Source organism: Astatotilapia calliptera, chromosome 1 (genome assembly GCF_900246225.1).
Source record: "Astatotilapia calliptera chromosome 1, fAstCal1.2, whole genome shotgun sequence".
Lineage (NCBI taxonomy): Eukaryota > Metazoa > Chordata > Actinopteri > Cichliformes > Cichlidae > Astatotilapia > Astatotilapia calliptera.
In genome coordinates, this window is record NC_039302.1 from 1,528,562 (window position 1) to 1,597,174 (window position 68,613).

Here is a 68,613-nt window from a genome sequence, read left to right on the forward strand (position 1 = left end):
AAGCTGCAGGACACTGGCATGGAATTGGACACCCCTGCTCTAGATAAAGCCTCTGCAACATCATGTGCAGATCTGGGGTGGTGCTTCTGGATTTGCAGACTAGGATGGTGGTCTCCATTTTTAAGATGGGGGACTGGAGGGTGTGCTTCAATGACAGGGGGATCACATTCCTCAGGCTCCCTGGGAAGGTCCTCCGTTAGTCAAAACTTGGATACATGAGGAACAATGAGGTATTCACCAATTGAACTCTTTGGACTCCATAATAAACACTATGTTTGGAGGTCAACGCGCATTGTATATCACCCCCAAAATTACCCTGCAAAGAGTAAGCGGGCACATCATGGTGTGGGGCTGTTTTCTTAGCATATGGCACTGGCAGGCTTCATTTAATTTAAGGAAGGATTACTAGAAAAATGTACTGAAACATTCCTGAGAAAAATCTGTACCAAATGTAGCAGGATGATGAAGACAATGATGACAAAACACAGCCACAGAAACTCTCAACTGGTTTCAAGGAAAGAAATATAGCTGCCAGAATGACCCAGCCAATCACCTGACATGAATCAAATTGGAAATCTATGGAGAGAACTAAAGCTCACAGTTCACAGACGGTGCCTTCAGCGTTTGAAGCTTGTTTGTGTGGAAGAATGGCCAAAATCATGCCTGAGCAATGCACGTGACTAGTTTCTCCGTACGGGAGCCATTTTGAGACATTCATGTTCAAAAATTGCCAGATTTTAATGTGAGAAAAAAACCCTGAAAGTGGTACAATGAACCGTTTTTCCAACAACAAAAGAAATCTTTAGATTGGTTTAAAATTACATTCCTCTTCAAAATAGTTCAGACTTTTTTTCAGATATTACTTGTTTATGAACACTCTCATAACACACTTTGTAATGTCAGTGACATGAAAGTGACTGAGCACTCCAAACGCTAACAGAGATGAGCATGTTCTTTAGAGACATTAGATGTCATGTGTTAATATTTGTACACAATTCTTACAGCATAATATGCTGAGTTGGACCAACATATTTGCTAAGTTTAACAAGCTCTATTTCAGATGAAGTAAAACACTTTGTGAAAGGACGGGAACAGTCCCCGTCCAGTCTGGTACTTCAGTAGGATGCTGAAGGTACACAATACAGGTGTATAAACAAAATGTATTTTTATTATTAGTTTTATTAACATTTTGCCCACCATTTGCCATTTTAGAAAGGGCAGGGGGCTGTTATTTGCACTGGTGACCAGAGATGGGCAGTAACGCGTTACTGTAATCTGATTACTTTTTTCAAGTAACGAGTAAGGTAAGGGATTACTATTGCAAAAACGGTAATTAGATTACCGTTACTTTCCCGTAGGAACGCTGCGTTACTGCGTTACTAAAACCGTGATTTTTTTGCGAGAATGTCTCACGACAGTGACGTAAGCGAGTGCGACGTTGGTGACAGCAGCTGTGTGCAGATCAACAATGGATCATATATCGAGTGCAGAGAGAGTATGAGCGTGCAGCGTTTAAAGCGTGGAAGTACTGACCTTACTTTGAGTTTGATTCCATAAAAAGTGACAAAAACATTAGTGTCCGCTGTGTGTGGGAAGAAAACTTCTTTTTACAGCGAAAAAACCCCTAAACTTCCAAACAAGCACCGAGTAGCTACGACGTAATGGGAAACTCACAGAGAAACTCGCGGATTCTTCCACTGACCGCGGCACACCTGCACCAGGGTAAACCTCCGCCTGCTATACAGGTGAAAATAGAGCAACAGGACCGCTGAGTCTTTGACTTTATTTATTTTCTGCTGTGTTTTACTTGCATCTATTTGAAAGACTGAGTGTAAACACAAAAAATATTTTATTTTATGAGCTGGAATGTGCAGAAAATAGGTTTAAATGTTAAACTAATTTCTTCCAGTCAGAGAATGTTGCATATAATTAAATTTTTGCTTGATGCATAAAGTTAAAAGATTAAAACTGATAAAACAAGTTTTAAAAAGAGTCTTTTCCATCTGATTACATTTTGTATGATGGATTATGTAGAAAAAGTAGAATTGGGCTGAGAGATCTATCGCTTTATCACCTACTCAGGTTGTAAATCGTGTTTTTAAAAAGTAACTAAGTAACTAAGTAATTAATTACTTTTGAAAATAAGTAATCATTAAAGTAACGGGATTACTTTTTGGGGGAAGTAATCAGTAATTAGTTACTGATTACTTTTTTCAAGTAACTTGACCAACACTGCTGGTGAGTAAATAAGATAGTCACCGTGCTGAGGTCTGTTCCACACGGTTACGTTTCGAGCAGAATTCACCGGGCAGCAATGTGTTAAAATGGGATTATAAGTGTAACAGTATGAAGTTTTGGGTTCAACAAGCCGTTTCTACAGAAGAATGGAAGCATTTACTGTGACAGAGGAGTCCTGCGCTCCGACACGACAAGCTACAGCGCGGCGTAGCTCCTCCTCCTGGGGGATGATGGGGACAGTATCTGACAGTTGTTGCTGCCGAGGCACGCTGCTTCAGTCCCAGCAGCGGGTCTTTCAGAGGGCACAGGATCCTAACAGAAGTCGCGCTCAACCTTTTCTTCTTCACAATTTACACCGAAACACGTGAGTAACCGCTGCTCCGACTGTGTGCGTTTAGAGAAACAGCTTCTCTAAAGCCCTGTTCTCCTTACCTGTGCGCGTCTGTAGCAGCTATGGTGATTGAGTTCAGCTGATCACGAGTGGAAGTTCGCAAAATCGGCCACATATCAGCTGCTTTGTGGATGCTGTGAGGTGGAGGGGTTGGTGATATGGCGCCTCTGGAGAGGATTTGTGTGTCGGACCATTCTTTGCTCTACAGCTAAAGTTTAGTCTCCTTTTACACTGCTTAGAAACTCATCTCTTAGAGTCTCTTGTAGTAAACCCCACAAAAATGAAGTAAAATAAAATACAAAAAATAAACGTCAGAAGTTTTCTTGCTGCAAAGTTTGTCATTCAGAAATGCAGTGATCTGTTTAAAGCCTGAGCAAATGTGGTCCAAAGAGAAACAGAAGGCAGGCTTGATGAACTCATTGGACTCTGTTGAAGTGCAGTTTTATTTATCAGGTACAGTCAATATCTGGGACCTTTTCATGGCCAGGCATTTATTCCCAATATTCGCTAATGCACGGCTTACTATTTAATGGTTTAAACTGAGGAAGAAACTTGCCTTTATAGTATGCATACAGTGTACTTAACAGGATACTGCATTTATAATAAATCTACTTTAAATTAAAGAATAAATACGTTTTTACACCAGCTTTTATGCTTGATCCATTAATATTGTAGGTAAATAGAAGTAGTTTTGCAAGGTAATTACTGAGAAGTGTATTTAAGCAAATTGGTAAAAATAATTAATTTTTTTTTAACTAAACAAAAGAAATGTGTGACATCATCATATCCATTTGTGGATAATTAAGTTTACAGTGAACAAGCCACCAATACTGCATCTTTTCACATTATGCTGTACTTGATTTGGGGTATTTAGACATTCTTGTGTCCAGTCCTGTCCAGTCTAATGGTGGATGATGGTGATGCTATATGCAAGTATGATATAGCTGGATTCGTTGAAAATGGGCTTGGGCAGGAAAGGAAACAATAGCATGTTCACTGCAAAAGGGAACAAGCATGAAGAAATCAGAGATCAGAAAAGCAGCACAAGTATAGACAGTGTTTGCAGAGTTCAGTGTGATTTTCACACTGTTTCACTTCACTACAAAGAAGGTGCTTGTATGTTGTGATCTTCTCAGCAGGAGTTAAACTAAAGGACAAACAAAACAGATAAACACTGACCACTGAAACGTGTAGCCAGAAGCTTCAGTGCACTTTCACTTTAATTCTCCAAGTTCTCCATCTTTACTATATTACGATGTTTAGGATGTTTTGCAATCATGCTACACACTTCAGCAAACACCGACAAATTAATAAATAATAAATTAATGTTCACAGTGTACTCTAACTCTCACTGAAAGCAGAGTGGGCCGTCTGTTTGAGGACATGTTTCTGTTATAGATGAAAATGTGGGTCAGTTTGTTTTTTCCACGGTGGCGTCAATGCCCAGCCAATATTTTAGCTGCCTGCTCATCAGAGGACCTTCATCTCTTTCTCACAATGTGAGACAATAGATCGGTTCAGCTCCAGGGCCAGCTCCACGATTCACTTTGGTGACTTTCCATATACCACGAACAGAAAAGCCTGTCTTGTTGGATAAATTGGACTGCGCTGGATACAGCTGGAGGTTAAAAGTCTAAATGACTGTTAGATAAGAATGTTTTCATCTCTTCGAGCTCTGCAACAGTTTGGCTCCATTCTAGAAAGATTTGATGAGAAGACTTGGGGGGCTCACAGTTTAACTCAGTACTACACCTCTTCGGTGTTCAATTCAATTCAATTCAATTCAATTTTATTTATATAGCGCCAAATCACAACATAAGTCGCCTCAAGGCGCTTCATAGATACAGAGAAAAACCCAACAATCATATGACCCCCTATGAGCAGCACTTTGGCAACAGTGGGAAGGAAAAACTCCCTTTTAACAGGAAGAAACCTCCAGCAGAACCAGGCTCAGGGAGGGGCGGGGCCATCTGCTGCGACCGGTTGGTGTGAGAGAAGGAAGACAGGATAAAGACATGCTGTGGAAGAGAGACAGAGGTTAATAACAGATATGATTCAATGCAGAGAGGTCTGTTAACACATAGTGAGTGAGAAAGGTGACTGGAAAGGAAAAACTCAATGCATCATGGGAATCCCCCGGCAGCCTACACCTACTGCAGCATAACAAAGGGAGGATTCAGGGTCACCTGGTCCAGCCCTAACTATATGCTTTAGCAAAAAGGAAAGTTTGAAGCCTAATCTTGAAAGTAGAGATAGTGTCTGTCTCCCGAATCAGTGTTGCATGATAACAGAAGGGCTATATTTCAAACATTAACCCATAGTGAGTCCACAACTTGTTTTTCCTTTTTGGAATTGCCTTAGAGCTAATTATGGGATTACCCATTTTTAGCTCCCTCATTAAAATTCTACTCCACAGCTAACAACATGTGAACATGAGTTTAACCTCTAAAACCCAAGAGCCTTTCTGAGGCTCCTGATTGAAAATGACACGACCAACATGCAATTTAAAAACTCTGTATATCAAAATAAAGCCATAGAAATTTTTTCCTCGCCTAATTCTTTCTGTATCTTATAGAATATAGCCTTTTTGAAAACATGCTGCAGTAGACATATATACTGACATTATGTCTGCACAGACTGATGCTGCTGAAGTGAAACAGAGCGAAGTTACAGAGGTTTTACTCAACACATTTGGCACAATCTGTGAGAGTTGTTTCTTAAATACTGAATAGCAGAAGTTATTTAACTTTATTGACATGCCTCCAAACAATGCTTGTTTTTGAATTTTTTTTATTACCCACACACAAATCTCTGTAACCGGGCATAAAATTGTTTTGTTTTGTTTTTTTGGCAAGGAACTGCTCTGAGGCATTGTGGGAGATCGAGTTATTCAGTTAATGCCTTTTAATTGCGGTGGATTTAAGTTTTGGAAGCAAGACAGCACGGGTATGAAAGAATTCATACTAATGTTTTTCAAACTTGAAGCATCGTTTTGGTCATGTTTTGCTGCTGGTTCAGTGAATTTTGATCTGAGGGTGACAAAACTTGCACGTTTGGCATCTGTGAGATGTCTCCTTTGAGTAGAGATATTGCTTGTTGGTGTAGTAGTATGCATGTAATATGGCCTTTGTGCCTTTTTCATCAGTTAATTTTGGAGTTACTACAAACAGGGAGCATATGGGATGATTTGTCTGTTCTCACTGGGTGGTGCTGAGGTCTAATCTGGCAGTAGCTTCTGTAATCACAAAGAGAACAGAATCATCACAAACTGAAATGTGATGATTGTCACTCAGATCTCAAATAAAGCTGATCCTTTCCTCGCACACTTCACGATCTTAAGTTCTGCTCTTACATTTTTTTCAGTTCTCCTGACAGCTGACACGTGGGCTGTTTGTTAAGAAAGATATAGCCTTATATACTAAAAGGAGAGCTGCAAAGATGAGATGATGGAGGTTTCCAGTCTCTCTCTATAAACAACGGTCGCCCTATAAAAGGGGGAAGCGTATCTGTAACCGGAAGATCGCCGGTTCGATCCCTGGGCTCTCTGTCCTGGTCGTTGTGTCCCTGGGCAAGACACTTTACCCTACTTGCCTACTGGTGTTGGCCAGAGGGGCCGATGGTGCGATATGGCAGCCTCGCTTCTGTCAGTCTGCCCCAGGGCAGCTGTGGCTACAACTGTAGCTGCCTCCACCAGTGTGTGAATGTGAGAGTGAATGAATAGTGGCATTGTAAAGCGCTTTGGGTGCCTTGAAAAGCGCTATATAAATCCAATCCATCATTATTATTATCATTAAAACAAATACAAATTTCCACTGGGTGACGTCTACGGCACTGACCTTAATCAATGTTTGACCTCAGAGTGATTTCTTTAGTCAGTTTTTGTTTTGCGGGAAAGTAAACGCTGGACTTCCTCTTAGCGTTTGCACAACAGAGATATGCAAGTTTCTCCGTCTCTGCCTGTCAAAGCTGTTTAGATGACGTTGCATCCCAATTTAACGGCATTATGGTAGTAATTGTAATCAAACCTATAACCTATACCTGCTAAAAAGCCATCCAATGCACACCTGCAAAGAAGTCAAACCATAGATGTCCATACATTACACTATGTATAATAATGAGTAAAGACACAGGGAGAATGTATATTTATTGAACTGTATTTAATACTTTGTACAAAAGCCTTTGTTGGCGATGACAGACTCCTGTATGGAGAAACCAGTTGCATGCATTGCCCAGGTGTAATTTTGGCCACTTATAGTTCACAGTCTTCAAATCCTGAAGGTCCCGTTTATGATTTCGACCTCCTGTAACGTTCCCTCAGACAGCCAGGTTGAAGGAACCTGTTGCTGAAACTGCTCTTCAGATTGTTGTGCATGTTATGAAGGGGGTGGGAGTCATTGTCCATGATTGCCAGCAGTCTTGCCAGCTTTCTGTCACCGATCACCACCTCCAGCGAGGTGAGCTTCATGCCAACAACAGATTCTGCCTTCCTGATGAGTTTGTTCAGTCTGTTTGTGTCCTTTGCTTTGATGCGTGCACCCCAGCACGCCACAGCAAAGAAGATGGTGCTCGCAACAACAGACTGATAACACATATCGAGCAGCCTGCTGAATACATTGAAAGATCTGAGCCTTCGTAGAAAGTAAAGCCGGCTCGAACCCTTTTTGTAGGCAGCGTCCGTATTGGCAGACCACTTGTGATCCAGTTGAACTCCCAGATACTTGTAGGATGTGACTGTTGCACAAAGGGGAGGGTCGGGATCTGTTTCTGCCAAAGTCCACCACCAGCTACTTTGTTTTGGCCACATTCAGCTGCAGGTGATTCACCTCACACCATCTCACGAAACAATCAATCAGTCCTCTGTACTCCTTTTCCCATCGCATCTCCACACTTCCAATTATGGCTGTGTCATCAGAGAATTTCTGGAGGAGACAAGTTTCTGTGATGTACTTGAAGTCGGCTGTATAGATGGTGAAGAGGAAAGGAGACAGAACAGTTCCATGGGGTGCGCCTATGTTGCTGTTCAGACTCTCTGACACAGAGCTCTGCAGTCTCACAAACTGTGGTCTGCCTGTCAGGTAGTCGCGGATCCACTAGACCAGTGGAGCCTCCACCTGCATGTCCTCCAACTTCTCCTTCAGCAGGGAAGGAGAAGTAAACTCCCTGGGCAGATAATACAAGCAAAGTCTGATGGCAAGTAGCTTGACATCGCAGTAGCAGAAACACTCTAACAGAGATATGTCTCGGGTTACACCACCTGCAGTTCACAAACACACCCACCCCACCTCCTTTTTTCTGCCGCTGGCGTCGGTATCTCTGTCCATCCGAACCGTGAAGAAGCCAGGGATCAAAACAGCAGAGTCCGGTATCTGATCGTTCAGCCACATTTCAGTGAAGCACATTATGCTGGACTCTCTGAACTTTCTCTGGGTCTGGGTGAGCTAGGGACCTTACATTCCCCACAATGACTGCCAGCACACAGGGTTTAAACCTCTTCCTCTTCGATCTCTGTTTAACCCCCACTCTACAGCCCAGAGGTCTCCTTGTCAGTTCCTCAGTTTCTCAGTAATACTAAGTTTGACATTAAGCCACAGCGTCCACCTGAAATATGCACATGCAAATATCAGGACCAACTTAAAGCTCTTCTGCTGCCAAGTGCTTATGTTGCTTGGTAGAAAAACTTTAGTCTGATTCAACTTTTTAGTTTTTTGGAACCCAGCCTATGCAGTGCAGTGGTAACAATCAAATACATGAAGGTCAGGGAGGAAATCTATCATATCATATCATATCGTATCATTCCATTCCTTAGTCTGTCAGACATGTAAGAGTCATAATAAAATTGTCTGACTGTATTTTAACTGCTTTTATAGTATGCTTTAAAAAGTTTTTTGCTGCTTTGAGTTTTTCCTGCATGCAAAAAATATCTGGTACCCATCCCAACAGGTTTTGGCCTCCAATCAAAGGAAGATTGTAATAAAAAACATTTTTACCCAGATTTTTTAAAATGGGGCTTTAATTTACTCAAGCATAAAAACATTTCTGTATTGTCAAATGGCCAGAAACAAAAGGAAAATGCATGACAAGGTAACAAAGACTCAGTGCTCTAGCTATAGGCAGACCAATCATGCTTTTCAAATAAAAAGAAAGAGAGAGAGAAAGAAGACGATGATGAGCCCTGATATGGAGCCTCATCCTCCTTTTTCCTTCTCCTCCATTGCCATCCACCTGCATGAGCACATAAGCTAATGTGCTATAACCCAACTCCACTCGCAACAATCTTCTCACGTTTCTGAATATAACCCGTAACTGTAATTATCTCATTCCAGTATAATTTCACTAAAATGGTGTTTGATACGATAGTTACAGTACTACTTTTAGAAAAGTATCCTGTCCAATACTTTCTTTGTGAGAACAGCTGGTAAGAATGAAAACAAAAAGAAAAGAAAGAAAAGACATGTTATCTGGAGGGTCTGCTGTTTAACAATGCGTTCTCCAGATTGCCAGAAATTTATGCAGATCTGCTGACCTGACGGCACATTGGCCCTGGACTCTCTTCCTATCTGGGTTGGGTCTTGCCTGATTTGGTAGACCCAAGGGCGTAGATTTGGCATGGACGGAAGGGACATGTCCCCACCAATATCCAGCGATTATTGAATTTTCCCCACCAATAATTTGATCTCTTCGAGTAAAGACAAACAAACCCGATAGAAAGAAAAAAAAAAGATCTGTCAACGTCTCATTCACCCAGCGGTGCAGAAAGAGTTAAATTACGTTCTCTACCGGAGTCCTACCTCATGTGACAAATATGGCCAATGTGATTGGCTGAGCCTTTCAGGGAGCTCTGTTCAGTTTTAGCAGCGGCAAGCCTGCGCTGCAATGAGGAGAGGAGGATGGCAGCAAAAAGGAAGAACCTGGATATAAAAAAAATATTTTTCAAACAAACCTGTAAATCACTTAAAGTCAAGTTCACTCATAAAATGTGTCCGTCATAATAACGTTACAGGCTATGCTAGGCCATACATGTCAACCCTCCTGATTTTTCCGGGAGAATCCCAAATTTCAGTGCCCCTCCCGAAAATCTCCCAGAGCCACCATTCTCCCGATTTTCCACCCGGACAACAACATTGAAAAACCATATCTCAGGTTGGCCCAGCTAATTCTAGTTTCCAACAATGGCTACTGCTGCAGCTACTTAGTTTTAATATTACTCTTATAAATTTCTCAGGGTCGCAAAATAAACTTTTAACATATTTTCAGGCGAGAATGTAGCTGTGTAAACTTCAAATACCTAAACATGTTGTTGTTTGGCCTTTTTCAGTGGTTTATTTGTTTGTGAGTAAATCGGTTTGGCTGAGATTAAAGTTATTATCTTAGATTAGATTAAATAAAACTTTATTAATCCCTCGGAAGAGTTCCTCCGGGGTTTTCACACAGCTGAATAAACGTCAAACAGAAAACTGATTAAACAGAAAACTGATTGAACAGAAGTGTGAGATGGTCGAGAATCTACGCCAGCATCCGGTTATAGTTTAGACAGCAAGGAGCAGACGGCAGAGGTGACGTAATTCTGAAGGCTAGACCGTCCAATTTCACAGTCGCTCATTTCCGGTCCACCCGGCTTTCAGACGACCCGGCCCACTTAGACCGCGAAGGCCGGGTCCTCAGGTGGACGCAGCTTCTGTATTTGGACACCCCTGGCCTGTTTCCGGCCGGACAATAATAACGGTGACATTTAATTTATTTTATCCGATAAGTAAACACTGTAAAAACTTTTGGTATGTATATGTATACCCCCCCAACAGCCCTTTTGAATGTCTCTCTAATTCTGAGGTCTCAAGGTTGGCAAGTATGTGCTAGGCTTTGGCCCACATCAGTCTAAAATTGTATGTAACCATGAAAAAAGTGTTGCCGTGTCCACCAGCAGAGACTGGACAGTATAGATGTAAAACAAATATGCCAGCAGTTTACCTCAGTTAACGAGAGGAGCAGGCATGTGTTTGGCTCCTTCACATAGTGGACATTGAGTTGTTGTGTGGGGAACCAGTAGTCCATGTCTGTTGCTGTAACAGTAGTTCATGTTTAGAATGAAAAATCCCAGCTCACTGATCTGATCGGGGCAATAGTGCCTAAATTGTTGCATAATGTTGCTGAGAGATCTTTTACTTTGTGGTCATCTTAGATGAGTAGTTTTATGGACAAAACCCACCAGGTCATTCAGTGTTCGCTTAGTGCTAATGCATCAGAGATGTTGGTGTAACTGAAGTAATGTTGTTAAGTCCTTAAGGTCATATTCTTTTATTGTCATGACTGTATTTGAAGCTATTTTTGAATGATACCTGATTTATATGGAATATGGCTGAAGTAAACTAAAGCCTAAAATACTCAGTCATTTGTTTAATAGTAATTTAACATTATATAATTCAAATATAAAACTTTGAATTGTGATTTTAAATGGTTTAAAAGCATGTAGAATAGCATATGTAGGCAAGTATATTTCTCCTTTTTTTTATCAAGAAGCAAAGACAAAAAGGAAAAAGAAAGGAAACACGGCAGGGTTCGGTGGTTGAATCATCCGTCCCCACCAACGCCAAAACCAGATCTACGCCCTTGGGTAGACCCCAGCCTCTATCAGTCTGGTGCTTAGAGCTTGTTCTTGTGCTGCCATGATTAGTGCCTCTGGGGTGTCTTTTAGTCCAACTTTCCATGATGGTTCGTCTTCTTGCTTTCTTCTTTCTCGTGTTTCTGCTGCTTGAGATATTCATTAATCACATAATCAGTTGTGGCCATCTGTCTGATGTGCTCATGTTGTTGGATAGTGGTTCTGACACTCACTACCGTAATCCTCGGCCTCCTTCCGCTTAGTGTTCTGGATTTGGAGATAAACCCTCCATGTATGGTAAGGAGCCTTCTTGTCTTGATGTTTGTGGCATTTGCCATAGAATACCAGAAGTGGCAGGTCCACCACTGGCATCCTATGCTTTTTACAGATTAGAGCCTGTTTACTATGAGCACATATGACAAACATGAAAGCTTCTGGGTAAGATGTGGAGTATTTATGCTGCTTTTAATGTCGTTCAACATGGTGGTGGGTCAGTGATGGTCTGGGGAGGCATATCCATGGAGGGAAGCACAGACCTCCACAGGGTAGGCAGCAGCACACTGACATTAGACATCGGGAGGAAGTCCTTGCTGTTCTTACTGACTCTTTTCTGTATGCTTGACTTTACAGATTTATTATTGTTAGTATTATTATTGTTAGGATAAGTTTTAAGTTGCCTGGAAGGAATAATCATGTCTCTACAAAGTGCAGTATAAGAACATATGACATGAGTAAGTGTGTCAAAATCATTCCAGCAAATCCCTTATCCCAGTGTGTGCAGTCATAATACTCTTGCAAGCAGAGCACAAATTGTTCTGTCCAGTTCTTTATCTCCTTCATCTGTGCTTTCTGTCTTTTTAAGACTGCTTTATAAGTGGGCACGGTTGTGGTCTGCAGTACCAAGTGGAGGTAGCGGGTAGTGGGACTAACTTGTACAGTGAGGCAACGTTTTGTCTAGTAGGACTGTCTGGTAGGACAGGAGACATCCATACATACATTTGTCCAACAATGGCCTTGTAGTACCATATCACCCTATTAGAGCGCTCCGCTCTCGCTCTGCTGGCCTACTTGTTGTTCCTAGAGTATTTAAAAGTAGAATGGGAGGCAGAGCCTTCAGTTTTCAGGCCCCTCTTCTGTGGAACCAGCTTCCAGTTTGGATTCAGGAGACAGACACTATCTCTACTTTTAAGATTAGACTTCAAACTTTCCTTTTTGCTAAAGCATATAGTTAGGGCTGGACCAGGTGACCCTGAATCCTCCCTTAGTTATGCTGCAATAGACGTAGGCTGCCGGGGATTCCCATGATGCATTGAGTTTTTCCTTTCCAGTCCCCTTTCTCACTCACTATGTGTTAACAGACCTCTCTGGACTGAATCATACTTGTTATTAACCTCTGTCTCTCTTCCACAGCATGTCTTTATCCTGTCTTCCTTCTCTCACCCCAACTGGTCGCTGCAAATGGCCCCGCCCCTCCCTGAGCCTGGTTCTGCTGGAGTTTTCTTCCTGTTAAAAGGGAGTTTTTCCTTCCCACTGTCGCCAAAGTGCTTGCTCATAGGGGGTCATATGATTGTTGGGCTTTTCTCTGTCTGTATTATAATAGGGTCTACCTTACAATGTAAAGTGGCTTGAAGAAAATGTTGTTGTGATTTGATGCTGTATACATAAAATAAAATAAAACTGAATACTGATAGAAGTTAAATAGTCTTTAAGCGAGACGTGATTAAAATCATCTAGAATGAAGTTAGGTGCCTCTGGTGAAAGTGATTGCCGTTTATTCACTACATCACTGCTGTTATAAAAAGCTGTGGGAACAGGTAAAATGGACAAACTGATACTGATAAAAGTTCAACATCTGCTGTGCAGATTAGTTCCATGACAGTCACAGAGTTACAGTTTCATTCAGTAAAATAAAGACATACGTCGCCTCCTTGAGTTTTCTGGGTCACCTCGGCCTTTCGATCTAGACAAAAGGGTAATCTGAATCCCTCCAGAAAAAGGTCTGAAATCCTGTTTGGCCCCACTAAGCAATGTCTCTATAAAGGCTAAAATGCCACAATCTCTAAAATCCTTTTAGAATCAATGTTTCCCTGGAGCACACTCAGTTTGCTCCTCAGAACGTTGGCCATGATAACCAAGAGCAGGGGAAGCCGGGTGTTTTCTCAGGAGCAACTTTACGCCAGCGTGTTTATCCTGCTTCCTCCTCCTGCGTGACTCACTAGGGATAATTTTGTGTGGAAGAAGAGGCATATGACATGTGAAATGCTCATTTATATGTGAGTGTGCACAGAGCCTGGACCAAAAAGCCTAGTTTAACAGATATAGCTGATAACCACCACTGTGATACTTACTGTCTCGACTGGGCTTGCCAAGTCAATTAATGCAAAGAAAGCCTCGCTGTGTTGAGCTTCTTTCATAGTATACCCTTGTGCCCTAATCTCACAGTGTGTTGCGTCACTGAGAGCTGCTGAGCTATGTAGGGTTGTGCCTGGTACTAGCAGAGGCTGGGAAAAAGGAGGAGGGGGTAGAAAAGGAGAGGCAGGAGGAGAGTTAAGTCTGCTTGTCGTGTCTTAGTTTTATTCATTTATTACGTTTCAGAATAAAACCAAAGGCTGACTGTGTTTCAGCTTTTTTGTCAGCTCTTTGTATAATTAAGACTCCATTGCTGAAGAAATAGCATGTTCAAGTGCATTTAAAGTTTGCTGAACAACATTTAGACTGTCTGTGAAATACTGGGGAGAGTCTGATCAGATCGGACCAAAATTGAACTGTTTGGATGCCACAATACAGATCCTGTTTGGACGTCAAAAGCCACTGCGTATCACCCCCAAAACACGATACCAGCAGTGACGTTTGAAGGTGGAACTATGCTGTAGGGCTGTTTATTGGCATATGGCACTGGCAGTCCTCTAAAAATCGAAGGAAGGATGAATGGAAAAATGTACCCAGACATTCTTGATAAAAATTGACTGCCATCTACCAGGATGATGAAGATGAAATAAGGGTGGATCTTTCAGCAATGCAATGATCCAAAGCACACAGCCAAAGAAACTGTCAACTGGTTTCAGAGAAAGAAAATAAAGCTGCTAGAATGGCCCAGCCAATCACCTGACATGAATCCAATTGAAAAACTCACAGTTCACAGAAGGTGCCTTCAGGATGTGAAGGTTGTTTGTGTGGAAGAATGGGCCACAATCACACCTGAGCAATGCATGCAACTAGTTTCTCCGTACGGGAGTCCTGAAGCTGTCGTCACCAACAAAGGCTTCTGTACAAAGTAATAAATACATTTCAGTAACAGTGTTCAATATTGTTCCTTGTGCCATTTCTCATAATGACACATAATTTATGGACATCTATTGTTTGATTTCTTTGCATGTGTGGATTGGATGGGTTCTTACCAGCAACCGGTGAGAGTTTCATCTCAGTAGCGCCTTTCCAAATATATTGAATGCCAGAGTTACTTGAGTGGCTCATAAAAAATGTCTATGCTTTTGACTTTCACTTTTAGATCGCCCAACCCCGCTAACAATTTGTCCTTAAAAGATCCAAAGTTTGAAATCAGACCATAGAAGATCGGCTTAATTGTGTGTGTGTGTGTGTGTGTGTGTGTGTGTGTGTGTGTGTGTGTGTGTGTGTGTGTGTGTGTGTGTGTGTGTGTGTGTGTGTGTGTGGTTAGACAGTCACTTCAATCTGACTTTGCTACAGGAAGTCACCAAAATTTTTCTCACTGGATAGTCTCTTCCCACTGCCATCACTGCAGGTACCACCCTTTCCAAGCTGGAACAAACACTGGTGTAACCGATTTACAGTAACAGGAAAGTGGGTCGCCCACAGGGCTCCACTGCCAGGGGAAGCATTGAGCAAGTTTTCCATATCTCACCCAGATTTCCATAGATTTATTGGACAGTAAATGCCACTACTCTGTGGAGTGAGGGCTGATTGATGGTCCATTCAGGTTGGTTTGTTTTTTTCCCCCACAGATATGAGCCACCACACAGAAGTAATTTGCAGTTTGGTACGGCAATCCAGTAAGTTACACCTGCAAATAGAGAGAAAATTGGCCATGACGATTTGCACCTGCTCTACCAGGTGTAACAATTGAGTTTAACATCCAGGCATCCATGAAAACGGAATTTATGACATTTAACGGAGTTAGAAGTTAGCAGGGAGTTAGCTCGTTAGCTTCTATCTAAATACAATATAGCATGTCCTGACTGCGGGGTTTTGGAAACAAATTAAAACGTACAGCTCTGTTATCACTTCCAGCATAAATGGAGACAGAAAACTAAACAGCAGTGACGTTTGTAGGGTTACTGAAGTTTGGCTAGCTGGTATATAATGATGTGCTACGTGACCACTAGCGACACAGCTATGTTAGCATAATATAAACAAGCTAACTTTTTTCCACTGGATAAAAGTTAACGTGAGTGTTCTCGGTGGTCAGGAACAAATGTAATCGCATGGCAGGATGCTGTAAAAGGACCAAACTTCAGTCAGGAGAACAACTGAGATAATCCATCCACAATACGAGGTTAGTCATTCATATACTGCTGCATGGGCTGGGCTGTAGTTACATCCTAAGGTTTTAAAAACTGAGCTTAAATAAATGATTAGCGGTAATAAAAGCCGAGGGAGGTCAACAGGGATCACTGACTGTTTTAGGAGCTTTTTGAGATCAAATAGAAGAAAATACAAAACATTAAACATGTTAACAACACATAGTTAACACATAGCCATATTAAACGCAGACTACTTTAGGCCCGGAAGTAGGATTCGTCACGTCATCACTTAATGACCAGATAACGAAGGGAGTGGACTGGACACCACGTGGTCAGACACTCCTCCTCCGTGATATATGTGGCCTTACGCTCTCTGACAGCTTTCAGCTGATGTACACAATGGCCTCCTTACCTGCTGGGACAAAATGGCCCGCAGCCTCTGGCACTGCTCCATCCACTGGACCAGATCTGGCTCCACATTTTGGGTGAGCTCAGTCAAGGGACTGGATAACTCTGCAAACCCAGGCACAAACCAACAGTAGTACCCAGCCAGCCCCAAGAACCTTTTTTGGTCTTGGGACGCGGGCAGGATGCGATGGCTGTTGTTTTCTCCATCTGAGTGCATCCACTCTGTCACACCTGCAACTGTTGCAGAATGCTGCGGCACAGCTTTTAACTGGTAAAAAGATAATTTGAGCATATTACTCCAGTTCTGGCCTCCTTACATTGGCTTCCAATTGAATTTAGAATCTATTTTAAAATCCTTTCACTGGTTATAAAATCCTTAAATGGTCTGGCACCTCATTGTCCCCCCTCATTCACTCCGGTCAGCTGAGCTGTTGCTCTCAGTCAGTAGATCACGGCTGAAACTTAGAGGAGACTCTACTGTTGCCCCAAAGCTTTGGAATGATCTTCCTCTTCACATTAGGCAATCTGCATCAGTGCTGGTTTCTAAATCCAGATTAAAAACTCATTTTTATTCACTGGCCTTTGACTCAGTGGGTAACTGACAGTTATTTTATTGCTGTTTAATTATTGTAGTTATTATTCTTTTTGTTTTTTTGTACATTTTATGTTTCTGCTGTAAATGTTGGAATGCTACTACGCAAGTAACCCCGGCGGAAGGGGCTACATGAATAGGATGAGGGACCTATGGATTCTTCGATACCCAACATCCACAATGACGGCGAAACAACTAGTAGCTCAGTGTTCCAACATTCGAAAGAAGGGACTGCTCTAGAGATTGACGAGGTACAACACAAATGCTACGGCAAGGAGGAGTCAGGACGCCAGGTCAGGGGGGCGATATCATCACCCCCACCCGAGATTGGGTACATAGCCCCAAGTGCGATAGGAGAAGGATCGTTGAGTGCGAGAGGAACTGACCTGAAAAATAGGATCATGGCCAAGCTTGAAACCTGGATCCCCCGTAGCCGGTTACCAAGATTACGTGAAGTACCCTCAGAAGGTCTGCTAGATGATGTTAATGCAGCACTACGGGCAATACCTACAACCACGATTACCGACACTAACAAGCTGATCTACAATACGGCAGCAGTGATCAGTGAGATGCTTGGCTACAAGTTGAACAGCGACAAGGGGCAGTACCCTCCATGGAGAAGGAGGCTAGAAGGCAAGATCAAAGTAGCACGGAGGGAGGTTAGCCAACTAACGGAGTTGTATGGAAGCCCCAAACGCAATTTCATTGTTCTTGACAATGACAATAAATAAATAAATACTAAATACTAAGACAAATAAGGTGCCTAAGAAATACAGCAAGCTGTCCATACCTGAGGCCTTGGAAACTGCCAAGCAAAGACTCACAGCCTTGGCCAGCCGCTTGAGGAGGTACACCAGAGAGATAGAAGGCAGGAGAATAAACCAGCTGTTCTCCACAGAACCAGCAAAGGTGTACTCTCAGTGGCAAGGGAACAATAAGAGAACAGCACCACCAAGGCTGGAGACGGAGCAATACTGGAAGAGCATATGGGAGAAGGATGCAACCCATAACGGCAATGCTCAGTGGCTAGAGGATCTGAGGGCAGACCACAGCGACCTCCCTGAACAGGGTCCAGTAACCATCACAGTGGCAGATATCCAAGAAAGGGTCTCCAGTATGAAGAGTTGGACAGCACCAGGGCCCGACATGGTTCACGCCTACTGGCTGAAGAAGCTGACTGCACTCCACGAGCGTCTGGCAGCACAAATGAACCAGCTGCTAGTTAACGAGAGACACCCGGAATGGCTAACTGAAGGCCGGACGGTCCTGATCCCCAAGGACCCCAAGAAGGGACCGGTCCCCTCCAACTACCGACCAATAACCTGCCTCAGTACTACATGGAAGCTCCTGTCAGGCATCATATCGGCTAAGATGAACAGGCACATGGGTCAATACATGAGCGGGACACAGAAAGGAATTGGCAAGAATACCAGAGGCGCAAAACACCAGCTACTGGTAGACAGAACAATCAGCCGAGACTGCAAGACCAGACTGACCAACCTGTGCACTGCCTGGATTGATTACAAGAAGGCCTATGACTCAATGCCCCACAGCTGGATACTGGAATGCCTAGAATTGTACAAGATCAATGGGACGCTAAGAGCCTTCATCAGGAACTCAATGGGGATGTGGCGTACAACACTAGAGGCCAACTCCAAGCCCATAGCACAAGTCACCATCAAGTGCGGGATCTACCAAGGAGATGCTCTGTCCCCACTGCTGTTCTGCATAGGCCTGAACCCCCTCAGTGAGATCATTAACAAGACTGGCTACGGATACCGACTACGGAACGGAGCAGTTGTCAGCCACCTCCTGTACATGGATGACATCAAGCTGTATGCCAAGAGTGAACGAGACATCGATTCACTGATCCACACTACCAGGCTATACAGCAATGACATTGGAATGTCGTTCGGACTGGAGAAGTGTAGTCGGATGGTAACAAAGAGAGGGAAGGTAGTCAGAACTGAGGGGATTAAACTACCAGAAGGCAACATTGCAGACATAGAGGACAGTTACAAGTACTTGGGGATCCCGCAGGCGAATGGGAACCATGAAGAGGCCGCTAGAAAAGCTGCAACCACCAAGTACCTGCAGAGGGTCAGGCAAGTCCTGAGGAGTCAGCTGAATGGTAAGAACAAGATCCGGGCCATCAACACGTACGCCCTACCCGTGATCAGGTACCCTGCTGGGGTAATAGGCTGGCCAAAGGAGGAGATAGAAGCCACTGACATAAAGACAAGAAAGCTCCTTACCATGCATGGAGGGTTTCACCCCAAGTCCAGCACCCTGAGGCTGTACGCTAAGCGGAAGGAAGGGGGCCGGGGACTGGTGAGTGTCAGCACCACAGTCCAGGATGAGACAACGAACATCCAAGAATACATTGGGAAGATGGCCCCAACTGACCGAGTGCTCAGTGAATACCTCAGGCAGCAGAAACCCAAGAAAGAGGAGGGACACGAGGAACCATCATGGAAGGACAGGCCCCTGCACGGTATGTACCACCGGCAGATAGAGGAGGTGGCTGATATCCAGAAATCCTACCAGTGGCTGGACAAAGCTGGACTGAAAGACAGCACAGAGGCACTAATCATGGCAGCACAAGAACAAGCTCTGAGCACAAGATCCATAGAGGCTGGGGTCTATCACACCAGGCAAGACCCCAGGTGCAGGCTGTGTAAAGATGCCCCAGAGACAATCCAGCACATAACAGCAGGGTGCAAGATGCTAGCAGGCAAGGCATACATGGAACGCCATAACCAAGTGGCCGGCATAGTGTACAGGAACATCTGTGCCGAGTATAACCTGGAAGTCCCGAGGTCAAAATGGGAGATGCCCCCAAGGGTGGTGGAGAATGACCGAGCTAAGATCCTGTGGGACTTCCAGATACAGACGGACAAAATGGTGGTGGCTAACCAACCGGACATAGTGGTGGTAGACAAACAGAAGAAGACGGCCGTAGTGATCGATGTAGCGGTTCCGAATGACAGCAATATCAGGAAGAAGGAACACGAGAAGCTGGAGAAATACCAAGGGCTCAGAGAGGAGCTCGAGAGGATGTGGAGGGTGAAGGTAACGGTGGTCCCCGTGGTAATCGGAGCATTAGGTGCGGTGACTCCCAAGCTAGGCGAGTGGCTCCAGCAGATCCCGGGAACAACATCGGAGATCTCTGTCCAGAAGAGCGCAGTCCTGGGAACAGCTAAGATACTGCGCAGGACCCTCAAGCTCCCAGGCCTCTGGTAGAGGACCCGAGCTTGATATATATCATCCACAACACTACACACTAACTACACAAGACAACACATTAAGTACACACTCCAAACACGCTAAACGTCACAAATCTCTCACATCTCAAAACTCTCTCTCTCTCTCCGTCACTCCTAAAACTTCCCCCTCTTCCTAAACAACCAAATGTCATGGTGCCATATCATTTTTTGATTGGTTGACATTTTTCCACCAACATGAAAGGGCTGATTTTTGTTTGTTTTTTTATTTTTTTGGTCATATGCAGAGAGTGCTCGCTGTGCTGTCCTTAGACGTTAAACATGACGAAACTATTGAGAAAAAAACGCGTATATATCGTTTATCATGACTCTGGTTTTACCTCAGCCAAACAGCAGCATTCATGCGATTGTTTTGCCGCCTTATCTCGTGTTGTGCCAAAAAGTTATCGCCCAGATTACTTACAGCTACGTCCGTGCAACTGATATAAGATGCAGTAAGCTGAAGACAGCTTCAGCCGCCTGTTTGTTGAAAAATAGTAACACGACCGCACCGCATTTTCTTGTTAGTAACGGTAACGGCGTTGTAACGATAGGAATAGTAATTATTTAGATTACTCGTTACTGAAAAAGGTAACGTCGTTACTTGTGCAGAGCATTATTAAATCTGCCCTGTGGGCTCCGTTATTATTGAGGTCATACTCAAATAAGTATTTAGATTTTGTTTTAGAGCTCACATGGGAACCGCAATACAAAAGCAGACTGGGAATCAATTTTTTTTTTAAAGTTACCTGATGGGTTTGCAGTGTTTCCGATATTATAGTCAAACTTTAGAAATGTGTTCATAATGAAGTGCAGTCATCTACTTCAAATCACCTTCATGTAGTTTGTTGTTTGTTCTTCTCTCAGTTCTGTATGGAACGCCAGGACTGCCATAATGAATTAATTAAATACACCATTAAATAATTAATTAAATGTGGCAATAATTAATTAAAATTGGAATTAATTAATTAAATAAATAGTTATGACACATGTAATTAATTAATTATTGACACATTTAATTAATTATTTATGTATTTCACATTTTAATTAATTATTGACACATGTAATGAATTAATTATTGACACATTTAATTAATTATTTATGTATTTCACATTTTAATTAATTATTGACACATTTAATTAATTATTGACACATTTAATTAATTATTTAATGATATATTTATTTATTTCATTTTGGCAGTCCTGACGCCTGGCTCTCGTCATGAAATAATTTTATCTGTCAGCCTCACCCATCAAACTCAGGGGGCGGGGTTAACGCTGCCCATGCAGCTTCTCTAACATTTGATTGGTTGCCGTGCAAAGTAAGTCAAAACAGGTCGATCCTAGAAAATCGATTGCTTGTGTAGACTTGGGGCAGCCAGGTATCCCAGAATGCAGATCAAATCACAAGCAGCAATGGTGGTGGTGTAGTTTTAAAATACCCCGTTTTTCTGTCACCAGCTACACTTTTAACAGTGTTTTAGCCGCGAATGTCGCGACGTATGTCTGGTCAGGTTGTCAACATAGAACATGTTTGCAAAAGTGCTCAGATGTTTTCAGAGATTTCACTAGCTCTGCTAACAGTTAGCATGCAGAGTGCACCGAGGGGGTACATTAACCGGTTTGTTTACATATTCCACTCTCCGTGTTCCACATGTTGCATTCGCAGATTCTCATTTTCACCGAACGATCGTCTCTTTCCGCCTGGTCTTGTGTCTCTGTGCTTCTGTAACATAAAGAACGAGCTGACATTTTTCTCACGAAACCAGCGATCAGCTCAACAGACCCTCAGTTTACCTGCATGCATCCTCCTCCTCATCTGTCAGCTGTTTAACACCTGCTGCTAATTCAAGAAACACGCCTAGTTACCTGATGATAGTCACAGTTTAACTGGGCAGCCGGTGCTCGATATAACGCAATGTCAGCGCATTTTTCTGCACAAGATAAGTAAATATAGTGTTTTCCCCGAGCGCAGAGCTGCTGGAGCTCGTTTCCTTACAGAGCACTTTATAGGCGAACAGCTTTATCAGCGGCTGATGTCCAATCACCGGCACACAGCTTTCAAACCTCAGCTGAGTTTTAGCTCTCAGTGGTTAAACGCTGGACTTCATTCACTCAGGTTCTGTCTGTCGGGTCACGTTTACTTCGCTGTTTTATTTACAACTGAGCAAATCGGTTTGGGTGAGGTTAAAGTTACGTTTCATAACTGCATAGTTTCACAGACGTTTAATGGTTCACTGGCACATGTGTTAGACTGAACTATCATCTAAATATCATCTGTTTTTTAATAGTTATTCAACTGTATTCTAAGCACCAGCTGTCTGTTAGAATGTGATTTTTTTTCTCTCTCTGTTGGCAGAGGTATAAAAATGCGCAGGAAAATCTGACATGCATGGCAAACTTCAGCGACGATATTTAGGGAGGAATAAACACACATCAAACGTAAATGAACCATTTGTCTGTCTCCATAATTGAGAGAATTTTCTCTTCTTATGTCAACACTCTCTCTCTTTTTTTTTTCTTTTTTTTTTGCTTTTTCGGTCATGTTATGTTTACCTGTCAAAGGCTTGTTACAAACTATGAAACACATCGTGCAGACTTCTGGATGTTAGAAGAAAACTAATACTGCTCATGAATGAGACTAAGGGCAGGAAGGTGTCCTTTAAAACTAAACATGTTAATAGGACCTCCCTGTTTATATCATAGTTTATGATATAGCACGTGTATTTCAGTAATAGCCTGCTGAGGCCACTATACGTGCTGGCCTCATATCAAATGTGAAGGCAGACTGAGTCTATGTTTGACGTTTTTTATATCTAATCTTCCTTTTCAAACATTTAAACAGCAGCGAGTCTGCAGCTGAGGGAATACAAATTCAAATTGTCGGAACAGGTTTGCTCGTTTCTTGGATTCATTTGGTGATTTATTAAATGTATAACTGTTATTCTAATCTGCTGCTGAGTCTCTTACACTTTTCTTTATGCTGTATATTTTCACGTCTCTGGAATAGTTGGCAGTTAGATAGTCAGCTGGGAAACTTTGTGTTAACTCATGGAGCTGAGGATATCGTGGATATGCTGACCTCGCTGCGTGGTGTACAGAGCGAGGTCAGCATGATTAATATTCACAATAAAAATATTAGCCGAACATCATGAAGTCTGTATGTGTTTCATAGTGTCGAACAACCTTTGTACAGTTAAAGCCAGCAGTTACTACATGACGGAAACACCAACGTTATCTCTTTTATGCGTTTATACACAGGTCACGCTGATTACTGAACTAAAACCCAAAGATCAGATGTTAAACAGATTTATTTGCTCTCTCTCCTCCTTAAACATGTTTTTAATGTTAGTTATAATTCAGAATTGGCGACTGAAACACGTAGGACACATAAGAACATCAGGAAATAAAACATCGATAAATATAACCTCAGTAAAAGAAGTCAGCGGGGGTTACTACAGCTATGTACCGGGGCCTGCGCTTTGTCGGTGGGATTGCTTGCGAGGCGAGCGGGTCTATCCCACGCTTTGCCGTGAGACTGGGCAGACATCTCCGAAATCATCGAAACACTTTTGCAAAGAGGCTGTATCTTGACAAACCGACCAGACACATGAAGATTAAACCACTACATTCTCGGCTAAAAAAATATTAAAACGGTATTTGGTAACACACAAACAGGGTTTTTCAAAGCTCAGTTCTGTTAGCTTCCACATGCCGGTTGTTGTGTGCTAGAAACAATGGCCACCAGGCCAAAGCAATGGTTTTGACTCGATCAGCGTTAACCCCGCCCCCTGAGTTTGATGGGTGAGGCTGACAGATAAAATTATTTCATGATGAGAGCCAGGCGCCAAGACTGCCAAAATGAAATAAATAAATATATCATTAAATAATTAATTAAATATGTCAATAATTAATTAATTAAATGTGTCAATAATTAATTAAAACGTGAAATACATAAATAATTAATTAAATGTGTCAATAATTAATTAATTAAATGTGTCAATAATTAATTAAAATGTGAAATACATAAATAATTAATTAAATGTGTCAATAATTAATTAATTACATGTGTCATAACTATTTATTTAATTAATTAATTCCAATTTTAATTAATTATTGCCACATTTAATTAATTATTTAATGGTGTATTTAATTAATTCATTATGGCAGTCCTGGCGTTCCATAGTTCTGTACTATACAATGTTGAAATGTCAAAATGCTTCAGTTAATGGGAAAGTTGATCAATTGCAACACTGATAACAAGTCTGTTTTACTTTAATGTCTAACTGTTGTGTTAGGTATATTTTGTATAACTCCCTACAGCTAGATTTAGGATGACTGGGAAAGTACTAACTCTTGTCTCACTCTTTTTGTTTTGTTTAATTAATGGGGCTTAGAAAGATCGAAAGATCGAGCTTGAAGGATAAACCGCCCGCAGGGGCGTGCTGGGTGTTTTTTTTTTTTATATATACATACATACACATTGGGTGAATGTGCAGTAGTAGCAGCAAGCAGGTGAATTCTGTACATTAATATGAATAGACATCTGACTGCCAGTGCAGTCTCCCCATGCTCACAGATTGAGGTCGTACTGGTTTTGCTGCTGTAATCTTTTAGATTTGAGCCCCTGGTCCTGATCTGATCATCATGATCCACAGTGGTCTCTAATTCTTACAGCATCTGTCGCCACTTCTTTACATCAAGATTATCCCTGATCTAAAGCTGTTACAATTAAACTGCATCCTGTAATAATCTCTGCTTTTGGGGCTGTTAATGTAAATTTCTATTATGACTCTTCATTTGTCTCATGTTCACAGATAAATGACCATGGGGAAAGGCTGCATGACAGCGAGCAAGTACTTCTTGTTCTTCTTCAACCTCATCTTCTTTGTAAGTATTTTAAATTTACTAGTGACTCATAAAAGTGTTCTGTTGCAGAAAAATGCACCTTTAGGATGGTGTTAGAGCAGCTGTATGTTTGTGATTGAGTTTATTACTCCATTCAGTTCACGTCAGTTTGATTTAATATTGCACCAAATCACAACAGGAGTCGCCTCAAGGCGCTTAATATGGTGAGATAAAAACCTGACAATAACAAAGTACATTTGATAACACATAAGTAAGCATGGGGAAACTGTCCAGCATGTATTGTAGAATATCATGCTTTGGCCTAAGATCTACTTTTTAGAAGAATTTTATAAATCTTAGATTTTGTCAAATGGTGCTAAATAGAATAGAATAGAATAGAATAGAATAGAATAGAATAGAGTTTATTTTGAACATGTAAATATAACTAAAATGACAAAAGATTAAACCACTGACAGGTGGTTAGGGACAGATCATCTTCTTACAATGATTTGTAAGCATACTCCCTCATTTGGTCTTCATAATCCTGGTGGATGGCAGCCGATTGTTATCAAGAATGTCTTGGTACATTTTGCCATTCATCCTTCCTTCAACTTTATGAAGACTGCCAGTGCAGTGTCAATGTCAGTTACATTGATTTGTAAGAAGATAATGCAATGTTATGTTGGGATACCAAGGGCCCAGGCATTTAAGGCATTCCTGTCCAGGGTGTACTCTGCCTTTTGCTCTGTGACAGCTGAAATAGACTTTCCAACCCCTTAAATTGGATAAGCAGAAGAAAAAGGATGGATATATAAATATGGTTTAAAGTAGCGCTTATTTTGCTCTGACAGTGTAAGGCAGTTTAAGGCACTAACATTAACAGTCCACCAAAGTGACCAATCTTCCTTTGGGCTCTGCCCTCCAAACAGTGAAAAGTTAAGTTAGTTTATGCAAGCAGGATTCAGCTTTGAGCACATTAAGCAACCTGTCTGCGCAAAACTGTAGCAGTGAGTGCAACGCAGACACTCTCATATGCATGATGGCTTTTTTGTGCAAGTGGCTGTGAGTTCTATGCATGCATGTTATAAAAATTAACATGTAAGGAATTTAATTGTGCTTGCAATAGTTTGGGGGTGGTTTTCGCGCACTGAACTTTTGGCATACACTACTGGTCAAAAGTTTTAGAACACCCCAATTTGTCCATTTATTTATTGCAATTCAAGTCGTTCATGTCCAATGAATAGCTCGAAATGATACAAAGGTAAGTGGGTGAACTGCCAGACCTTTTTTTTAAAAAAAAAAAAGGTAAGGTTACCCAGAACTGAAAAGTAATCTACATGTTAGAATTATACAAAAAGGCTTTTCAAAATGGGTTAACAATTTAAAGCTGTTCTGCAGCAATGGAGGTTCATCAAGCCTTGAGAGCTGGTGCTACTAATTCCTACAGCTGTTTCAACTGTTTTAGATTACTTACAACCCCCTCTGTGTGCATATTAGCAGTGTTGGAACGCACTGTAAAAATCAGCTGAACAGTCTTGTACTACAGAAAGTAGTGCGTTGCTGCAAAAATGGTGAGAGGGCCATTATCAATGGAGACAGACCATCATAGCAAAAAGTCAAGGTGTCATTGAGTACAGTTTCATTCACCACTCAGAAACAAACTCTGACAGGAAGAGGTCCGGCAGATCTAAAGCCACAACTGAATCAGAGGACAAGTTTCTGAGAGTTAACAGGTTGTGTGATATGCGTAAGCAAGTCTCAGTTTCAACTATGAAGACAAGACTTTGAGCTGCAGGTTTGACAGGACGAGTTGCATTGGATTTCTATTGTGGAAAGAATACCACAGGTGTGTTCAGCTGTTATATCTGCCAAAGGTGGCTACTTTGATGAGTCAAAGATTTAGAATACGTTTTGGGCTATAAGTCGATTACATGATTCCCTTTTTTAACTCCAATGGCTTATTTGTACTATGCTTTCTTTTCAGAGTGCAATGTGATGTTAAACTGCATAATTTTCAATAAAAAATTTGAGAAAGTGGGATGTAAATGTAAATGTAATTCCAAACAAACATAGACAAACATGTTGTTGGCTTGTTGGCTAATATTTAGGAATATTCAATACAGCAACTTTTAGTCAAAATAAAGGTAAAATGTCAAGAAATTAATCAACTCAGGACAATTTGCGCTGTTGCATTAAAACTCTTAATAGAGTGGGTTTTCATTGTACCTGCATTTCACCCTCTGCATTTGCAGCTTCCACTGTGTTCCTATTTGTTCTGACAGATACTTCTGAAAACACATAATTTCATGCTTCTCATTAGTGAGTTTTTAGAACCCATTTTGATCAAAGTGTTTTTTTAAATACATGAAAATCATGGAAAGGAAGTGGTGCTTGTAACTATCAAATTTCTTGTGACATCCTTTCATTCTGATAGTTCTCATGCAGTTCTCATATGTATCCTCCAGCTGTTTGGGGCCGTCATCGTTGGCTTTGGATTTTGGATTCTCCTGGACAATCAGACTTTCATCGTTGCCCTGAGTAAGTGCTTGATCAGGTTTGAGGTCATCTGTACTTCTCTGTGTGTTTGAACCAGTGGTGGGAAGTAACGAGGTACAAATACTTTGTTACTGTACTTGAATGAATTTTTAGGTATCTGTACTTGAGTGTTTATTTAAATTGATGGATTTCAGGGTTTTTATTGTTGACTTGGTTTCCCTGAGTCTTTTCCCATGTTGTAGTTGTGTGTCTTATTTTGAAAGAAGTATTTACACGTTACCATAGCAGCCAGAGAGCATTAAGGGGCAGATAGGAGGATCTAACTCTTCATATTGTTGGCGCATTTCAGGCGGACGCTGCTAATAAAGTTACACAATTACACAGTGAATTCGTGTCTATTAATATATTTAAAAAATACAACAGTTTTTGTCTTGTTGGTATCATTTTATTTTGTTGTATGTATCCGCGACACCTTAAAGGCCGATCCGTTAAACCGGTGACGTTAAACCGGTCCGTGGACCAAAAAAGGTTGGGGGCCGCTTATCTAGAGCATGTATACTTGGGAGTCAAAGTGGGCTGAAAGGTACGGTGGCTGGGAAGTGCAAATCGCAACAAATTAAAAAACCACAACAAATTACAAAAACCCACAACAAATTACAAAAACCACAACAAATTAAAAAACCCCACAACAAATTAAAAAACCCCACAACAAATAAAAAAAAACCCGCAACAAATTACAAAAACCCGCAATAAATTACAAAAACCGCAACAAATTACAAAAACCCGCAATAAATTACAAAAACCCGCAACAAATTACAAAAACCCGCAACAAATTACAAAAACCCGCAATAAATTAAAAATAAGGATAATTATTAGGCCATATATAAATAACAAAATAACTTAAAGCAAAATTGGAGAACGCAAAGTCTGAAACAAGTCTTTATATTAAGGGCCATCAGTCAAACATTACTGTTTGGTCTGGGTCTGAACAGAGCGTGTTGTGTGTGACGTCTGCTTTTGCGCATGCAGGCCACTTTGAGGGTTCACAAAGGAGCGCTTTTGCTGTCACATTTTATTTGTAGTGTGAACAAGCAGACACAAAAAATCAGATTTAAATATAAAAATCGGAATTGAGCATTAAGACCTGCAGTGTGAACGTAGCCATAGTGAGTTCAGTGCACTGATGTGACATTGTCCTGAAGGATTTAGTTATTCTCAATGGTTAAAGAAATTGCAATTATTTCTTCATATTTATTATAAATAATACTAATTATATATCTTGCTTCCATGTTTGTGTCCTGTGTCTCATTTTTTACTATAATACATTGATTAATATCAGCTCGTCTCACAGCTGCTATCCAGACTAGACGCCTTCTTTTGGTAACATCCGATACAAGAGCTGCCTCATGTTGCTTCCAGATGGGGAAAGAATGAAAAGATAAACCATTTTCAACCTTATTCCCTTGCCGGTCGTGCGATCTAACTTTACAACCGACCGCACAGCAAGTACGAACCATAGCTGGTGTTATCCGTGTACTTTCGCTCCTCTTTCGCTAGCGCTTTGTTTGGCCCAGAAACATGGCACCACAACCAAAAACCATGGCCACGCCCCCTCTCGTGACATCACGCTCCAAAAGCCCTATTAGGCTAATCGTTGCGTCACTTCCGGTATTTCAGACAATCCCTTTCCGTCAAGGATTTTTAATTTGTTGCGGGGTTTTTTAATTTGTTGCGGGTTTTTAATTTGTTGTGGGTTTTTGTAATTTGTTGCGATTTGCACTTCCCAGCCACTGTAGAAAGGAGTGCAGGTGTCCGTATGTTGTGGTTGCGGTACTTCAAATCTAGCTAGCATTACATGGAGAAAACATGAAGGGAGTTACATTTTTTAAGTGTCAGGTAATTTGAAATTCAAGCTTAACAAACATAAATAAACATACCAACTGTTGTGTGCAGTTTGACGCGTGTGTTGCTGAAAATAGTTGTTTGTATGAGATAAAGATGTTAGCTTGTCGTACTGTGGTTAATTTATTGTAAAGCACTGTGCTGGACTGGTGCACAGTGGCTGTGGTGTCCATGGTCAGTGTTGGTTTAAATCAACTGTAATATGCTAATATTCATTTACGTTTTGCATTTAAGTTCTCATGCAGTTCTCATATGTATCCTCCAGCTGTTTGGGGCCATCATGGTTAGATTAATTTGCTGAATCCACATTTGTACCAACAGTTTAGTAACAACACAATATACAGTGTGGAGTCAGTTTAGAAAATGGGAATCGGCCAAGACATTTTGAGTTGTGATTCTTTTCCTTATGCGGAGACACTACACAGATCTAAGGGTTCCCCACCTGCTGAATCCCTACATAACAGATTCAAACTGAGTGCATTCAATTGAATTAGAATTTATATTTAAATATTTGGATTATTATGTACTAATATTATTTTATTATATTAATATAGCACAGGGATCAGTTTCCTTTGTACAGAATTAGAAATGTCCTTCAAGGAGCTACTTTTTACTTTCCTACTTAGAGTACATTTCAGAGCCTTTACTTTTTCACTTTTACTTGAGTAAAAAAGATGCTTCAGTACTTTTACTTTTATTGGAGTATTTTTTTAGACACAGGTATCTATAGTTCTAAGTAAGAAAGTCTGTACTTTTTCCTCCTCTGGTTTTAACTTTACTTAAGTCACTTTCCTGCTCTTATTGAATAGGAGTATAAAAATACAACCTGCTGTCTTGACCAGCGTTTGGTGTGAGTCCTACTAAAACAGAAATGCTATATTGTATTTTCTCCAGTGGATACTTCCCACTAAACCCCTTGTGGATTGCATTTAGGCCAAAAAAACAAGAAGCTATGATTAAGAGCCTAAATGTGGCCATGTTCTAGCTCCAAGTATCACTGTTTGTTTGTGTGACAGGAAGAAAAAAGAAGAAATGCAAACATTGGGAACCTCAGATTTTATGGTTTACTTATTTGAATTGTTAAAACACAAACTATGAAACTCAAAACTGTATCAATATATGATCAGACATAAGCATACCATTCTTATTTTGTCAAAGGATTTCATTTTTTTAACACTTTCTAGCGAATTCTGGATAATTGATTTTTGTTTTTTTTAACAATCATCAAATCCTATTTAAAATAAGGTTAAAATCTGTAAAACAAAACCAGAATCTATTTTTAGAGACAGCTTACCATGAAATCCCTTTTACAGTAATTATTTTAGTAATGAATCTATGTTTTTTACATCCAATGTATTGATACTTCTGTGACTATACATCATAGACATTAAACCGGTGCAGAGAAACTATGTTACAGCCTATGACACTGATGAGTTATAGATTTTGGTTTTAGATTGTGATTTTTGGGGGGATGGTCAAATATAATCTATAATAATTTAATCGACATGAAGTATGTGCTACAAACTGTCTGTTTCCTAAACTTCCTCAAAGTAGTAGTATGGGCTATGTGTACTTTTTTATGTGGTTATTCCATTAGCAACAGGATTATCAGTAATTGATCTTAAAAAATATGTTGTAAGTATGTTGAGTTAAACCAATATATCCAGCTACTTTTCTTAATTTTTTGTTTGTTTTGCTCTTTGCCTTCAAGCTGGCTGTAGTTAAACCTTTACTCAAAAAGCATTGTGTCATCCTTTAAAAAACTTACGTTGAACACCCTGGGGACCCAAAAGGGTCCCGCCCCAAAAAGTGCTATAAAAATGTTATATATTCATATTTTTTACCACTTTAAATGAGTCAGTCTTTTAAAACTACTTCTGCCTGAAATATTCACATAAAGTTTTTATTATATTTTCGTTGTTTTAACCCTTTAAATCCCAGTTTTATTACATGAGCGCCCTGTTTTTTAGCCCCAAAAAACAAAAAAACTAAATATTTTCAAAAAAAAACATTTGAAGTAATATTTGATTGTTATTATAATTAGGCCTTTAGATGGACTAAAGATTGGCACCAAGAGTCATTTCGATCGCCTTTTATTTTTTTTCCAGGAGCGCATTTCATAAAATGCACACTATCGACCACGCCCAAAAAGTGCAATAAAAATATTAAATATTAATTTTTTTTTTCACTTTAAATTGGTCAGTCTTTTAAAACTACTTCTCCCTGAAATATTCATATAAAGTTTTAATTATATTTTCGTTGTTTTAACCCTTTAAATTACAAAAAAACTAAAAAAAAAACTAAAAAACTAAATATTTTCCCAAAAAAACATTTGAAGTAATATTTGATTGTTATTATAATTAGGCCTTTAGATGGACTAAAGATTGGCACCAAGAGTCATTTCGATCGCCTTTTATTTTTTTTTCCAGAACCAGAAAATGGTCTCCAGGCGGCAAATGCTGCTCGTCGAGGCCGAAATGAGTGCATTCTCCAGGGTTAACTCGCGACGATGATCGGGGCATGTTGCGTCGGACTCCTTTTTCCAGCGCACACTTCCGGTACCACGTGACAACAAATACGTCATTTCCTGTTGACCAAAAAAAAAAAATGCACCCTCTCATGGTCCTAGGGACCAAAAAATGGTCCGCCCGATCAGCGGGCGAAGCCGCTGCTGCACGCCGGAAAAGAGGCGTCATTTCCGGCAGGTCTGTCCAAGCAGCCCGCTGTTTTCCAGCAGAGGTCAAATGTGAAGCAAGGGCGCCACCCGGTGGACAAATAAAAAAATTACAACTCTAAGGCCTGTAGTCCAAAACGAAACCTAAGCTGGAGACCTGACGATCCCTTTGACCGTAATTTTTCTGGCGTGAAAAATAGCGTTTATAATGGAAGTCAATGGGCCCAAAACGGTCCCTAGGGTGATCAGTGTGAGTATTTTTGCTGCTCAGCCGTGTTAGGCTGATTTAAGAAAATCAGACTGAAATTTTGAATCTTTTACAAAAACGAAACCGGGTGGCAAGTTTCGCTATATTACACCCAACACAGTGGAAATGGCGTTCATACGAATGAAAAAAGTGGCACAAAAAGGTCCCAGTATGACACAAGGGCTAGACCCAGCAGTCTTAGCTAATTATAGGCCAATCTCCAACCTTCCTTTCATATCAAACATCCTTGAAAGAGTAGTTGTCAAACAGCTAACAGATCATCTGCAGAGGCTTATTGAAGAGTTTCAGTCAGGTTTCAGAGCTCAGCACAGCACAGAAACAGCTTTAGTGAAGGTTACAAATGATCTTCTTATGGCCTCTGACAGTGGACTCATCTCTGTGCTTGTCCTGCTAGACCTCAGTGCAGCGTTCGATACTGTCGACCATAATATCCTATTAGAGCGATTAGAACATGCTGTAGGTATTACAGGTACTGCACTGCAGTGGTTTGTATCATATCTATCTAATAGACTCCAGTTTGTGCATGTAAATGGAGAGTCCTCTTCACACACTGAGGTTAATTATGGAGTTCCACAGGGTTCAGTGCTAGGACCAATTCTGTTTACATTATACATGCTTCCCTTAGGCAGCATCATTAGAAGACATAGCATACATTTACACTGCTATGCAGATGACACCCAGCTCTATCTGTCCATGAAGCCAGATAACACACACCAATGAGTTAAACTGAATGTCTTAAAGATGTAAAGCCCTGGATGACCTGCTTCTAAATTCAGATAAAACTGAAGTTTTTGTACTCTATAGCTAGGGCAGGATTAAGTGATCCTGAATTCTCCCTTAGTTACACTGCAGTGCATCTAGGCTGCTTGGGGATTCCCCTTACTACGTGTTTACACACCTTTCTGCATTTAATTATTAGTTATTATTAATCGCTGGCTCTGTTCCACAGTGTGTCTTTGTCCCATCTTCCTTTTCCTAGCCCCAACTGGTCGCAGCAGATGGCCATCCATTCCTGAGTCTGGTTCTGCTGGATGTTTCTTCCTGTTAAAAGGAAGTTTTTCCTTCCCACTGTTGCCAAAATGCTTGCTCATAGGGGTTCATGTGATTGTTGGAGTTTTCTCTGTTTTCTTTCAATTACTGTAGGGTCTTTACCTTAAGATATAAAGCACCTTGAGCCATGATTAAATGAGATAATTAAGATATAACAGTCAGTGACATTGGTTTTAAAGTTTCTCATGAAGTTTTTGTGAAGTGCTTTTTTCAACTAAGGAGCTTGGAAAGAAAAGCGTCTGGACTTCTTTAACTTGCTTGAAGACGTTTCACCTCTCATCCGAGAAGCTTCTTCAGTTCTAAGGTCAAATGGTGGAGAGTCCCAGATATAAACCTAGTGGGAGTTTCCCCCCAAGAGGGACAAAGGACCCTCTAATGAATTCAGTCAGTCAGGAAAAATCACAAAAAACAAACAACGGTTATGATTATTTTAATACTTATTAGGAAGGGTTTTTTTGCATTCCTCACAGATATTTGCTTCTGCAGGTGTTCAAGTTGGGCATGATACTACCTTACACATAACAGTTATTATTAACAATAATAGTTAATATTTTCCAAATAGAAATAAAGATTTAATACTGGTATCAAAACTTAAAACTTTGATCTGGACTGTGTCAGTGCAGTACAGACCAGAGGGACATGGTCTCTAAGGAATCTCAATAACCTTGCTTTAGATCAAAAGAACACTTGATGGGACATCAAAATTCTTGAGGGATACAAAATTAAAGCCCATGGATGAATACTAAAGTGTCAAAGAGGAAAACTGGATTAACCTCCTAAGACCCGAACTCTTCCATGACATGCATTATTAATTTCTCTTTGATATTTGGGCTGATTGGGACCTGATGAATATAAAAACAAAGAATTACCAGATTTTTCTTTTTTACCTAATTTTTGCCACATATGAGGATATTCATTTAAAATTTCGATAGAAGAGTAGCAGTATAGTGTCCTCGTAAGTGAATATCAGGCCCTTGTAGAGCAAGATTTAGTATTTTGGTCTAAATAACCCAAAATGTGATGTCCACATATGTGGACGCCAGGTCCTAGGAGGTTAAATGTCAGATGTTTGAAGTCTGACTAAAACAGAAACATTTTCATGACTAAACTGAATCTTAAACCAAAGTCATATACCAAAAGTTTCAGTTTGGAAACGCATCTGTTTGTAGTTGTTCAGTAACTGAAGAGCCATTGTTGGTTATGACATAGCAGATTGTAAATCTAACATCAGAAAGATCTTTAAAACTTACAAGGTTAACCTGCAGTAATAATATGTCAAGATGGTAAAAAGAGATAAAGAGAAAGAGAAAGATGAGTTGTGTCCATGAGGGGGGAAAAGGTACAGACATGACTGAAGAGGGTTCAGTGAAAACATATAGAGACAGTGACCAAGTGTAATAGAGAAAGAATAGAACAGCGCACATCACTGAGGATGTTTGTCAGCCATGGCTGCTCAGCAGGTGCCCTCATCAGACACAGGGCTCTTTCAGCTCTGTCCAGCATCAGTATGCATCACATCAGCCTAGTGCGCTCACTCCCTTACTCATGACTCCACACTCGCAACCCACAATACATCACTGGCTGGACAAAGCTGAAAGGATAGACAGATGGCCTGATAGCACAAGTCCAGAGAGTTGAGCTCAGGAATGTGGTCATACAACGCAAACCGTATGAAATGTCTCACTTATGTACAGATTAGAGATGGATCGATCCGATATTACGTATCGGTATCGGTCCGATACTGACGTAAATTACTGGATCAGATATCGGAGAAAAATAAAAAATGTAATCCGATCCATTAAATATCAAAAAAGCACCTCACAAAACTTGCAACACCACGTAACTCGGCTCACAACCGTAGCACATCGGAGCAGTGTGGTCACGTGATAGAGCGGCTGTGTGTATTTGTAGTCTCGCTACCAAACCAGCATTTCATCTCCGAGGAAGTTATCCCAGAGAGAAGTAAAGCAAGTGTGTAAGTTCATCTCTGAATGTTTGTAAAGCTTTCCCACGTATATATATATATATATATATATATATATATATATATATATATATATATATAAAACAAAGAGGGAAGGTAGTCAGAACTGAGGGGATTGAACTACCAGAAAGCAACATTGCAGACATAGAGGAAAGTTACAAGTACCTGGGGATCCCGCAGGCAAATGGGAACCATGAAGAGGCCACTAGAAAAGCTGCAACCACCAAGTACCTGCAGAGGGTCAGGCAAGTCCTGAGGAGTCAGCTGAATGGTAAGAACAAGATCCGGGCCATCAACACGTACGCCCTGCCCGTGATCAGGTACCCTGTTGGGGTAATAGGCTGGCCAAAGAAGGAGCAATCAGGGAATGGACCACAGGAGGGAAACACAGCTGGGGCAAATTAGAACTGACGAGACAGGGAAAACGTAAACTGAACACACTAAAATAACACAGACTTTCAAAGTAAAGCAGGAAATACATAACAGTCACGCAAAAACAAAACACTGACACACCGAAACGTAACAGAGGAGATAGAAGCCACTGACATAAAGACAAGAAAGCTCCTTACCATGCATGGAGGGTTTCACCCCAAGTCCAGCACCCTGAGGCTGTACGCTAATCGGAAGGAAGGGGGCCGGGGACTGGTGAGTGTCAGCACCACAGTCCAGGATGAGACAACGAACATCCAAGAATACATTGGGAAGATGGCCCCAACTGACCGAGTGCTCAGTGAATACCTCAGGCAGCAGAAACCCAAGAAAGAGGAGGGAGACGAGGAACCATCATGGAAGGACAGGCCCCTGCACGGTATGTACCACCGGCAGATAGAGGAGGTGGCTGATATCCAGAAATCCTACCAGTGGCTGGACAAAGCTGGACTGAAAGACAGCACAGAGGCACTAATCATGGCAGCACAAGAACAAGCTCTGAGCACAAGATCCATAGAGGCTGGGGTCTATCACACCAGACAAGACCCCAGGTGCAGGCTGTGTAAAGATGCCCCAGAGACAATCCAGCACATAACAGCAGGGTGCAAGATGCTAGCAGGCAAGGCATACATGGAACGCCATAACCAAGTGGCCGGCATAGTGTACAGGAACATCTGTGCCGAGTATAACCTGGAAGTCCCGAGGTCAAAATGGGAGATGCCCCCCAGGGTGGTGGAGAATGACCGAGCTAAGATCCTGTGGGACTTCCAGATACAGACGGACAAAATGGTGGTGGCTAACCAACCGGACATAGTGGTGGTAGACAAACAGAAGAAGACGGCCGTAGTGATCGATGTAGCGGTTCCGAATGACAGCAATATCAGGAAGAAGGAACACGAGAAGCTGGACAAATACCAAGGGCTCAGAGAAGAGCTCGAGAGGATGTGGAGGGTGAAGGTAACGGTGGTCCCCGTGGTAATCGGAGCACTAGGTGCGGTGACTCCCAAGCTAGGCGAGTGGCTCCAGCAGATCCCGGGAACAACATCGGAGATCTCTGTCCAGAAGAGCGCAGTCCTGGGAACAGCTAAGATACTGCGCAGGACCCTCAAGCTCCCAGGCCTCTGGTAGAGGACCTGAGCTTGATATATATCATCCACAACACTACACACTAACTACACAAGACAACACATTAAGTACACACTCCAAACACGCTAAACGTCACAAATCTCTCACATCTCAAAACTCTCTCTCTCTCTCCGTCACTCCTAAAACTTCCCCCTCTTCCTAAACAACCAAATGTCATGGTGCCATATCATTTTTTGATTGGTTGACATTTTTCCACCAACACGAAAGGGCTGATTTTTGTTTGTTTTTTAATTTTTTTGGTCATATGCAGAGAGTGCTCGCTGCGCTGTCCTTAGACGTTAAACATGACGAAACTATTGAGAAAAAAACGCGTATATATCGTTTATCATGACTCTGGTTTTACCTCAGCCAAACAGCAGCATTCATGCGATTGTTTTGCCGCCTTATCTCGTGTTGTGCCAAAAAGTTATCGCCCAGATTACTTACAGCTACTTCCGTGCAACTGATATAAGATGCAGTAAGCTGAAGACAGCTTCAGCCGCCTGTTTGTTGAAAAATAGTAACACGACCGCACCGCATTTTCTTGTTAGTAACGGTAACGGCGTTGTAACTATAGGAATAGTAATTATTTAGATTACTCGTTACTGAAAAAGGTAACGTCGTTACTTGTGCAGAGCATTATTAAATCTGCCCTGTGGGCTCCGTTATTATTGAGGTCATACTCAAATAAGTATTTAGATTTTGTTTTAGAGCTCACATGGGAACCGCAATACAAAAGCAGACTGGGAATCAATATTTTTTTTTAAGTTACCTGATGGGTTTGCAGTGTTTCCGATATTATAGTCAAACTTTAGAAATGTGTTCATAATGAAGACGTGCAGTCATCTACTTCAAATCACCTTCATGTAGTTTGTTGTTTGTTCTTCTCTCAGTTCTGTACTATACAATGTTGAAATGTCAAAATGCTTCAGTTAATGGGAAAGTTGATCAATTGCAACACTGATAACAAGTCCACACAGTCTGTTTTACTTTAATGTCTAACTGTTGTGTTAGGTATATTTTGTATAACTCCCTACAGCTAGATTTAGGAGGACTGGGAAAGTACTAACTCTTGTCTCACTCTTTTTGTTTTGTTTAATTAATGGGGCTTAGAAAGATCGAAAGTCTCTTAGATGATTTTCTGAATCTTACACGACATAAAAATCACTTTAGTAAATATCTAGCATTTCATGGCATACAGGAAAAAAACATTTACACAATTACTGTGTAATTCCAATCCATGGATGTCGGGATCTGGTAGGTCAGCTGTAACATTCTTAAATTCAGTCTGACATTTGATCACGTTGCTCGGTTATAGTTGAATAATGTAAACTTACCACTGTGATGAAATCGCCTTAGAAACAAGTTACAACTCAAACATGCATGTGTGACCAATGTGCTTTGCTACTTAAACAAAAAGCATAATGTATATCCTAACAGTATGGTAGCCATAGTCACACGCTCTGACAGCTTGCAATTTGTAACCTGAGATCTCTGTTGCTGATCCTCAGAAAACTCCACAGATGTGAAGTTGGCATGCTACATTTTGATAGGAGTTGGAGCTTTCCCCATTCTCATAAGCTTCTTCGGTTGCTTGGGGGCCATTTATGAGGTCCGCTCTCTGCTGAGCCTGGTGAGTATGTGTGTGTACCGTCCCCATTTAGACATGATAATGAAAAAATATAAATGATGTAAAGGTTTTCCTGTCAATAGTTAACTTTTGCATCCTTACTGAAGACTAGTGGTGCAACGGATCAAAAATCTCACGGTTCGGATCGGATCACGGTTTTAAGTCATGGATCGGATCAATTTTCGGATCAGCAAACTTAACATAACTTATTAATCAATCAATCAATCAATCTTTATTTATAAAGCACTTTTCATACAGAGAAAATGTAGCACAAAGTGCTTTACATAGTTAAAAGCAGCCCACCCCACCCTCCAACTCACTCCCCACACTCTCAATACACATATATCCCCCCACCCACACACACATACACACACGCGCACACTTAAAGAGTAAAAATTGGGCTGGGCTCGCATGAGCCAAGTGAGGAAACACTATAACAGGGAGCCGTCTGCACCGGGAGCCGGTCACAGACCGCAGCCTCCAGGCTGGGCACACAGCAGGAGGGAGGCAAAGGAGCCCCCCAGCCAGGCCGAGAGGACCCCAGAGACCCAGCAGCCACGGTCAATAACAGCCCCGGTGCAGAGAGCGCCCTCCGAGGAAACACTGGAGATATGACGCAATACAATATATATAGGGTAAAATGATAAAATAAATAAGAACAGGATACAATATAAATATAAATAGAATAAGAAGATTAAAAAATGAATAAGAATAAAATCAAACAAATATTAGGTAAATCCTAAATTAATAATAGAATAACAGGATAGAATAAATAAGCATAAAATAAATAAACGCTAAGTAAAAGCTAAATTAAAAAGGTGGGTCTTGAGTCTGTTCTTAAAAACATGTACGTTCTCTGCGGCCCTGAGCTCCTCCGGCAGGTTGTTCCACAGACGAGGACCATACCACTGAAACGCTGCCTCTCCGTGAGTATGTGTCCTGACTTTAGGGACAATCAAAAGGCCAGTACCAGAGGACCTCAGGGTCCGCGAGGGTTCGTATGGTAAAAGCAGATCTGAGAGATAAGAAGGCCCGAGACCATTAAGACATTTAAAAACCAATAAAAGAACTTTAAAATCGATCCTGAAACACACGGGGAGCCAATGCAGCGATTCTAAAACCGGTGTAATGTGGGCCCGCCCTCTGGTCTTCGTCAGCACACGAGCTGCCGAGTTTTGCAAGAGTTGTAAAGTTGAAATATTCTTCTTAGGAAGACCAGAGAGCAGGGCATTACAGTAATCAATGCGACTGGTAATAAAAGCATGCATCAGCATCTCCGTGTTGGCCCGAGAGAGAATAGGGCGGACTCTGGCTATATTCTTTAGATGATAAAATCCAATTTTGGTTACATGTTTAACATGTGGGATAAAACCAAGCTCAGAGTCAAAAATAACACCCAGGTTTTTCACTTGTAGCGAAGGACATAGTGAAAATGCCTCTAATTTAGACAAGAGTTTCTCTCTCTGAGCCTCAGGACCGACAATTAAAACTTCAGTTTTGTCCTGGTTAAGCTGTAAAAAGTTTTCTGCCATCCAAGATCTTATATCCAAGATACAGTTAAAGAGGGCATCCATTGGTCTGGTGTCATCAGGAGACACGGAGATGTACAGCTGCGTGTCATCAGCGTAACTGTGGAAGTTCACTCCATGCCTCCTGATGACACTGCCGAGAGGGAGCATATACAAATTAAAAAGTACAGGGCCTAGAACCGACCCTTGAGGCACACCACATGTCATTTTATGGATCTTAGAGAAGCATGTATCCATACTCACCATAAAAGATCTGTCAGAGAGATAGGAAGTGAACCAGTTGTGTACAGCACCAGAGAGGCCCACCATGTGTTTCAGTCTGTTTAAAAGAATAGCGTGGTCTACTGTATCAAAGGCTGCGCTTAGATCCAGTAGCACCAGCACTGAGAGCTTTTGGGCGTCCCAGTTACATCTAAGATCATTTAAAACCTTTAGGAGAGCCGTCTCTGTGCTGTGGTTCACCCTAAATCCAGGCTGGAATATCTCCAGGATCTGTCTATCATTGAGAAAATCAGTAATCTGAGTAAAAACAAGTTTTTCTAAGACTTTACTTAAAAATGGTAAGTTGGATACAGGTCTGTAGTTATTAAAATCATTACAATCCAAATTGCTCTTCTTCAGAAGGGGCCTCACCACCGCCGTTTTAAAGGCAGCAGGGAAGACACCCAACTGAAGAGAGCAATTCATCATGTATAAAAGCTCAGCCTCAAAAAATCCATAAAGTGTTTTAAAGAGTGAAGAAGGGATTGGATCTAAAAGACATGTGGTGGGTCTCACTGTGGAGAAAACCTTCTGAAAGTTCTCAGCATTAACCAGGACAAACCTGTCCAGTGTCTCCTCAGGTACAATCGAGCCCTCAGATGTATTTAAAATCATATCACGATTAGATAAAATATCAGATCTGATGGCGCTGATCTTTCCCCTGAAGTGGTCTGCAAACTGCTCACAGAGCGAGTCTGTGGGGCTTCTTTGGGAGCTGTTAAAATCAGGGTTAAATAAATGATCTATGGTGGAAAAGAGGACCTTGGGATTATTTTTGTTATTACTGATTATTTTGGCGAAGTATGAATTTCTTGACTTCCTTAATGTATTATTGTACACTTTAAGTTGCTCGCAAAATATTTGATGGTTGATAGTATTTTTATTTTTCCTCCATCTCCTTTCTGCTGCCCTGCAATTTCTTTTGAGTTTTTTGACTTCTTCGTTTCTCCAGGGTGATGCATGTTTTACGTTAATCTTTTTGGTGGTGAATGGAGCAACGGAGTCAAGGCTTTTCTTCAGTTTGCTGTTGAAATAACTAAAAATCAAATCGCAGGGTGCAGGTAGAATCACAGGGGGGCATTCGTCTAAAACCCTGGTAAAATTTGCAGCCACTTCAGAGGTTAGATAGCGCCTCCTCACAGTTCGCACCGAGGTCTCCCGCTGAATAAAACCGGTGATGTTAAAAAACACACAGTAGTGGTCAGAGACAGCCAAGTCAACAACAGAGGACACGCTGGTGGACAGCCCATGGGTGATGACCAGGTCCAGAGTGTGTCCTCTGTTGTGAGTCGGCTGCGTGACGTGCTGGATAAAATCCAAACAGTGAAGAATGTTTAAGAATTCTTTTGTTGCAGGGTCAGAAGGATTATCTATGTGCAGGTTAAAATCACCGGTTAAAATTATCATATTATAGTTTGAATGTATGTTTGTTAAAAATTCTGAGAATTCCTTGATAAAAGCAGCGCTGTCTTTAGGTGGTCTGTAAACTGTGACAGATAAAACTGGAGGGCTGCTGAAAACAATAGCATGAAATTCAAAAGTGGTAAAATGATCAAATAAAATTTGTTTGGTGGTGAGTGTGTTGTTGGCTAAAGATGCAGTCCCACCACCTCTCTTACCACTTCTAATAGAAAAAGAGAAATTAAAATTTGGTGGGGAGGCCTCAGTGAGAACAACTGGTGCATCCGAGCCCAGCCATGTTTCAGTTAAAAATAAACAGTCAAGTTTATTATCTAAAATTAAATCATTAATAATAAAAGACTTGTTCGACAGAGAGCGGACATTTAAAAGTGCCATACTGATCGAGACTGGTGGATTTTTGACAATAGAGTTGAATGGATGTTGATATTTTTGAAGAGGCCGGAGGTTATTAATATTTTTGGAGTTACTGGATTTATGATAATTCTGTTGCTCTCTGTTTGTGATTATGACGGGTATTGTGTTGACTGTGGGAGAGAAAGGTCCTAGTCCAGAGTTTTGTGTATTACTGTTAAAAGTGGAACAAATATAGGAGCTGGGACCAGGGGAACATCAGTCAGTGGCAGACGGATCAGCAGGTAATGTCAGCAAACGGCGTCCCCAGGCGTTGAGGTGGAGCCCGTCTGCCCCAAAAAGATGCCTCCTCTCCCAGAAGGCATCAAAGTTGTTAATAAAACCCACGCCGTGGGAGACACAGGCGGAGGAAAGCCAGGTGTTAAGGCTGAGCAGCCGGCTGAAACGGCCTATCCCTCTGCCACAGGTGGGGGTGGGCCCAGAGATAAAAGCACTCACCTGCAGCTGACCAAGGAGGCTGAAGAGTTCGAGGAAGTCCAACTTCAGCAGCTCAGATTGCTGTTTAAGTATTTTTTGCCTATTAAAAACATTCAACTCAAGACTCAATCCATGATACAGGGCTTTGTATCTACCACTCCGCTGTGATATAATGAGCGGTCACAGTCACGTAGCTTTCCGTTGCCCTGGAGGTCCACCCATTTGTAGTTAGGGCAACAGAAGATGCCTGGGACAGTTCAGCCATAACTTTAAACTTCTCCTGCTCATACATGCTTGGAACGATCTTGTCACGGAAGTGGACGCACAACGAGATATCATAGCATGGCTCAAGCACGTTCATCACCGTTTAAACCCCTTGTTTTGCACAACAGAATACGGCCTCCCGTCTGCAGCTAACACCCCAGTAGCTTCTGTAACAGCTTTAGCCCAGTTGGACTGGGCAGCAAAGGGCTGCTTAAATGCCGCAACCTCCTCTGCTCCTCCACTTGGACCGCTAGCGCAACCACTTGACAGACCCACCACGCGCACCATACACATACTTTTTTTCCTTCGTTTTTGAATCTTCGGATCACGTGCGTACCGAACCGTGGAGTGGGATCGGTTCGGATTATGAATCAACCGTGATCCGTTGCACCACTACTGAAGACCATTAGCTGTGTTACTTTAAGAGCTTATTCAACTACTGCATGTTTTGGAAAGAACAGTTCAGCTAATCGCAGTACTTTAAGTCCAGAAGATTTCCACAACAATAAAAGTGTGTACGAGTTCACACAGAGAAACACATCAAACGATATGTTGACAATTCACCTGGAAGGGATGTTCCATCATCTGGAGAGAAGTTCACATCAGTGTTTCCCAGAGTTCAAATAGAAGACACAACTTGGCATTAGCTATTGAGAGGAGATTGTGCATCACACCCTTGTGGAGTAATAGCTGCAAATACATTACTGAGGGAGACATGGTAGAAGATAGCTGAAGAGAAACAAACAGAAAGGACATCAAAACAGTGAGATCTGGACTTTGGTATCTGCACGTGCGCTTACCAAACTATCTACCAACTTCCATTCTATCCAATATCATCATTCAGCAGCTACACCCAGGCCAGAGTAAGGCTAAACCTGGGTTAGTGTCTTGCATACTTGAAACATGCCACCGTGTTTTCCAGTGAGCACTTGTGCCCTTTTATCAGTACCGTTGTTATCCAGTGTTCAGCAGTCCACTGTAAATTTTTGTGGCTTTTTTTCTAGCATCTCTACAATGTTTCTTCTAAGTGTTGTGAAAGTAGTGATTGAGGCTTCACACAGCCAATTCTTCTTGATGATAGGAGACTTTGTCAATAAGCAGACTTTGTACATCATTTATTTACAATACTGTCAAAAGTTTTTCCCCCTTCCTGATTTCTTTTTTTTTTTTCCATCTATTTGTGATATTTAAATGTTTCAGATTATAAAACTAAATATATCTTATATATAAGACAAATATAACCTGAATAAATTCAAAATTGTCATTTCATTTATTAGGGGAAATAAATAGGGCCTCATTTGGTCAGTTATTCATCATTTGTGATTCAACAGTAAGAAAGAGACTGGGCAAAAAATGCTTTCACGTGAGAGTTCCAAGGCGAAAAGCGCTGCTGAGCAAAAAGAACACAAAAGTGTATTTGTCAAAAAAACATCTCGATCCCAACATTTTGGGGGAAAATATTCTCTGGACTGAAGGTTTGTGTCCTGTTACAACTGGTGTTACATCTGGTATCTGGTTACTAACACAGTGTTGCACAAAAAGAATATTATGCCAGAGTCAAACGTGGTGGTGGTAGTGTGGTGTTCTGCTTTGCAGCTTCAGGAGCTGGGTGACTTGTCATAATCGATGGAACCATGAGTTTTGGTCTCTACCAGAAAATTCTGAAGGAGAATGACAGGATGTTCAAGTGCTCTTGGGTTAGGATAATGAGTCAAAGCACACCAGCAGGTTCACCTCTGAAGTTAGAATCTGGACTTGAATCAGCTTGAGATGCACTGGCAGGACTTTCAGCAAGCTGTTCATGTTTGAAAACCCCAGCAGGGCTGAATTAAAATAATTCTGCAAAGAGTGGGCCAGAATTCCTTCCCAATGATGTGAAACACACGTTGCCAATTATCACAAATGCTTAATTTTAGTTTTTGTTGCCATTAAAAATCAAACATTTAAAACATGGTTGCATAGATGGATGGATCTGAAATTTAACAATATATTTAAAAAAAAAAAAAACAGGAAGGAGGAAAAGACTTTTTATCTTCATATTCTGTTTTTTTTAAAGTGAGCCACAGCGCTCTTAACTTAAAGAATGGCTGCCTCAGACCAACAAACAAACAGCTCTGAGCACAAAAGCTCTCTCTGAGCTCTCTTTTCTCTCTTGGCTCTTGGCGGAGGCGATCGCACTTTTCTCCTTCTCCCTCTCCCTTATCTTTCCTGCTTGGCTTCTCATCTTTTGTATAGTCTTGCTTATTCTCTGACCCTCAGAGAGTTTCTCAGTCTTGTTCTCTAAAACCTAAAGAATTATGGATTTGATCAACTGGTCCCGTAACGGAATTGACACCTTCCTGGGCTTGGGAGAGCCCGAGTGTCCTGCGGAGACGTTTGCTGCCGGATACTGGATGGTCGGTTGCGTCGTGTGTCTGGTGACGCTCTCGATGGAGGACATTGAACGACATCTACCAATTCGGAACCATGATAACAGAGTTCTGGCTGATTGGAGCTGGCTCGGACCCGGCTTATCGAAGAACAAGAAGCGGCTACAGCTGTTTAAAATCCCACAAGGCTGGCCGACATGACAGACGGTTGGCAGGACTGTGAGTGCTCAGACTGTGTTTTGAACGCAATATAGATAAGATCTTGGAGAAGAACAAAAAGAATTGAGAGAATTGGTGACCAGTGACGGACATTAGACCAATTGTAAAAATTGGATGCAGTTGTTTGCACTAAACCCAATCATTGTATAATATTCTGTAAAATAGTCAGATGTCTATTCATATTAATGTACAGAATTCACCTGCTTGCTGCTACTACTGCACATTCACCCAGTGTATATACTATATATGTATATATATATATATATATATATAAAATGTTCTTCCTCTACCCCCCCCCCCCCCAATTTTTGCACATGTCGAGGAGCGTGTCAGGCTACATTTCACTGTGTGTTATACTTGTATAACTATGCATGTGACAAATAAAGAACCTTGAACCTTGAACTTGAACTTGAACTCATTCATCTTCACTCATGCGGCTATCCCACTGGCGCCAGCTGAAGACCTGCCAAGGTCTAAGCTGACTGGAACAACAAAAATCTCCATGATAACAGGATTGTTGTCAGGACTCTTTGTTCCTCCTTTAAGGCCGTCCGCGTTGATCGAAGATTGTTGACTTTTGCTTAACCGGGTGAAGGGACACTTTCTCTCTTTTTCTGTTCTCAAACTGATCTCCCTGTTGGAGCTCAGTCTGGGGGGAGTTCTTTCTTCTCCTCGTCTTTCCTCGTGCGTTTCCTTTGCTATACCTCTCTGACCTGTCTTCCCCATGTGATGTTTGTGTAATGTATGTATGGTCGGAGGGTAAGATGGCGCTGGCACGGCTGGCAGCCTGGGGAAAACTGCATTTGGATATGGAGTTTATTTGCTGCTCTCCCTCTTGACAACAGTAAAACATAATAGAGGGATATGCTTGTGTATGTACCACTAACTAACATATAGAGGTGGGTCTGACTGTTCAATTTCAATTTAATTCAATTCAGTTTTATTTATACAGCTGTTCACATGCCCCTAAATTTTTGTATTCACTGTTCTCTGTGATCCTCCTCAGTACTTCAGCGTCATCCTGCTCATCCTCATCACTCAGTTTGCAGCTGGTGCCCTCATCTACTTTCAGAAGGATGTGGTGAGTGATGGCATTTCAAATATTGCAAGCTTGAGTTCATCCACATGCTGTGATAAATGTACCCACCATGCAAAGAAAAAAATCTACAGTAGCAGTGTTCAGACTTAGTTATTTAGTTTGAGGTATTTCAGCCAGAAGTAAAACACAGTGAAAGCTTCATGGTTAAGAATAGTTTTTAAAGTGTTTACTATTTGTTTTTTCTTGGTTTATTTTGAGAGATGAGGGTTGAGGTTTTCTTTAGTTTATATCAACTGCAAAGTCAGTCCTTTTGCCAAATACGAGCTGGGTACTGGGTGTCAAAGCGTTTTATACTTTTGCTCAGAGAGCCAGGAGATTGTGTTCACACAGACAAATGAAAGCAGAACACTACAAGAAAAAGGACGTCAGCTTTTACTGTATCTGAACTTCTGCTGGAAGGTCTTCTCAGCCACTGTCTGCTGCTCAAGTCCAGGCCAAACCTCCTTCCTGCTATGAGTTATTTCAGTCATTGGTCCAACAATAAATGCTTAGCTGATGTGAAGTGTTAAATAATGGCATACAAATACTTTGTTACTGTACTTTGAATTTTCACGTATCTCTGCTTTAACTGAGTAGTTCTCTTTATATTGACTCCCTACATTTTTGAACCAATATCTGTATTTCCTACTCTTTACATTTTCAGAACAGGCTCGTTAATTTTGATTTGACAGATTTAAGGCTTCAAACATCAAACCGATTTGATCCTAAACAGCAACACATGAAAGGCAGTGCTGTACGTGTAAATCCCAGAGGATGTCACATAACAGGAGGCAAAACCATGCACTATAGTTAGAGTTGAAAGTGGCTGAGAGTTTTGATTTTTTGGGGGATTTTTTGTTTTTGTTTTTTGCACAATGCTGGCATGACTGCAGGTCATAAGCGGTATTTCCCGTCGCTTCGATCATAGTGGCCAGCCTTGTGGGGTTTTGACCAGCTGTAATCGCTTTCTTTAATCTTTGATAAGCCAGCGCCGAGCCAGCTCTGATCAGCAAGAACCCTGTTATCATGGTTCCAAATAGGTATAAATCTTCTATGTCCTCAATCGACAGTCCCGCCAGGAAAACGCTGTGCCAATGCTGCCACCCATCCATCGTTTATCCGGCAGGAAATGTCCCTCCAGGACAATCAGGCTCTCTCGAATCCTGGCTTCTCGTCGACAAAAGGGTGTCAATTGGGTTGAGGGACCAGTTAATCAAATCCATAATTCTTTAGGTTTTAGAGAACAAGATGGAGAAGCTCTCTGAGGTTCTCTCTTAAAGTTAGTTGAGACTAGAGAAGGACATGAGAAGCCAAGCAGGAAAGATAAGGTGAGGGACACGGGGAAAGATGCGACCGCCTCCGTCAGAGCCAAGAGTTTACTGGAGCTCACATTAGAAATGATCGTCAGTTATGAGTTGTTTTCCCCACACTGAGCCATTACAATCAGTTTTAGGGTTCCCCCACCTGCTGTATCCCACTTTAACCCTGTACTCATTTTCCTGTTTAGAAGCAAAGTCACCCTCTACAATGTAGGCAGCAGAAAATAGATTTTAGATTTTAATAGATTTCCTTCTTTTTCTCTGCTCATTTCTATTTAATTGGTTCAAGCTGAGGACAATTAGAATAAAAAACTCTGACTAAAATAAAGTTTGTATTCCCACTTGCTATTTTGTTATTACATTAACATAACAGGTTCAGTTAACTTTACACAAATAAGCTGTTTAAAAAAAACATCCTTGAAAGAGTTACTTTTTTACTTTGAGTGCATTTCATTCAGTACTTCAACATTTACTGGAGTACTTTTTAGGTATCTGTACTTCTACTTAAGTGCAGAATTTTTGTACTTTTGCTACCTCTGCAGTTCAGTCTCTACAGACGTTGTTTTGGTTGGTGATTTATTCTTCCTCATAATCTTTATGTATCAGACTTGAACTAACTTCACATCTTGGGAGTTTGTAGTCATCGGGTGACTGAAGCCTATCCCAGCTGCCATATAGTGACAGACAGGGTTCAAACTGGACAGATCACCAATCTGACACAGAGAGACAGGCAACCACTCACATTCACACCTATGGGCAATTAAGAATCACCAATTAACCTAACCCCACAGGGTGTAGGTGTAGATAGCCTGGATCTTGTTCTTTTGCCTGGTCCTCTGCAGGTACTTGGTGACTGCAGCTTTCCTAGGGGGAGCTTCATGGTTCCCATTTGCCTGTGGGAACATGTAGCTGTCCTCAATGTCTGCAATGTTCAGTTCCATTCAATTTTATTTATGTAGCGCCAAATCACAACAACAGTCACCTCAAGGCGCTTTATGTTGCCTTCTGGTAGTTCGATCCCCTCAATTCTGACTACCTTCCCTCTCTTTGTTATCATCCAAGTACACTTCTCCAGTCCGAATGACATTGCAATGTCGTTGCGGTATATCCTGGTGGTGTGGATCAGCGAATCCATGTCTCTCTCTTGGCATACAGCTTTTTGTCATCCAGGAAGCCGGTGGCTGACAACTGCTCCGAAGTCAGTATCCGTAGTCAGTCTTGTCAGTGATCTCACTGAGGGGGTTGAGGCCTATGCAGAACAGCAGTGGGGACAGAGCATCTCCTTGGTAGATCCCGCACTTGATGGTGACTTGTGCTATGGGCTTGAGGTTGGCCTCCAGTGTTGTCCGCCACATCCCCATTGAGTTCCTGATGAATTCTCTTAGGGTTCTTCTGCTCTTGTATAGGTCATTCCAGGATCCAGGTGTGGGGCATCGAGTCATAGGCCTTCTTGTCACAATCCAGGCAGTGCACAGGTTGGTCAGTCTGGTTTTGCAGTCTTGGGTAACTGCTCGGTCTACCAGTTGCTGGTGTTTCGCGCCTCTGGTATTCTTGCCATTTCCTTTCTATGCCCCGCTCATGTATTGAGCCATGTGCCTGTTCATCTTAGCCACTATGATGCCTGACAGGAGCTTCCATGTGGTGCTGAAGCAGGTTATTGAGACTGGTAGTTGGATGGGACCGGCCCTTTCTGGGGGTCCTTGAGGATCAGGACTGTCCGGTCTTCAGTTGGCCTTTTTCGATGTCTCTGATCAACTAGCAGCAGGTTCATTTGTGCTGGCAGACGCTCGTAGGGTGCAGGAGCAAAACTGTATTCTGTTAGCAAAGAGTGTAAACTAATATAAATTCTGGTGAAAAGTTTGGATGCAAATGTCTGCTGTTCAGCCTGAACAAAAAAAAGAGGCTTATTTTGAGATAAAACATCTGCTGACCTGAAGAAGCTGACTGCTCCTACAGTCCTTCTCTTTTTTCTTTTGTCTTTTTGCATTCATAAACTTTTTGAACTTGTGTAAAATAAGTATAGCTATGTTTTCCAATTATTCTCAGAAGAACCTTTTTTGTACTTTCTTGCAAATGAACTGCAATATTTCTAAGAAAGACCTACACAATATGTTAGTCATCATATTATAAATGAAGATAAGATAAGATAAGATAAGATAAGATAACCTTTATTAGTCCCACACGTGGGAAATTTGTTTTGTCACAGCAGGAAGTGGACAGTGCAAAAGTTATGAGGCAAAAATTAGAATACAATAAGAATAAATACAGTACACAACTGTACAGAATAGAATAAAATACTATATACAGTAGAATAAAATAAAATAAATATACAATAAGATAAAAATAGAATACGAATACAAATACTATATACAACTGAGTAAAAATACAACGATGGGCTGTAAATATTGTTGTTATGATTGACAAAAACTCACATAGTCCTTCTAATTAATAAGATTTAAAACATGCCACATCGAGAAATTTTTTATTTTACTTAGCGTCTGGCATAGCATGTAGTGAGGGCGTTTTAATTTAGTTCATTTGAATGGTATCCATCCAACAATATATTCACAAAAAGAAGACACAAAAGAGACACATTGGCTCAAACATGGATACAGTGTGGGCATATTACGCTGCCTATATGTTTATGGTAATACATGTTTCACCAACTCTGGCAGCCTGCTGTCTTTCAGGTCAACGAGCAGATCTCCAAGGTCATCACTAAGGTACTGGACAAATACTCTGGAAACAGTTCAATCACAGAGCAGGCCTGGGACTTCATCCAGACTAACGTGAGTTGGAAGCATGGACCTGAAATACAAACCCATCAATAAAAATATCTTCAGTGGTACAAAATGGCAGAAATGTCCTAGCTAGAAACTAGAAGCACAGGAAAGTCCATTTTTAACAGGGGGAATTTGATGCTTTACACTTTGTAACTATACAGTTAGACTTGTTCTTGTCAGCTGATGCTGGAAAATGCATTGAAAACCTAAATGAGACAAAGAAGACAAATTAACTTGAATTTACGTTTTCTAAAGAGACTAGGCAAGGCAAATTTATTTGTATAGCACAATTCAACAACAAGGTGATTCAAAGTGCTTTACAGAGACATTAGAAACAAGAACAAATAAAAAGCATGATTTAAAATTGATTAAAACAAGCAAACAAACAAAATTACTAATTAACAAACAAACAATCAAAACAGATAAAATCAGAAATAGATAAGATCAGTAGTTAAATGTAAGTTTTGAAATTTAAGCTTAAAGTGTGGATTTGGTGCTTTATTCAAATGCAGCTGAGAACAGGTGAGTCTTCAACCTGGATTTAAATAAACTGAGTGTTTCAGCTGATCTGAGGCTTTCTGGGAGTTTGTTCCAGATATAAGGAGCATAAAAGCTGAATGCAGTTTCTCCGTGTCTGGTTCTGACTCTGGGAACTGATAAAAGACCGGATCCAGATGACCTGAGGGATCTGGAAGGTTCATACTGGGTCAGGAGGTCATTGATGTATTTTGGTCCTAAACCATTCAGAGCTTTATAGACCAGCATCAGAACTTTAAAGTCTATCCTCTGACGGACAGGCAGCCAGTGTAAGGACCTCAGAGCTGGACTGATGTGGTCCACTTTTTTGGTCTTAGTGAGGACTCGAGCAGCAGAGTTCTGAATGAGCTGTAGTTGTCTGACTGATTTTTTAGGTAGACCTGTAAAGATGCTGTTACAGTAATCAAGCCTACTAAAGATGAATGCATGGACTAGTTTTTCCAGGTCCTGTTGAGACATCAGATCTTTTATCCTAATAAGAATCTGTCTGAAATATATTATAAAATTTATTTTGTACTCTGAGCAATAACAATCTTAATTTCCACTGAGCTCAGGAGGTAGAGCAGGGCATTGGAAGGGTGCTCAGGTAACGTAGTAAAGGGTTATAAAAGGACCAGTACTTTTGCCTTTTACCACTTCTCCATCAATGTGTTTCCAAAAGAAGGTAATGTAGCTTAAAATAGCTCTCTAGATTTCTCTTTTCAGCCAGTTTCTTCTGAAATAATCAGATTTCATTTTTATATGAACAGATTCGGTCACTTGTGACAAAATAGCTTTGCAGTCTTGATAAGCAAAAATGACTTAATATCAACCTTTAATTTTCAGTAATCTAAACCTCAGTTATTTTAATCAGCAGATTTCCTGAGTTTAAATTTTTGCACTGTTAGTGTGTAGTCACCTTATCTCAACACACTTACGATATAATGTTTAATATAAGATAGCTGCATGTTGTAAATACTCCATTTGACTGCATTGTGTGGATCTTAAAGGCTTCCAGACATCTGTAATCACAGAAAATTCTCACACTACATGAGAGCAAACTGAGCATTTAACTTGTCTAATCCTGGTTCACACCAGTGTTTTAAAGTGAAACAGTAACTAGAACTAAGGTTTGTGTGATGTCAGAACCTCCCCGGCAACATGTTGACATTAACAGGAATTTCATTTCATTTCAAAATATGAAAGTAGATTAATAACATTTGTAAATAAAATACTTTGATATTTTCTTCAGAAATGTTTACATTGGTGTTAAATTGAAAAACATGAAATCAGGCCAAAAGTAGCTGTTCCAGAATGAGTATAAAATGATATGTGTCAACCTCTTCATCAGCCGTGCCAGTCAAACGTCCTTGAGAGTAAAACATTGGCTGTTACAAATGAAACCTGTGCTTAACTCTCCCCATCTGTAGATGGAGTGTTGTGGCTGGATTGATCGTACAGATTGGAGTGGTAACATGGTCATCGTCAACAGCTCGCAGCTGCTGTTTCCCTGCTCCTGCCAGAACATCTCACTTATTTCTGGAAACTTCTCTGACAGTGGATTCTGTGAGGCTAAGACACCTGACTGGCCTGTATACGATGTGGTAAATGGTGTTTTCCGTTCATCTCACATACTTGCTGTCTCTTAGATGCATTTCCAGTCAATAAGGTTCTTGTCTTAATCAGGGATGTGCCGCCAGCGTGGAGAGGTGGCTCCTCACCAACATTGGGGTTGTGTTAGGCATTTGCCTTGGAGTGACTCTTCTTGAGGTACAACGTCATTAACTCTCATTCACCTATAACTAGCTGGGTTTCCATGAAAGTAGTTTACAGAAACAAACAATATGCAAAATAATACCTGTTACAGTTCAACATCACTAAAGTGGCTTTTTTTGTGAAACCTTTGGATGTGTCTGGATTCTTTGTTAATCATAAAATGTTGTTAATTAAAGTCAAATACAATTTTAATAAAACAAGCAGCTGCACCTTCATGTCATTGTTGAACACACCGAGTAATCACTCAGTGAAGGCTGAGCAGTTCCTCTATTTACAGTGTTGTGACACAAAGCTCTGATGTTTTCTTTGCTCTCACACACTTTCATACACTTCTGTGGCGTTACGCTATGCAGAACTTTTTCACAAATTTCTGACAATTTTTTGTCACAAATATTTGTTTTGAAGAAGAAAAAAAAAGCAAAGTTCACCAACAATTATGTTCTTCGATGCAAAGTGAGTGGAATAAAGACTCTTTGTGTTATTAGTTTACTGTGTTTTTTAATGTTTGCTACTAAGAATAAGCTCATATCAGACTGGAGAAATCTTGGTAATTCCAATGTATTGAAACTGTAGATTGAGTTTGTTCAAGATGAACAATCTGAGTTGTTTGTGAATAAATAACTTAAAAATGAGAAATTTCAAAGTGTCTTTCTCTGGTCAACAGCTGCTGGGGATGATCCTGTCCATCTGCCTGTGCAGGAACGTCCACATGGAGGATTATACCAAAGTGCCAAAATACTGAAGCTCAGCGGAGGAAGTTACATTACTGAACTCAAGAAACACACAAATAGGGAGCAAAGTATTTGGCGAAATTGTATCCAAGGGTAATAATGAAATATCTCTATTTTTTTCCTTAGATTTTATTCGATTTTATCCTCTAAGGCTTTTTGTCAGTCTGGTTTTATTTTAAAAACTTATAGTTTTGAACTTTGGATCAAAGCGCAAAGCTGAAAAATGCTGAGAGGACACTGGGTTAGAGGAGATTAATAAAGAAAGGTGTCGTACTGGAGGATTTCTTTCCCTGCCAGTGTTGCTGGTTTCCACAGTGCCAACTTGCTGCTGCATGCTTTTAGTTTCCCTTGAAAATCTGAAAGTAAACCATCTGTGCATCTGTAATAGTGAAGTGAAAATGGATTCACCTTTCCTTTGGAGGCATTAATGAGCAAAATTAGCCATTGAAATTTCAAAATTTTAAAACTTTCCAGTTTGGCCATCATGTTCGTTTTAGGTAAACAGCTGTGAGAAATTCAACCAATGGAATCATTTCAGAGATTTTACCCTTTATGGTTAATCATTCCAATGCTTTTGACAATATACTGTAAAAGACTGAATTTCGAATGAAACACAAACTATTGTTAGCAAATCATTCACAAAAATATATATGCATGTATCTCACATGATGGCCATTTGAAAAAGAAAAAGAGAAAAAGGAATTCCTGTGTTTGTATCTACTTCTAATGATAAGATGCCTGCAGCACTGTAAAAATGTCGAGAAAAGCAAAGTTTTGACGACTCTGGAAAGTCCACTCGGTGGATGTTTTGTTTTATTTTTATATGCCAGTGTTTTGAGTTATTGTGTAAAGTTATAGTAGTTTGTCTGGAATTTAAGTGTTTATTTGTAAGAATTTGAGTCCCCAAAGTATTCCTTCCAGTATTTTCTATGGCAGCAGGTCTCTCCTTCAATTTTTAAACGATGTTCTTTCCCATTCTCCTAATTGCTTTTAAGTCTGAAAATAATAAAGGAAATAATAAGGTACTAAAAAGATACTTGTCTTCTAAAAGTGTTGCAGTTTACTATTGGCATTTTTAAACAAGCAAATAGAGCCTTTTTAGGTTGAAGTATGGAACCTTGTTTAATCCAGACGTTTGAGAAGAGTAGCACATTAATTGTAACCACTTGTGAACTGTGTGACATGATGCACGGATCCTTGGCATTCATTTGTGTACAATTTTAATTTCAAGCCAGTATGTGGTTTTCTCAGTGGCCTGTTTTTTGTTTTGTTTTGTTTACAGTCGCATAAATACCATCCCATTAACCTTGTAATGGTTTCTAAGACACAAAAGGATACATCTGTTTAGAAGTACATGGCCTTCTTCAATTATAGCTTGTTGGTGTCATAAGTATGTACTCACAAATGGATTCATATTTCATTTTGCCAATAAACTGATTACAGTACTTCAGTGTGATTCCTTGTTGCTCACGATGTTGTTAATATATATATTTTAAATGTAGTGTAAATTTTTTTTCATGCTCTCTAAATGTCTCTAACTCAGAACTTCATCTCTGACAACATTGTTGTGGCTGTTGTTCTTAGATTAGACTGTTTATGCACCTACATAAGTTTATCCTGCAGTCTAAAAGACTGCATTCATTCTAATGACCAGCAGGGGGCGTCTCCTGATTGCAAATAGGAGCAATCAGGAGAATAGGAAAACGGCCCTCGGCCAGTTTTTCCTACATGGTAAAAAAAAAATACAGTAGTAAATGAAAGAAATCTGTCAGCAAGACTCTTTGGTCTTAAATTATATGAAGTTAATGTGTAAAATTAACATAATCTATAGTTTAATAACTCAAAGTGCTTTATATAACATACCTCATCCTCCCATTCATTCAAGCAGCCTTTTATTTCTCTTCTCCTTAAGTGCTTTCTATAGCATACACGCTACAATGGATGGACTGGAGAAAAACTTGGGGTTAGCTGGAGCAGCCAGGGATTTAACAACTAATATTTTGATCAGTTGATGACCTGCTCTACCTCCTGAGGTACAACCAAGGCACCGTGTTTATCAGTCTCACGGCTTGTGCAAAGAACGCTTCCAGCATCCTGGTGGTTCTGCAGCTGATGCTCCTGTACCTCTTGCCAGGGGTGGTGGGGGTCTCTGATGATGGAGATAGCTCTGCGTATGCAGCACTGTTTGTAGATCTCCTCCAGAGACGAGAGAGGGGCACCAACAATCCTCCTGGCAGTCTTAACAATCCTATTAAGTTGTCACTTCTCATTGGACAAACCAAGATGTCAAACTTTGTGTCAGGATGTTTTCATTGGTACAACCATTATGGTAAAACTGTTACAATTAAAAGCCATGAGGAATGGCCCATGGTCAAAGGAAACATTGATTTCACTTGAATCTCTTCCTTGTCCCTCTGTCTAGTTTCTTGCCGCATTAAGTACACCCTCCTCACCTATATAACAGCAATCTCCTGGAACTGCCAGGGTTTGGTACCAATCATTGCTGATACTGATGTTATTGCTGCAGTGGTTTTCACTGTTGCCTCACAGCAATAAGGTCCTGAGTTTGACTCCACTATCTATTTTCAGTTCTCTTTGCATGTCCATGTTTGCATGGGTTTCCTCAGGGTGCTTCTACATCCCGCTACAGTATAAAAACATGTCATTAATGGGGGTTATGTTTCTAAATTGGTTATTTGGTGATTCTAAATTGCTCATCGGTGTGAATGACTCTTGCATCATATTGGTGAACTATCCAGGGTGTACCTCACCTCTCGCCCTGTGGTAGATGGGATAGGCTCCAGTGCCCCCACAACTCGATGAGCAGAAGAGAGTACAGAAGAGAATGGTGATTCGGCAGCAGCTACCCGGACATATGTTGGTTAATTTGACAAGGTTTGCTCCATCTGTTTCGATTTCATCTGTTTTCTTTTTCTCTTTTAGCTTTTCAGCTCCACTGTTTTGCTTTTGTTTTTCCATCTTTATCAAACACTTCATCCACACCAAATTCTATTCTACAGGGTGTATGAGCACACGGGGAAGGTATGAAGCACTCTATCAAGCAATGTGACACCTGAGCTTTTGGTTAATAGGAATTACCTGTGACTGCAGAGGAGGTGTGGGTGTTTGCAGAGACAGCTGGAAAGCTGTCGAGAGCAGTCGAAGCACCGAACAGGAAGCTGTGTGGCTGAGCCGCCATGAAGAAAAGCATCTAGTGTTTTGACACGCTGTAAAAATGAACTGTGTAACTATAATTGAACGCTGTGTGGGTCCGTGGTGTGTCAAAGACACTAACTCTGCTTTTATATTAGGCTTCAAACTTCCCTTCTTGCTAAAGCATATAGTTAGGGCTGGATCCGGTGACCCTGAATCCTCCCTTAGTTATGCTGCAATAGGTGTAGACTTGACACATTGAGTATTTCTTCTCCAGTCACCTTTCTCACTCACTATGTGTTAACAGACCTCTCTGCATTGAATCATATCTGTTATTAACCTCTGTCTCTCTTCCACAGCATGTCTTTATCCTGTCTTCCTTCTCTCACCCCAACCAATCACAGCAGATGGCCCCGCCCCTCCCTGAGCCTGGTTCTGCCGGAGGTTTCTTCCTGTTAAAAGGACGTTTTTCCTTCCTACTGTCGCCAAAGTGTTTGCTCATAGGGGGTCCTTCAATCCTTCAGAATTTGTCATCCGTCAGTCGATGTGGTTGTGTTGATCAGTTTGAATTGTCTCAGTAGAGAGCCATCGTTTTGCAAGTGCTGATTGGGTCAGTAAACCTGTAAAACTGGGTTTCTGTAACACAGAGTAAATCAATTTTTTGATCAATCATTAAATCATTTACTGATAAGAAGAGAGAAAAGTTTTACACTTAAGCTTTGTACTCTTTGCTGCAGTTGAGGATATTATGGTGTTTTTCTTTGTGAATTTTTATGTTTAAATCATTTGTTTTTCATTTTTGGTTTGTTAGTGGGTTTTTTTTTTGGTGGTCTGGGAGCAGATGCAGTCTTTATCTATAAAGCCTACATAATTTTTTGGACACCACTCAGACAGCCAGTAATTTAAGGAGAGCACGTGGCTAAACATGTCCCTCCTGGTCCGATTGGGAAGGGGACAAGAGAAAACTATGACATTGTTTTCACAAAGTTACACACCGATTAAATATTAATTGTAATGAACTCCAATTGACGTAACCAGGTGTCAAGTGTGATGCTGACAAAAATGATAATTTGACATCATTTACACGTATCTTTAGTCAGTAGTTTCAGGGTTCCTTCAGTGTCTGGCGACTGGAAGACATTTCACTATGGTTGCTGGTGTTTCCAGCTTCACATGGCTCAAAACAGAATTGAAAATACCAGCGTTTGTTCCTCGGCAGGTGAGTGGGGGAAAACGATTAGAGACATGAACAGTTTACTGGGGCCTTCTGTTTAGGACTACACTTCCTCTTCACCGTCAGCCAGCCAGCCTGTTTTCCCAGGTATTCAGGCCCATCTGCTGGCTATGCTACGTTCGTCTACACTGGTACAGTTGAAGCTGACATATTTCACATTTCAATGAAGTCCATTTTTTTATATTCCTGCAAATCCTGACCCTGTAAAGGAAAATCAAATATCATCTGATCCTGGGCATCTCAACAGTGATCACATTACAAACAATGAAGTCAGTATAACCACTGAACAAATAGGCTGGTCCATTTGAAGATCTTCTTACAACTCATATGAGGAAAACACCAATGGTACAGAAATGCCATAGGATCACAAGGACAGGGAAAAAACATACTCTGAGGAACTTGAGCCCTCGCCCAATAGTGGTGACCTTTCTCTTAGCTTGGCAAACCTACAGTAAGGGTAAAGGATTGACATAAGACAAAACATGATTCCTCTACTGTGGCAGAGTTGTGAAGAAAATATAATTTGATCAAACATTATTCAGCTTTAAATATTGTTCAGCTTTAAAGTTACTGTGCAACTGTGTAATAAAAATGTGTGCTCACGACTTTGGCCTTGAGAGCGATAAGAAGCGATCGCCTCATCCTGCAGGCGAAAGATATCTGCAAGCGAAGAGACTAGAACACCCAAGGCCGATTTCCTTTTATGGAGTTGTTTTTCTGCTAATGCAGCACTTTCCTCACAACCCCCTCCTGTAAGTTTTAGAGAATATATACCCATCCTCACAGCAAATATGAGGAATCTCCTGATGTGAGCTGTGTTGAGAGGTTGTCTCTGTCTCAATAAAAGTTCACTGATTCCCCCATCTGCTGCAGGTGTCCGGTTGTCTTCATTCTCCGCCAGCCTGGTTAAGTCAATTCCTCCTTAACATCTAAAAGAACCTATTTAATGAAGGAAGACGGGTTCACTTTGTGTTTAATATTATTCTATTGCTGTTGTTTTTTTTTATATCCTTCAATTGGCGTCACGGAACAGGATCCGCTCCAGGCCAAACTGGAACGGGTGGGAGGACATCGGCCGTGGTCTGAGTGAACGGAGTTTGGACAAAAGCTGTGTGCACACAAAAACAAGGTAAGCAGACCTTTTATTTCTGCTATATTGAACATTATAAAAATACTTAGTGTCCAAACTCCTAGTAATTCATAACCAAAATTGTCTGGCTTACTTAAGGCTTGTTGAGAATCAGACAAGTGAATAAGAGATAAGTGAATAAGAAATAAGTGAATAAGTGAATAAAGATAAGAGTGAACTGAGGTCTGACCACGGTTGCAGCCGACGGGTTGCTCTCCGGTGTCGGATAAATACCTCAGTGCAGGTCTGGGACCTTGAAAGGGTTTATTAGTAACGCCTTTCTAAACAAATTAAAAGGTTAAAGGCCTTGAGAATATTTTTTAGTAATATTCTCTAAACTACAGAAGGGTTAGGAAGGCCCAGAGGACTTTATTAGAAAAGATCCTCTAAAACTTAAAAGGAGAAGTACTGGTTGGAGTCCAAAGGAGGGGTCCCTTTGATCAATAGGAGAAAACGGATCTCTTCTTAAAACCCCGATGATTTTAGTGTTTTAAATGTTTTGATGTTCTGTTTGATATTGGACACACATAAATACACGCTGAATGCTTGCTGTGGAACACTGGGCAGGACAGTTTGGTTCTCCGTGTTCACAGATTACACAATTAAAGGAACTAGGTTCCTCTTTTGGTTAAAATAATACACCACACATAGAATTTTTTTACACATTTATTACATACATAAGGAGGGTAATGAGTGACTGCAGGTAATGTATGAAGTGTGAATGAGACGTGTGAACAAGGTGACAACCAACTAGCACCCCTATCAGGAAGCTCTAGGCAAGGTTACCCGCCAGACTCCGGTTTGGTAGAAGCTTGGTAACACCTGAAGGGATATTTCAGTGCTGACTCACCTTTAAAGCAGCGCCCCAGCTGTTAGTGCCTAACATAGGCAGAAACCCAGCTGGCCCAAATTCTCCTTTAAAATCAATAAAAGAACACTCCTCCATTGACAGTAAAATGGATGGAGAATTAGATCGACAAACTAATGATGATGGTTGGGGTCCCGGTGTTATTCTTAGCACATTGGGAGAACAATTAACATGTGTTGAGACAGTCATCAACTCCACACACCAGCCTAAAGAAGCAAAAAAGCAGAAAGAGTCATTGAGGAAAACAGCTGAAAGGTTAATGAAAGAAAAGGGAAAGGACGAGGGGAGTAGTGGTAACTGGGGAATAATTTGGCAGAATAAGGCTATGCAGGCAAAAGAGAAAGAGGAAGAAGCCAACTCAGCAGCAGCAGGTGCAGGTGTGATGAGCGGGGTGAGACACAGAAAGGAAGCAGATAAGCACGCAGGCCGCAAAGTTAAATTTAATCACTGGGTGTGTTTATGGGAAACTGCAAAACCACACATGAAGAAAAATAGGTCTCAGCCACCTCCCTATTCTGCCTCAACTCCTCCCTCAGCAGGCATATATCCGGTACTTAATATCTCTGGTGGAATAATGACTATTGGAGAAGAACCGCCCGTAGCTCCAACTCCCATAGATACCAAGCATTTTTGCCCAGGAAGCTCCTCTCTGTCGGCGACACCCTCAGCTAGTAGTAGAGCCCCCTCTTCCATGTCCCATTGTTCTGGAACCGGATCTGAGGGCCTAACTGACCCATTTGCGAGCGCACCATTTGCGGTTCGAATGAACAGACAGGAACCCACTGAACAACAATTAACTGATCTAGAAGCAGCATTACGCAGCTGCTTAAATGAACATAGGTCAGTGGTCCAGGTGAATAATCGTGTTGCGTCAGCCCCTCTTTCCCGGTCCAACCCCTTTGCCAGCACTCCTGTCGCTGTTAAAGGAGATCTGACCGCTACTGCAAAAACTGAGCCTGGCACTTCACCAAATGTCACAGTTACCATGTCTTTGGTGGGCCGTCAGGATCCGGAAACACAGATGAGTTTAGCCCACGTTTTTGCTGACACTGCTACCCCACCAGGCGGGGGAAAAACTGAGGATACTGATGATGAACTCAGTGACCTTAACAATACACCCCTCTCTACCTCTCCCAGTTTAGGATATCAGACTAGATCTAAGGGCCCTGTGCCTCAGCCTCCAGGCATGTTTCCCCTGGTCCAGACTAAAGCGCAACGTACACCAGTGTATCAACCTTATTCATTCGGAGATGTCCAGGCCCTAGTGGACAAACTCCCTGACATAATGGAGGGAGGGAATGCCTGGTTGGCTGGTTTGGATAAATACACAGCTGGACAGGACCTCGCACTGGGAGATTTTAGAGCTATTATAACTAGGTGCACATCCCGATCTCAGGCAGCGGACCTGGAACAAAATGCGGGTACTACCATGCATGAGAATGACGTGCCACTAATGCAGGCCTTGAGGTTTATTGGACCGGCCCTGCGCAAACAATTCCCACCCAAAAATCAAGACACCTTACAGAAATTTAAATGGGAGGGAAAGCAAAATCCCACCCATTATCTAAATCAGGCTGTTGAAGACTGGGTGAACCATACAGGTCATCACCCCAGTAGGACTTGTTCACAGAGCATGTGGTTTAGAAGGGCGGTGCTGAGGGGCATTCCGGAGTCAGTAAGCCAGAAAATGGAGGATAATCCTGATTTGCAGGACTGTGACTTTGCAATCTGGAAGAAACATTTGATTTTTAATCTTAACAAAGTGCAGATTAAGTCTGATGATAAAGCGGAGAGCGTCGAAGATTTACAGTTGCAACTGTTGAAGGTTCAGCTGCAGAAAGCTAAAAACGACCTGGGTGGAATGGTTAAACGTTCCCTTGCGGCCACTGACTGGACACCTACAAAACTCCCACAGGTTTTGTTTTCTCCATCTACCAAGACATACCAAATTTTAAATGATTGCTTTAATTCCTCAACACTGCAACATAGAGTGGTCAGCGGGTCACATGGCAGAGAACACACAGACCACTGTGATGCTGCGCCTTTACTCGACTCTCTTCCAGATTGTTTGTGGTCCCATGGACCCACAGATGTAGGTTTAGTTGATGTGGAGCCAGTCTCTTTTCAACTGTCATCTGCTACCCCTTTGTGGCAGCCTCAGTACCCACACAGACCGGAGGCTGAGGCTGGGATTGCAGAAACAATTTCTGGTTTGGTCACTGCCGGTGTCCTGGAGCCCTCCTGCTCTAAGTGGAACACGCCCATCCTACCCGTTGAGAAAAAAGGCACGGGGAAGTTCAGAATGGCACATGATTTGAGAAGGATTAATGCCTTACTTGGCACTCCTACTTTGCCTGTGCCTAATCCTTATGTTGCCTTGACCAACCTCCCACCATCTCATGCCTGGTTCACCTGCATTGACTTGGCTAATGCCTTTTTCTGCCTCCCACTTCGTGAGTCACTGCGTGACATTTTCTCATTTACATTTAGAGGCCGACAATGGCGTTACACTCGCTTACCACAGGGATTTGCCCTCTCCCCAGGACTGTTTAATCAGTGTTTGAAAGAACTTTTACAAACCAGCCCACTACCATCTGACTGTATGTTAATACAATATGTGGATGACCTTTTGCTGTCTGCCCCCACGGCTGACATCTGTTTGGAGGCCACCAGAGTGGTGCTTCAACACCTGGCCAACACAGGTTTTAAAGTGAGCAAAAACAAACTACAGATTGCAAGAAAACAGGTTTCTTTTCTAGGCCGCATGGTCTCACAGTCCGGTATTTCCTTGTCCCCAGAACACAGGAACTCCATTTTGCACCATCCAAAACCTCTAACTGTAAAAGACATGTTGTCATTTTTGGGCCTGACTGGTTACAGCAGGACCTATGTCCCAGACTATGTTGGCCTTACTTCCCCTTTGCGCGCTTTGGTAAATGAACAAGGCATGAGAAACCTCTCTGCTCCCCTCTCATGGACTACAGAAACAGAACAGGCGTTTATAAAGTTAAAACAACAGCTTTCTGTCGCCTCTGACCTTGCTGTGCCAGATTATGCTTTGCCTTTTCATCTTGATGTTTCTGGAACTGGAACCCATATCAATGGTATCCTGTTCCAGAAAAAAGGGGGAGAGAGAAAAGTGTTGACATATGTAAGCGTAATGCTTGACAACACTGAAAAACGCCACCCACCGTGCACACAACACGTTTCTGGACTTGCAAAAATCATTCAGAAAACAGCACACATAGTGATGAACCACCCACTAAAAATTTTGACATCACACAGTGTGGTGGCCTACGTCTCCTCACAGGCCTTCACACTCACTTCACTCAGGCAGAGACGCCTCAGTACCATTTTGGAAGCACCACACATCACCTACTCACATGAAGGCATAAACATGGCTGATCACATGGGATCGGGGGAACCACATATGTGTGAAGAGGTTGTGCAGGTACAGGAGAAAATCAGGCCAGATTTGCAGGCAGAACCTCTAATGGATGCAGAAAAAGATTGGTTCACAGATGGATGTTGTTTCAGAACTGAAAGTGGAATGTTGAAGGCTGCATGGGCAATAGTGGAACAGACAGACATGAGATGGAAAACAGTGAAAGCAGAACAGTTGACAGGACAACAGTCTGCACAGAGAGCTGAACTGAGAGCGGTGATTGAAGCCTTAAGGATGGGAAAGGGACAGAAAGTGAATATATACAGTGATTCAGCTTATGCTGTGGGAGCAGTGCATGTGGAGCTCAAGCAGTGGCTAAGAGCTGGTTTTTTGACAGCCAGCGGAAAGCCTATTAAACATGAGATGGAAATGAGGGAATTAGCGGAAGCACTGTTGTTACCTGTTAAGGTGGCAGTGGTAAAATGCAAAGGACACAGTGCCGGATTGGATTTAGTGGCATTAGGTAACAAACAGGCCGACTTAGTAGCTAAGCAGACAGCTGGTTACTTACCCTCCCTGATTATGGTAATGGACCCAGAAGCCACACCCCCTCCAGAAAGACCACCCATACAACTAGGCCTAGCCACAATCAGAGAGTTACAGGACAAAGCCAGCCCCCAGGAAAAATCATTATGGGTAACAAGAGGGGCCACAAACACAGATGTCTGGCGTGGCCCAGATGGAAGGCCCATTCTACCGCCAGGGGTCAGACAGACAGCAATGGAAGAGGCACATGGAGTGGGGCATGTGGGACCTGCACAAATGATGAGAAACTTAGCCGTCTGGTGGCACCCTTATCTAAAAGACATGACAAAATACATGGTTAAAACCTGTAAGGAGTGCAACCAATTTGGAATCAAGCCCGCCTTCAAGCCAATAGCAGGGTACTTCCCCATCCCACTTTGCCCAGGGAAAGAAATAATCATTGATTACACAGACATGGTGGACAGAGTGGGTGGTTACAGGTACCTGCTGGTGGCTGTGGATGCATTTTCAGGTTGGCCAGAAGCCTGGCCGACAGCAAGTGAAAACAGTAGAACTGTGGTGAAGTGTCTGATTAATCATTATATACCACAGCATGGGTTTCCCGAGGTCATAAGGTCGGACAATGGTTCACATTTCAGGAACCACGATCTGCAGAGGGTTGAAGCCGCATTAGGTTTGAAACATAAGTTTGGCTCAGTTTACCACCCCCAGTCCCAGGGGAAAGTGGAAAGGATGAATCAAACTCTAAAAACTAAATTGGCTAAAATCTGTGCACAGACCAAATTAGATTGGGTTAAGGCATTGCCTCTTGCATTAATGTCCATAAGATGCTCAGTAAATCAAACCTCTGGTTACACTCCATTTGAGTTGGAGCATGGCAGGCCTTTTCCTGGCCCCTCCTCTCGCCTGTTAATGTCGGATGAAGCTGATTCAGACCTCGATCCGAGGACATATTATAACATGCTCCGCAGTTTTGTTGCCCAGTATTCCTCACAGGTCGCTGAAAGAAACCAGCAAGAGCTGAAAGAGGCGGCTACACCTGGAATGGACTACGTCCTCCTGAAAGTCACAAAGAGAAAGTGGGCTGAGCCTCGCTGGACAGGCCCTTACCGCATAACAGAGCGGACCTCCCACGCTGTCAGGCTCGAAGGTAAAGGTGACACCTGGTTTCATTACACACAGTGCGCTGCTGCCACCGAACCAGGAAGAACCTTGAAAGAGGTGCAGAAGGACCTGTCAGAAGGAGCTGCAACAGCATCACCAACCACTTGAGGGAGCCAAGACTCAACCTACAAGCCGGCTGGTTACAAAAGGGGGTGTTCTTCATACTGAACTAAACATTTTTTTATTTTTAACATCTTTTATGACTTTGCTTTTATATTGGCTTGAGTTTTTAAGATTTACATTTTACATTGCAATAGTTTTAACCGCTGAAAGCTCATTTAAAGTTGTGTCACTGATACTTTTTGTTGCTCTTTAACTCCTAGAACACGCCCTTGGCGAGGTGGGGGGAACTGGACCACCTTTCTGTGCCCCATCATCCTCTATTAGACGACATCCAAGCTAAGTAAACATGTCTTGGCCCTTTCCCCCTGAAATGACAGGCAGGCAAAGATGTTGCGTCTTTGTTTGCTTCCTGGCCCTGGGTCTCATTCCCATTGGCATAATCCTGATCTGTGAAGGGCCCCCGACACTTCTGACACTTTCAAGTTCAAAAGCTTCGCCCCCTTCTGACAGTCCCAATCTGACAAATGTAGCCCCTAGGGTCTTGCCCACCACTTCCTCTCCAGTTTTGCCCACGCCCGATCGATTTAGAAAGAAACGAGACACGGTTACCTCCTGTACCCCAAGTACGACTAGAATGATTACTCTCTGTGTCCCCAACAATAAAAGTTGGGTAGTTGAAATAGATTTCGCTAGCTTCCCAGTCACTCCCGTCACCAAACACCAAGGGGGGGATCTTTTTAACCTTGCAGTACATCTCTCCTCCTCAGTGTGGTATATAACCCTGGGAGGTTGGCATCAGTGGAAGTGGTCCAGTTTAGTGTCAGAAACGGACCTCGATTGGTCCAAGCACTCTAGAGGTCAGGCTTTGCACTGGAGAAACCAAAATATGCTCAGAATAGCAAAAAAACCGGATCTTTCAGGCTTAATTTTTACCCTAAAGGATCTGGCCTTGACCTCCTGTCAACAATTTATACTTGCCCCTTGGACTGATCGCACCGCCCTGTATTGGCAAATGGAAATATGCCCTAGCGTTGGTGCAGCTCCAAGCTCTGTAGTTAAAGATGATAACCCCACCTTTAATGGCCCTCCGGTGACATATACAAACGGGGGGAGAAACGGCCGAATACGCATTGTAGACACAAATAAAATGTCTAAAGATGACCTCTTCCAAATTCTAACCGGTATTTCTGGAACAACAAACAACTGGTTACTACTAGCTGAACAAGCTGCTGACACGACGGCTTCCGACTGCATAGTTTGTATGGGAGCACGCCCCACTTTAAGAGTTGTACCGGCGCCAGTCAATAGTGCATGCCTCCTGCATCTTATGAACAATACAAAACGAGGTCATTGCTCATATCTGGAAAACCACTTTCCTAAAACTCAACGCTCGGTCTCTAATAAACCACCTTTCTTTTCTTCAGATGTAGCTGTGAACAATTTCACTTGTATTAACCTGACTGGCAATGCAGTAAAACTAGGTAGCTTGAACTCTTCTTGGTGCACTGAGATGACGGTTATGAAACCAAACTTCCGACCTACGGCTAGGGCTGATTTGTGGTGGTGGTGTGGCAATAACAAGTTATATGATGGTTTCCCTCGGGATGCGTCAGGTCTTTGCGCTCTCATAACTCTTATTTTACCTGTTTTAGTCACTCCAGTAGATCTCTCTATAAAAGCACACGAAGTTGGCCTCCCATCCTCCTCTGAACGCCGCTCTAAACGTTCTCTAATCCCAGGTTCAGCTCATAATCCAACCTATATTGATGCTGTAGGTATACCCCGTGGGGTCCCCGATGAATATAAACTGCGAGACCAGGTTAAAGCAGGATGGGCCTCGATACTTTGGATGGTTGAAATAAATGCGAATGTAGACAGAATTAACTACATTCACTTTAATGTGCAACTGTTGGCTAATTACACTCGAGATGGTTTTGAAGCTGTGCATGCACAGTTATCTGCCACTTCCCTAATGGCTTTCCAAAACAGGGTCGCAACGGATTTTCTCCTCGCGGAGAGAGGCGGAGTCTGCAGCCTTTTTGGTCAGGAGTGCTGTACCTATATCCCCAATAACACAGCTCCTGATGGTTCCCTCACTAAAGCTATTACTGGTCTCACAGCTCTTACTGTTAAAATGAAGGAACACTCGGGCGTTGATACTGCCATGTGGGACTCTTGGCTTAACATGTTTGGCAAATATAAGGCCCTTGTAGCTTCCATCCTAGTTTCCATCTCAGTTTTTGTTGCTATCCTAGTCACCTGCGGTTGCTGTTGTATTCCATGCATTCGATCCCTCTTCCAGAGACTGATTGTTACAGCTTTCACTCCTGAGGATAAGGATCTCGCCCGGCAGATGCCTTTATTGGCTAGTCAACTTCCCACCTCCTCGCCAACGGATGATGAAAACTCTGATCGTGAGGGTGACGAACATTATCGTCTTTCTCTTGTTTAAATTCTTCTAGAATGGTTGTTTCTCTGTGGTGTTTTGTATTAGGTTTGTTATTAATTGTTTCCCTCACCCACTTCCTCTTGAAGGATATATCTGGTTGAACTGTGTCTGGTCGGGTTGTGAGGGTTAAGCGATGTTCTCAGGGTCTCCGGACTTAAGCCTGAGCGAATGTGTACTCCCACCAATGGATATGAATTGTTTTATTCCACACCCCTTCCTCACGTTTTACCATATTCACTTTTGAATGTCCGTAGCAGTTACCGTTCTGAGTTTATTCTACGGTTGATTTATTCTTTCACATTTTCACGTTTATATCTCTCATTATTATAGTATACTCTGTACTCTCCACATTTTTATCATTACTTAGGTTTTTTGGTTGCTGGGTTACAGGAACTGTTAATTTTGTGTCACTACCCTGGTTGCACTAACTCGTTGTATCCGTGTGTGCAGGACAGCTGTTACTGCTTTCGTCGGGAACCGAGACTGCTTGCAGCCGACCCCTGGGCAGGGTGGTGCCTGGACTCTTTTCTCCTCATCTGCAATGACAGATAAAGACAAATGATAAGACCCGAGGAGTTTTTCGAGCCAGGCTTCGACACGTCTCTGTGTTCCTTTGAATGTTACTTATTTTTGTGTGTTGACCCATTTAAGATGGGTCAAAAGGGGGATTTGAAGAAAATATAATTTGATCAAACATTATTCAGCTTTAAATATTGTTCAGCTTTAAAGTTACTGTGCAACTGTGTAATAAAAATGTGTGCTCACGACTTTGGCCTTGAGAGCGATAAGAAGCGATCGCCTCATCCTGCAGGCGAAAGATATCTGCAAGCGAAGAGACTAGAACACCCAAGGCCGATTTCCTTTTATGGAGTTGTTTTTCTGCTAATGCAGCACTTTCCTCACAACCCCCTCCTGTAAGTTTTAGAGAATATATACCCATCCTCACAGCAAATATGAGGAATCTCCTGATGTGAGCTGTGTTGAGAGGTTGTCTCTGTCTCAATAAAAGTTCACTGATTCCCCCATCTGCTGCAGGTGTCCGGTTGTCTTCATTCTCCGCCAGCCTGGTTAAGTCAATTCCTCCTTAACATCTAAAAGAACCTATTTAATGAAGGAAGACGGGTTCACTTTGTGT

At 41.6% G+C, this 68,613-nt stretch overlaps 1 protein-coding gene across 2 annotated transcripts; it reads left to right on the plus strand.

The window, feature by feature from the left end:
* The first annotated feature begins 2,410 nt into the window (after nt 1-2,410).
* On the plus strand, nt 2,411-54,932 carry LOC113033514 (CD82 antigen-like). Of its 2 annotated transcripts, XM_026187519.1 has the most exons (10): nt 2,411-2,602; nt 15,206-15,253; nt 24,804-24,876; nt 27,300-27,372; nt 38,274-38,395; nt 46,291-46,365; nt 50,372-50,470; nt 52,411-52,584; nt 52,667-52,750; nt 53,421-54,932. In XM_026187519.1, the coding sequence occupies exons 3-10, from the start codon at nt 24,808-24,810 to the stop codon at nt 53,496-53,498; spliced, it is 774 nt and encodes a 257-aa protein (XP_026043304.1). In that variant the 5' UTR covers nt 2,411-2,602; nt 15,206-15,253; nt 24,804-24,807; the 3' UTR covers nt 53,499-54,932. The 2 variants fall into 2 exon arrangements, with proteins under 2 accessions (XP_026043304.1, XP_026043213.1); XM_026187428.1 differs by lacking the exon at nt 15,206-15,253.
* Nucleotides 54,933-68,613: the final 13,681 nt, after the last annotated feature.

Excerpts from the sequence above, each read along its gene's own strand:
- LOC113033514 (XM_026187519.1), top strand. The coding sequence starts at position 24,808 with ATGACCATGGGGAAAGGCTGCATGACAGCGAGCAAGTACTTCTTGTTC. Across the intron at positions 24,877-27,299 it reads TCTTCAACCTCATCTTCTTT|CTGTTTGGGGCCGTCATCGT; the intron begins GTAAGTATTTTA and ends TGTATCCTCCAG. Across the intron at positions 27,373-38,273 it reads GACTTTCATCGTTGCCCTGA|AAAACTCCACAGATGTGAAG; the intron begins GTAAGTGCTTGA and ends GCTGATCCTCAG.